Genomic DNA, 72,089 nt, shown 5'->3' with positions numbered 1-72,089 from the left:
ACGAAATCCTGCGAAAAATCGGAGGAGGAATATTCACAAATTTTCTTGAAAATTTATGATTTGTCGAAGGAAATTCAGCAACGCCTCATGGCTGATACAACGCTCTTACTTAGCACGGTAGCACAGCGCAGCGTGGTGGTCGGTCGGGCCGAACCGTGTATGCCAGTTTTTTGCATGTCTTCTTCTCATCGCCAACGCGACGCGACTCGACGCATAGCTTCCCGCGCTTTCACACCCTCTTGACCCAATCATAAACAGTGGACGGAGGTTTTAAGCAATTTTTCCGATGAGCCCTCTCATGAGTAGAACCAGGAACTTTTCATGAGGGGGGAGGGGGGCAAAATAGCATGGAGAGTCTAGGGAGGGGGGGCACCCCACCAAGCAGAATCTGAGGAACTCCCCTAGCTCCAAAGGAGGGTTCAGAGGATTTTTCTCGCATCAAGGGGGTCTTGGAAAGCCTCCTCCATGACCTGAAACTCGGTAAATTGTCCAAAATTTACCGGATCTCAGGAGCAATTTTGAGCTACTCTCACCGAAATGTTTATCAAATTACGATTTCAAAGGTATTATACGTAACTCACTCTCTTAGCAAAATTCCTCACATCTCTCCATGGACTTTCGCGATTTTAGGAGTTGAAATAGGTCTTCCCAAGAATAATGGCTCATCCGCAAAATTTTGCAGACAAAAATTCTGGTACTATTTGAATTCAGTTAGTTTCTATTAGTTCGTTGCTTAAAGAGTGGTTTTCAAGTTGAACATTAGCTCATCATTTGAATAGTATTTAAGACTAATTTAGGTAGTGCGACTCAAGCAGCAATTAAAAGAGGGTTATTCAAAAATCACGCACCACTGGCCATGAACGGGGTGGCCGTTTGAAATTTTTGAGTTGCCCTCCGCCCCCCTCCCCCCGAGGGGATAAAAAATTGGAAAGTATCTAAACACGTTTCCCCCTCGATAGGAGGAAAAACGTCTTAAACCGCAAATTTACATCATAATTAGAACTAAAAGTTTTGGCCAGTGGTGCGTGACTTTTGAATAACCCTGTAGGTGTTCAATGCAGTCCTCTGATACTATTTCCCTTGTTCTAACATCTCTGACTCGTATTAACAGATACATAGGGAGGATTCCTTAACGGTGCGCAATAGATCAGTATTTTTCGGGAAAGAAAAGCCAGCCCGCCTTCATTAGTGAATACCAAGAGTCTACGTTACTTGGTTTTTTTAAAAAAAGCCTAAGAATGCGACGCGCTGATTTAAAATATGCATATATAAGCAGAATCAAGCGAACTGATTCGAGGATGGTTGAGCAGGTCGGCACTCTCGGAATGAGAATTTAACTCCTCCGTTTTGTTCAAAACGTTGCTTTGACAGATCTGTAACCTCGGTTATACTTTGCAAAAGTTGGTACCCGTGCTCTGATAGTGCTGTTCATCTGACAACATTGTCAGTGTCAGCTGATAAAATGTATATTTTCACATAAGAGGTTAATAAAAGTTTTCAGTCAGTCTTTGACATCTATTGATAATTGTTTTGGTATTTATTTATAATTACTACGTAATTATATATTTTTCTTAGTTTTTAATAAGAAAAATATATAATTACGTAGTAAGTAGGTAAGTAAATAGTAGTAGGTTTGTAAATTACGAGGAGAGGCGGGCATTCTGTTCAGCATATCGATACATAAGTATTTTCATACGTAGAATTTAATTTTCACGTCAGGGAGTCGACATATTTTGATTTTTTCGATTTTATACGGAAAATTTATGGTTTTTCGTGATTGAAATTACTTACAATTGTTTCATGAAAAATGAATGCACCCAAAATGACTATAGCATTTTGACTTTCACATACGTGCACTCACTAAATTGATTGGTAAATTCAAAGAGTGGGTACATCGACCTGGTATATCAAGTTTCTGCGATTTTTTACGGCAAATCGGTAGATTTTCGGGATGTGGATTGCTTACTTTCAATTCATGAATGAATAAAGCATGGACATGGTTGAGCTTCTTTGCATGAAAAGACGTTTAAAATAACAAAATCAAGACATATTTAATACAATTGCATTTATATCGAGTCAATTTCTTTTCAATAATATAACGGGATTTATAATACCGGTGATTTGGGTATTTTAGCCCCAAAATACCTTTAAATCGACTTTATCTTTTAGGAGTTCGACAGAATTTTTCCTTTTTTTTGCTATGCAATATGCACATCCCATGAGCTCGAATAGTTGCATCCAGCCGTCGGTATCAACCATTTGAAATTTGAGCTTATGTTAACCTTAAAGTTTAAAATATCTGAAACCAAAAAGCAAACAAATACTAGCAATTGAAATACGAGAATTTCAAATTTAGCCTTTGACTTGATTTTGATGTGTAAAAGCAAAATTGAGTCAAGTGCGAATTAAAAGTCGGGGTAATATTAGGAAATCTGATATTTCAAGTTTTAATAAAATTTTTTTAATGTAAAGAAGAGGACAAAAATCTGAAATAAAATCCAACACGGAAAAAATTAAATTGCTAATTTAATAATTCAATTGCTAAAAAAAAGTGACTGCAATATTTCAACGTAGATTTCACAACAGAAAAATGCTAATTTAACCACTATTGTAGACTAATTTAACCACGGGGGTGGTTAAAGTAGCATTTTTTGTTGTAAAATCTACATTGAAACATTGCAGTCACTTTTTTTAGCAATTGAATTCTTGAAGCAGCTTTTTAATTTTTTTCGTGAAGATATTTCTTCACATGCAGTGTTTTATTATTAAACGACCCAGTAACATTGGATTTGCACGAGGAGGATCTGTTCCCAGATTTATATGGAGAAATCGATTTTTTTTTCAAATTACTCCTCAAAAACTCAGTAATTGTGCAAGCTAGCGACTTCAACAAATCTTCCTTTTTCTCGGAGAGAGGTCATTTCCCTTTTGGTTTAGAATAAGCTATGATTGTGAGAGGAGAGCCGTACTTTCAAACACGGGTAACAGTCTTTCACCGGCTTGGCGTAAAAGTTTAACTGCACCCGAGCGAGGCAAACAAAATGGAGATTGTGAGGGAAAAAGAAAAATTTTCTGCGGTCTGATGAGTTTGTGCAAGAACGAATAGATGCAAATGTGAGTGTAAACGAGCGAATTCTCTTATCTGATACTGAGTGAAAGAGTCCAGCGACGAGACTATTCTTCAAGGATGGGTGATCAAATGAATGCGTGCATTTTAAATTCGCCAAGTGTGGAGATTGTACTTGAGCTAATTCTGCCTCAATATTACGAATGAGTTTGAGATCTCAGTGCAATTCGCAGGAAATGTTTCTACGTATTTTAATTTTGACTCCTCTATAAAATGCAGAAAGTGATAGAACGAGCTCAAAAAGTGCATAAGATAACACGATTGCATTTTTACAAGGAAAAAATTAAATTGCTGACTTAACAATTTTGTAATTAAAAAAAGTGACTGCAATGTTTCAATGTAGATTTTACAGTAAAAAATGATAATTGGACCTGAGGGGTGGTTAAATTAGCTTTCCACTATTGTAAAATGTACAAGAAAAACATTGTAGCCACTTTTTCAACCACAAAATTGTTTAATCAGCAATCTAATTTTTTCCGTGTACTTAAAAGTATGGTGTAGGGCAATCGAGATATTTTTGGATAAAAATCAAGCGCTGGCACAGTTTTGGAAGCTGAAAATAAGCTTTTAGATTTATTTCGATCCTGGTATGGAACGCACATCAATCGATTACTCTCCTCACTGTCATTAACTCATAAATTACAAGAGAATGGTTGATTCCCAATTATTTAAGTAGAAGTTTCTTTCAATAGTTGACGGATGCAAGCAAAGCTGCCACTTGCTAGATGATTAACCCCTGTTCAGCCCCGGGTAACTTTACGTTTTATTATCAAGATGTAAATCAAAATATGGTAAAAAAATTCAAAAAGAGGGAGAAATGATTCGAATGATGTAATTTATTATGCCACACATTTTTATGTGTAAATTATTTTTCTCTTATATTGGAGACGTGACGCATGGAGGGAGGGGGGGGGGGGGTTCGCAAAGTACCAAAAGGGCGCATCTCCAAGCGGGCTGATTATTGAAATTAATGGACAAAGCGATCGACAAAGAAGACTTAGGGAACAAGAAGCGATTCTATTGGTTGAAACCGGTGGTTCTTTTAGACTAATCAAGGAGGTTAATGGAAGACTAACGACAGGATCTCTAGTAAGTTACCGTTAGTTAGTCTATAACCTACATCCTTTGTCCATTGCAACCGCCCGCCTCCACCAATAGGATCCCTCCATATTCCTTTTGTCTACTTTATTCATATTTGTCTATCAATTTCAACAATCAGCTCGTAAATCGCTAATAACATTCGACGATTCATATGTTTGTAGCCAATGATTCAATTTACAGGTATTCTACCTCGTATCCTGAATGAAACAACGTTCGAGCGGCAACAAAAATTTCATTCTAATACGATGGAATTTTTATAGTGTTGGTTTCAAATTGCTCTCGCTTTCATCGGAAGACGCCCATGAGTCGGTGAACTTCGAAAAATGCGAATACGCGGCATTGAACGTCAACTTAGAAGTGGGTGGTTCAGCGCAGTGGAGGTTTGCTTCAAGGCGAATCTTGACTCGCGATGACTTCTCACATACTTTAACATGAGAAAAATTATCGGATCGCTGAGTACCTATCTTGCGAGACGAAGAAAATGTATTTCAGCTAGGTTTTAAACTTTTAGTTGTCAAATGGCCTATCAGCTACCTTGCATTTCTTTCAGTATATTCCTCAATATCCTCTTTACATGTCAAAAAAGGATTATTCGTTACCTCAAAAGTAGCAGAGCATTTTTTGATGACGTGAGGAACGTTGAGGAAAGAGGAATAAGTTGTCAAAAAGGACAATGGCCGACATTTAAATCGACCCCCTGTTTCTTTTCTGATCTTTCAGATTCGACCACCAAAAGATGATTTTGTGAGCTGACCCCTCTAAAGATGAATTCATAACGTTTCTTTGTACAAAATTGGCGTGGTAGTACATGAAAGACTTTCCTTTTTCCGTAGTAGTGACAGCTCGCGTAAATAATCAAAGTCTATTGAGCCCGCAGTCAAACGACCAAACCACTTTTACGCACACTCATATTCCTTCTCCAGCGAGAGCTATAAAAACAGTGGGAGGAAGCAGGTATTTGAAATTCTTTCGACTTCGAAAACCTGTAGCAGTGTCTGGAAGAAGTCGAACTCCATTGATGAATGCATTTTTGATTGGCAAGATGTCGATCGGATCCAACACATGCCATTACCCGATGTGTCTTACGACACGCCTTCGAAAAAAAGTGAACCAAAAAGGCGTTGCGTAGCATTCTTATGAATCAGATTAAACGCTTCCGGAGCCTCTGGGCACAAAAATTGCGGTTAGTGATCAGAACAAGGTGAGACGATGAGGTCAGACCGAACTTTCCTGTTTCCGATATCAACCTTGTCAATATACTGTAGCAGGTTTTTACAATTTCGGGTCATACGACACATTGTCTGTCGTCTGAGGAAGATTGCTGGCTCTTCGGTCCGGCGCATGGGTGTCGGAATAATCAGGTTGAAAATATCTCGGATCTTCCCTTGTACTTCACACGGACAAGGTTACGGTGCGGACTTGAGCTTTATGTCCAGTTGATGCAAATTAATGAAATGGAGCGCGCGTTGCCTCCAAATTTCAATTTAAAGAAGAGCAGCAATCAATGAACCGCATGAAAACACATAACCTGCAATTCTTGGTATCTGTCGTGGTAGTTTACGTTCATTATCTTGCTGGGTGGGGAGGGGGGGGATATGAAAGTGTAGCCACCGTCGATAGTGGAAGTACAATAGTGCTTGGGGCACTAGTGATGCCTAAAATTTTTGGTTCTAAAATTGGAACAAAATGTAATTAATGTAATTGATAAAGTTTCTCAGTAAGTCCTTAGGATAGCACAAGAAGGTTCTGCTTCAAAATCGTGCGAAATTTTCATCTCATTTTTGGGGCAACTTAATGAAGGATCAAATCTCTTACAAATCTAGAGACACATTTTTAGAATGTTTTAAGGAAATGGTGAATCATGATAAGGCTAGCAAAATTAAAACAAATGCATATATTGAGCAGCCAGTTTGATTATCAAAACAATAAACTAGACAAACATGGTACGCAGGGCCGGATTTACCTGCATGCCGCCCATGGGCTGCCTGTATTTTTCCGCCCCCTTCTCATTTGTTTTGAGACATCATTAAATCGTATTCGACAGTGGTTCGATGTATCGTTTGGTTTAAAACAATAAAACATAACCTCAGACAAAAATTTTAGGATTTAATTTGGAAAAGCTGAAAATGAGAATATTTCTAACAATTTCACTTTTCATTGCCATTTGGTACTGGAGAGAATAAAGATTCGATCACATAAGACCCGTTACCTCAGATTTCTAAATTGATTTTTGAGGGTTTGGTTACATATTAAACCAATCGATATCAATATAATCTCACCTGTGTGATACGTCGAATACGATCTATGAAAACCTCGTGCCAGTGGAGGAGGGGCGTATAAGACGCGTTTACTCATGTTGGGCACATCTTTTGTAAAAGCCCTGTCAACACTGACAAAAGTTCAGTTCCGTAAACCCATCCCTGTTTGGACAAGGCCTTCCATTTTTAAAAAAGAACGAAAAAATTATGTAAGAACAAACATAAATGTGGTTAAAAATTTTAACTTCCACCGCCGCGCCGATCGCACTGTGTTGGCGCAATGCGTGAGGTATTCATGCAGTCTTGTAGGCGCTATGCGTTTCACACCGATCGCTGTTGACCACACTGTTTGGCGCAATGCGTGAAGTATTCATGTAGTCTTGTAGGCGCTATGCGTTTCAAGCCGACTGCTGCTGACCGCAGTGTGTTTGACGCAATGCGTGAAGTATGCGTGCAGTTTTGTGGGCACTATGTGTTTCATGCCGACCCATAGAGTACATAGAGTCGTAATGTAAATGGGAGAGCTGGCGCCATGTTCTGCTCGACGAGTTCCGAGCCCGGTGTGCGCCGAGTTCGGGTCACTTTTTCGATACATTTTCGATCCAAAATGGCGGTGTGGAATACATGGTGATTCCTATCTCCTTCGTTGTTGTTGTTGTTGTCATCGGATGGCCGGGTACCCGTGTATCGCAAACAATCGATTATGTATCGAAAAAGTGACCCGGCGTCACACAGGAGTCTCGGAATTCGGGACATGGAAAATGCTTAAAAGTGGCGCCAGCTCTCCCAATTACATTACGACTCTATGTACTCTATGTGCCGACCGCCGCGCCGCTCCGTTCCAGGTTAAATTGCGTGTTTGATTTCTCTCTCAACTCGACTAAAGAAAGGTGTTGTCTCTTGTATCACCGAAAGACGACAAAATTAGAAATTACTGTACTTTTTCTCTCAGGAAATGAGAGATCTTGTCGCCTTTTCTAGTTTGTACATTATTTTCTGAATCCGATTGTTTTCTCTCATTTTTTGATACCTACATTCAAAAAGATTGCAAAACTTGCCGCCCCCTCAATTTTGCCGCCATGGGCCGCGGCCCATGGGGCCACCACCTTCATCCGGCCCTGATGGTACGGGTGTTTGCTGTTTGTTACAGCGTTTTCGATTGTTTGCGCATTTAACGAAAAAAAAAACCGGAGGGCAGCTGCGTTTTGCATTTTATGTGCTAACTTTGAAAATCGTAATGATACGAAATTTTTCAGAGCCACCAAATTTAGTCATTAAAAATAGAAAAAAGAAACCATGCCGCTGGAGTAGAGGTATATTAGTTTTTTCATTTTATATCCGTATGCCAATAATTTATCTGATTCTATTTATCACATCCTTGTATGCAGAAAATGTGGGATTTGACGGGAATTGATTAATGGAGTAAATTGAAATTATGCACATTCAGAAGGAGATTATATCCACAGCAGTGAGCTTTTATACCCACCCGGCGGCAACGAAGTGACGATTCTAAAATCAACCCTGACATGATGGTCAGTGGTGCGGTCTGGGCGGCCCTGGACATACCCACTGCGGATTGACTCCTTTGAGTTGCATTTTTCTCCAAGCACCACTGCAAATTCTTCTGAAAATGCTTTACAAAAAAAAAAAAGAGCTTTCCGTGTGATTTTGCTGAAAATGGACCTTTAACCCAATTTGACCCTAGCCCCCCCCCCCCAAATTTTAACGTACCCCAAAATCGTTTGACGTGCATAAGGAGACCATAGATATGGTGTTTTGTGCCAATTTTGAATGAAATCGAACGGATAGATTCTGAGATATCGCTGTACACAGATTTGGGGGACAACGGACGGACAGACACACATTTTTCAAGTATGGTTATTTTGACTCCTGGGACCTTAAAACGTCTAGAAATGATGAAATTTCAACTTTTTTCTTTTTTTTTTCTTGGAGGATAACAATACTTCCTCTCTACCCTATGGGAGCGAGAAAGTAAAAATTAAGGAGCCATGAGTAGCATACAGTGCTGTAATATCTATTGTGGATCCTCGTATAATAATACCAAATTTCGAGGAAAATTAAGAGTAGCACAGGCAAAAGGCTTTAGCGCAGTAAGGTCTAAAACTGTAGAAAAACAAATTAGACTGGGTTTAGAGTGTTATCTACATTAATTTGCTCCCCTTGTTCTTTCTTAATATATTAATCACTCCGTGGTTAAATTAAAGAAAACTAATCAATTCGCCAACTTAAAAAACAGCTAAAATTCTTAGTTTGACCCTAAAATTTCATGAAGCAATTTTATTTTGGTTTCCCTCGCTCCCTGCCCATTTGCATATAATCTCCCCCGACCCTCTTACAACTGTGATACCTATTTGGTTGCTAATGGGATCGGTAATTCTTGAACTGAACAATTAAGAGATTACTAAAAACGACCTTCATCCCATAACAATGTGTTACAGATTTCGTTTCCCTGTACAAATTGCAAAATTTCTGTGACCCATGTAATTTTCAATAAGGACATACTCACAATTGCTGGAAAAATTTCAGTTAAATATTTTGTGAAATGTGAGAAAAATGCGCAGATAAATTCAACTGTATCTCAATTTTTTTACGAAAAATTCAGGGCCTCAAGAGTATAAAAATTAAATCTATAAGCTTTGCGGTGTAATTACACCACTTATGCTGTCATCAATTAATATATTTTTCTTAAACCCCGGTTCACGGATTCATTTATCAAGACTATACTTTTCTTAGGATTCGTTAATCTACTTAATAGTAATTAAGATGGAATCAAAGCTTTCCTGGTATTACATAAATCGACAATCACGAAATTCGTGGCGAATGAACACACTGCCCGCAGTGGCGTGGCGTCATTTGCGATTCATCGATTGATCAGCCATTTAAACGTATGGAAAAGGATCGATACACAGGATGTTCGCAACGAACACCTTGATAATCGATTCTTTACCATAGTTTCAAATGGGGAAATATCGATAATCGATCATTCGCGCCTCGCCACTGACTGCCCGGAGCCAGAGGATCGTATGTATGAGTAATTAAGTGTGAGTAAGGTGGTGCAGATGGGTGTAGACACAGTTTTAACGTTGCCAAATTTAAAAAAAAAATCAGGTGATTTTATTTTGAATCCGTCTGTCAATTATTTCTACCTATTTTGCGACGTTGCTCGGAAAATTTGGTTGCTGCGCTCTATCTTCGTCGTCAGATTCTCATATATAACGACCGAATCACTCATAAGGATTGCCGAATTAGGATGTCAATAATTGCATTTTCACGCACGGATTTCCTCAATGAGTATTGGTCATTATTAATAAAAATAATTTATTCCATTTCGAAAGATATTACTCCATTTTGGTATGAATGTATAACACATAAAAATATTTGGAAATGTGCATGTAGATAAGTCTGTTTGAAATGTTCGCGCGATTGCAATGTGTTTGATTTCAATATTTAGGTTAGCCTTAGGCTTCCAATTAGTATTGCCGGTTCAAAATCTATATTCTCTGCAGAACCAAGAGGCATTTACTGTCAAAATTTCTCCTTCGGCTGAAGGAAAGTCGCGGAAAAAGAATAAAGAAAACGCTGTAGAAACAGAACAGAAATGCTATCTGGTGGCGGAAACCCTAAGCTATCGTCTAATGTATTTTGAATCACAAGTTGTTACATTATATACTTACTGGACGATAAACCATCACACGTCTGATGAATGGTATTTGCTGTGAGACACGCTAGATGCGTGCGCTAGAGTGCGGTAAAGAAAATCAGTTGTAGATGTGGCAATGTCCCGCCCCCAACAATTTTACGCAAAGTGCATTTTCAGTCTCAAAGTTAAAATTCAAAAAATTTAAACTCTTCGCTACATTCCGAAATACTTGTGGAAGGTGAAATTGATTTTTAACTCCATTTCTTAGTTATTCAGACGTGTCCGTGAGAGCGGTGCTCCATTTTAACTTTTTCAACTTTTCTCGAAGTCAGTATCAGAATAATTTTCGGTCGGGAGAATCGAGTTAAAGTAATTGGACGTTTCGCTGAGGTGGTCACTAAAAACACAAAGATTACGACGAAAGTCATTCGTCCTTCGACATCGTGCTAAACTAAGATGGTACGACTAATTTAACTCCTGAGCCACTCAAATTGCATCCGACGAGTTGAAGGCGAACTTGATTTCTAAATCCAGTTTCCAGTTAATCAGGCATGACGGAGAAAGTAGTGCTCAATTCTAACTTTTGCAACTTGCAATTCGATTGAACGCTTGTAGGTAAAAAAAAACATGTAGGTTAAAAGGAATTGGGTGAATATCCGTGGGTTAAAAAGTCTTTGGAGGGAGATGTGTAGATGAATAGTTCTGGCACCGAAGCAGCTGCCTTTTCGATATTTTGGAAAGCGAGACATTCCAATAACTGCATGCGTACACAATACGTTGATTTCTCACTTATGAATGGAATTTTGGAAATTTTCAATGAGTCCACGCGGAATATTGAGAACTTTCGATGTTGGGTCAGATTCAAATGAGGAAATATTGAATGTTGTGTTCAATAGGTCAGTTGCGCTAGTCACAGAATCGTATTTTGATGCTTGCTCCATGTAGATTAGCTAAAAAGAATGAGACTTGTCCAAACAGCAACTTTCTAGCTACGTTCAATACTAACCGAGGTATCGCCCTTTGAAAAGTCGGGGTTTTGACGTCATCCACCGCAATAGTGACACCCTTGGTTTCTTCTAACTTGCTTTCATCCGAGTTTCAGGTTGAACAACCAGTGCAAATGTGCGTCACACCGACTGATGAAAGCAAGGTGAAATCAAGGGTGACACTAAAATTTACCATTCCATCACGCTGTATTTCACACAGCGTCAATTTAGAGTCAATTCTGCCAGAAGTAAGGTAAACGTTACCATGTACTGGTACAGGCAACCATTCCTCTGGCAGAAGCGACTTGAAGATAGGTAGAATTTACCATTCCTTCACGCTGTGTGAAATACAGCGTGAGGGAATGGTAAATTCTACCAATCTTTCTTTTCAGTGCAAAAACCCGACTTTTCAAGGAGCGATATCTCGGTTAATATTGAACGTAGAAAGTTGCGGTTTGGACGGATCTTATTATTTTTAGCTAATCTACAAGAATCAAGCACCAAAACAAAATTCTGTGACCAGCGCAACTGACCCATTGTGTACCATATCTGATGGTCCATTCCTAGGTGCATCGGCGAAACTTCTCCTCTAGTTGGAATAACCTTTTTTTCGGCCCAACCTGGGAATGGTGGGCATGATATTTGGGTATGTACTTGGAGCGGCGGCTCCGAAAATTTCGATCAGTGAAAGTGTTTTGGATGCCTTGATGGTCCTTGGCTGCCCTTGCGACGCAACTTGGGCCCCCAGCGCACACGGCACCGCGACGCGACGCGCGCGACGCCCCATCAGAGCGGCGCGGCGCTTCCTCCCGCTCTTGTTGTGCTCGCTGCTCGCTGCTGGCCATGGGTATGTGCTCGTGCACTCTGCAGTCTATTATTTTCGACGCATTGCATCATTCCGCCGACGGCCGATTCGCACCGACCCATCTTTGCTCGTAAGCGCCCCTGTTGCCAATCCGTGCGATTTTCAACCGGAAATAATTGGCACGAGGCCTAAGAAGGTGAAGTCCTTTCTCCCTACTCGACCGTGCTGAGTAATACCGACGTATGAGCCACCAGGCGTTGCCAAACGGACGTATTTATGCTAAATGGAACTATGTGCAAGTAGAAAGATGGGGTGTGCTCGTTAGTTGAAGGCTATAAGCATGAATGAGAATTTAAAAGCGCCAGTGACGTCAGCGGTGACGACCGGGTTTCATGCCGAACGACGGGAGTGACGACGCCTAAGCAGGGTTGCAATTTTTCATGAAAAATAAAATATCGAAAAATCATGTGAAACATTTCATAAAATTTCAGAAAAATATGAAGAACACTGAAAAGTGTCTTTCGGAATTGAATGCAAAATTAAATAAAGGGTGACTGGTTTTTGCTTTTTGGTGTTTTTTAGTGTGTGTTGCATACTCAGCCCCTGAAAATATGTTGCGTATTTTTCATATCTTTGTGAAATTTCATGAGATTTTCAATATTTCAAATTTTTCATTTCACCCGTGCAACCCTGCGCCTCGGGGTCGTCAGTCTTCTGAGCCCCGTCCACAAGGCTCTTGTAACATGCCCACGGCTCACGAGTTAGCGCCCAGTTCCTTTTGATTTAATGTTAAATCCCGCTTTTCCATTTTCTCAAAAGGATCTTTTTATACTTTTACATTGTTTCTTATGCTACATCCACCTTTACATTGTTTCTTATGCAGTTTGCACAAGCACACCCCATCTTTCCACTTGCACATAGTTCCATTTGGCATAAATACGTCCAAATTTCCCTCGATAAATGACGAATTTCCAAGAAAACTTGTGAATATTTCTCCTCCGATTTTTCACAGGATGTAATTTGATCTAGAAAGTCTGAAAATTTTAATGACAAATATTCACACTTTCAGCAAACATAAATATTTTCAAATAAGAAATTTGGCCACATTCGAATGCTTAAGCGGGGCCTTTACCTTGCACGGCAGTGCTGTTCTATACAGGTGAGGATTTCGATTGAATGGCGGTTAAAAGTGTTCTGCAACGATGAAACAAATGAGAGGAGGAAAAGGAACGAGGGAAAAGAGATGGAGGAGAGATAGAGATAAGAAGGAGAAGAAACAGAGTGAGAAAAAGAAAAGGCACCTAAAAGCATTACCTACTATCGCGTTTATTTCAAAGTGATGCATCGAGATCTATGATCATTCTCACCTCCGTAATCAAGTTTATACAAGTTTTGTCACAGAGTAGCTTAAAATGTACAGAAACGTAGTTTGGATTTCAAACAACAGAAAGAGAGTAGGTACAGCATATTTGAGAGGAATGAATTTAAACCCTGAGGTTTGAAAGTTTAAAAAATTTAAGAACATTCTGCTAAATATTGTTCAACATATACTGCCGTGCAACGCAAAAACGCCGTAAACGTCATTTTATATTTTTCGGAAACAATGTATCATAGCAGAAAAACTTATGTACTTTGGTACAATGTTTTTACAGAATTCTCTTGCAAATACTGTCAAGAACTTTATTTGAAAATTTGAGGTGCATGAGTAAAACAGTTTTTATTTTAAAAAGTATGTTAAGTTCCGAAAAAGGAGGAAAAATCTTGATGAATTTACGGCGTTCTTGCTTGGCACGGTTGCATAGTGCTCAAGTTTAAATTTGTCAGCTTGCGACATTCTTGTAATTGTTCGTAAGAATCTCTGTAAGAAATTCAGTAGGAACGTGAAAGATTTTGATCGTCAGCTCAACTCAGCATATCTTTGTTATGACCATATTTCGCGTGGCAAAATTTCTCAAACCACTTTTGATGTTTCGCGGAATTTAATTCAACTAACCCCGAGGCATAATTCAAGGTAACACGCGCCAGACCGAACACGAAGTATGATGTATGTGTATCTAAAAATAACGGTGTCGCCACGCGAAAAAAACAGTCTCATGCGATCAGAAATCAATGACCTGTTCTGACAATGAGCATTCTAAGAAGCGGTACAACAGGGGAAGCTGCAGGCTTATTTTTGATCACAACAATTTGTTTCACTTTCAATCTAGACTTGACTCGCTTCAGTGTACAGAATTGAAATACTATTTTTGTTTAGTAAATCATGGCCGCAAAAGTTCCTTAAATTCGCCGAGTTTTCCGTAAGGGTCAATGGCGTGTATTCTTTGGGATCACGTATTCATGCTTAGATGATAATGATAATTTCGAGAGGTATCCCATATTCACGGTAAAGTTAAAGCTGTATTCTCGAACGCCATCCACTGACGTAACGTACAAGCATCATTCGCGTAATATTAGCTCGAACTTTCCACGTCACACCGGCAAGTTAGGAGCGAGGGAATCTTTTTAATCACATTTTGATTAATTTTAAGGAAAAGCAATATACCCCATATAATTTTCAGGAGCTCTCTATGGATGGAATTGTTGCGGATGCGATTACTTTTGTTAGAATCGCTCCAATTTATTCAGGTTTTTTTTTTTTTTTTTTTTTTTTTTTTTTTTTTTTAATGGTGTGCCTTTTGGCTGTATGAGGGTTGAGTTCGAATTTTTAGTCTCAGTAGGCGGGCTTATCGACGTCTGCTCTCGGTGACCGCGACGCTGGGCGCAGTGATTGAACGACAACCGGAAGTCGGATTCGGGTGATCCGTAAATCACGTGCGCCGCTCCTCGTGAGCTGCGATTTACCCGCTTTGAATAGTGATTTGGACGTATTTCTGTCAAACGGGACTATGCGCATCAAGACTTGAGTCCTGAGACTCATAAGAGTGCATGCATAACAGGGCTCACGTCATAATACACTTATAGTTCCGTTTGATAGAAATGCGTCCATTTCAAGCCCCTCCAGACAGGAAATCCGATCAGCCGTCGTCGTCGCAGCACCGCAAGGGGGCTAAACGCAACGGTTTGTCACCTGTTTGAGGGAATTTCGGCGACCAGCAACGGCGACTTGTCGTGACGACACAATGACCCATCGACTTCTTTAACGGGACCCTCGAACCCGGTAGAGAAGGGGTAGTGGGAGTACAGATGCACAGATGGAGTTCTCTACAATAAAGTAAAAAAAAATTTGACAACAACATAGTAGAGATAGATCAACATAGATTCAAAAGTGATCCTATCAAGCCCAGACTTGGAACTCTACAAATAAATTGAATCCCACTAAGCCAATGACCTTTTGCGTTGTCTAAGGTACCCACTCCCGTGAAAAGATCATTTACAATGATAATCAAGTTCATATAGATCATTACCGTCTGTCGTGAAACCGATCATCTGGCCTATATCATTCCCTCCGCGTTTGTACTTCTGATCTCCTGGTCAGACCGTCTGTGGCACAAATCTTATACAGTCGAGATTGCTGAACGTAAATACTCAGTGGACTACTGTGAGCTGGACACATTCATGCTAAAAGGAACTATGTGCATAGAGTCTGTGTGAGACATAGTTCCTTTTGACATAAATACGTTCAACTGAGGCCCTTACCAGAGGATCCAAATGGACGTATTTCTGTCAAACAGAACTATGTGCACTGTGACGTGAGCCCTGTTATGCTTATATTCTTATGGGTCTCAGGGCTCATGTCTCAATGCTTCCGTTTGACAGAAATACGTCCAAATATGCTTATCGGTTCTCTTCGATGCCATTTTTGAGACAGCGCGGGGTGAACATCAATGGACTCCAATTTAATAGGATTTGGCATGTATTTCGGTCATTTAACAAGGATCTTACATCACAAAACATTCATCAATCAAGATAAACTACTCCTCCTCTATGCAAGTTTCTTTTTTCTGATAATCCTGAATCAAGTACAAATTGAAACAAATGAGCGTAAAAGTCGTCTAACCGCGAGAAATTTTGTCTGGTGAGGAACGAAGCCACATGTCACCCGAGCTAAAGCTGTGACGTATCCTCAATGAAGGCTTGGGTATAGCCCCTTCTTTTTTTCTTCGCCCTTCACGTGACTGCATACAAATGCTGTCTATCAACGAATATCAATTACTAAAAGTAAAATATAATCAGACCTACTTTGTACTTATTTTGCTAGTTTGAAAGTCATTGCGAGCCGAACCTATAATATAAAAAACACATTTTAAATATTGCAGAGCCGAAAGTCTCATCATTCATGTATTAAAAAAAGTTGTGCTCAATGACTTTCATCTGAGTGACACCCGTTGAAAAAAGGATGTATATTCATAATTTTTCATTTAGACGCTGTTTTTAATTATCATCAGACATGCATTTAGCAGATCCTCTCTTGTATATGGATTAAAAAGAATGCCAGTGATAATTACCTACTTTCTTGGTTCTTAACCAGCGCCAGATGTCTGACAGTGTCCATCACACGGCTGAATAACGAAACGAGATGCATGATTAAAACTGACAGAAATCTAGTACCGGCTACGAGATAACCAGAAATCCGGTAACCACTCGCACTCTTTTTTTATCCATGCAGGACAGAAAGACATAGCTTTCTTTTCAAATGGAAAACTGTTGCAAGACCTTACACCATTCTGCCGTGCTAAGGAAAAACGCCGTGTGAGCCTTGAGGCGTTGCCAAATTTCCCCTGGCAAATCACTAATTTTCAGGAATTTTTTTGAATATTTGTCTACCAATTCTCAGATAATTTTGTTTGTCATTTGATCTAAAACGTCTGAAAATTTCAAGGATTAAATGTTCACAATTCTTCTCAAAAATAAACATTTTATTTGGCAACTCTCGAATGCCCATACAGCGTTCTTCCTTAGCACGGCAGCATTCAGCGCCATTATCATTAAATTCACATGCAACTTTAATTTTTCTCCCATCGCCGCGAATGAACGGTAAGCATTCATGGAATTAAAGAGAGCGGTTTGTAAGTTAGAGAGGTAGGGAGAAAGGTAAATCAAACTTTTATGGCCGACCACAGGCGCGCTCGAACAAATTTCGATAGCTCAATCAGTAATCAAGCGCAACTTACAAAGTTCTCGCTCAATCACGATCAACCTTTTAAGTGCTATCCATCAGTGTATCGATCCGTTTGCCATCGTAAATTAGGGAGTTGATAGTTGAGCCAAAATGTTATTGGGGCTCCAGGTGAATAAAAAAAACTTGCTGTGAGCGTTGCCATTTGGTAAATGCAACTTCGAAAGAAGAAGATGTGTCACTTCCTTGCATGTCAGAGAACATAGTTACATTTCAACGTTGTAATATCGTCACTTGCAAATACAATTTTAACTGGAAATCCACCCAATTTTCACTGAAATAAAAAGAATCTTAAGTTTGTCGCCAAGAAGTATTTTTTCTCGAATCACGAATTTTGCTGCTTAATATTAATGACTTTTTTGCTTAACCCATGCATCATTTTTCTTGTATCAAGAAAAATTCAGCTTAAATCAATATGAAAAAAATTCTCGGCGACAAATTCAAGAATCATCGTGCTTGAGCCAAGCACATTTTGTTTTCAGTGTTTGGTGTGATTACACGTAGAAATCTTGGACAGAAATTACGCTGTCAGACTTTTGACGAGATTGATTTGTTCGGATCAATTTTTCAACCTTGGAGTGGAGTTACGTCTCCTCGTCGAAGAAACTACGGAGTGTCCTAAAATTCATGAACGACGCGGTTGGTATTTTGGAAATTTCCAGATTCCACGCGAGATGGAGAACTTTCCAATTTTCTTGTTCATTATTTCAAATTTTCCGGTTTGTTGAGGACCTACGTTGGTTTTGAAAAAATTTGCCCCTGAAATAAATTTCTTGATTTTACTGTAAAATCATTTTTCAATTTGTCTGAATGTTTTTAAACAAGTTTACAAGCGCGATATATCATATACAGAGGGACATTCTCGTGAATTTTTGATCTTATCTCACCAAGTGAGACGTTTATTTTCAGAGGCCCATTCGACCTTCGTTGATTTTGGTTTACCCGTAACCGAAAGGTGTAAAACCGACTATGAATGAAGCAAAAATATATCAATTCCTCCTGTCGGACTATTAAAGTCGAACAAAAAAATATATGAATGTGAAAATACGCGTTGAAGTGTATCTCCTACATTGAGTCCTCTGAAGAAAAGAATTTCAAACCTCTTGCTCCCGCTTTGATTTTGATGAGTTTCTTTCTGTTTAGTTTGATCCAAACGATTATCTCCCATTCATGCACCCTGAAAGATGCACCCTTTTCAAACTTTCGGCGTTTATAAGGTCTCTAGCCTGAATGGCGATTGTTACCATAAATTTATAGTTCTTACCTTAAAATTCCTCATCGATTTTACGAATGCAGTGAGTAATTTAGATCATGTCCTCAGCTTTCTCTGCCAGCTTTCACCTTCAATAACCGATTACACGCGCATTCAACGCTTAGTTCCTTCCGCACTTTCAAAATTTAAGCTCTGTTATTTGAATGTAATTGTATTGTCTTTGTGCCCTGTTGATGATCCATAAGCTTCTCCAAATCATTCATACGACCTATAATGTATGACGGTTGTAGATAATATCCATTCAACTTTAATGGAAAAAGTCACTCATGCATAATTTTATGCCCTTGACGGAGGGACTTGATTCCAGGAATATGATCAACTTATGCATAAGATCTTTAATGGTCGTTTAATAATTTGATGATTTTCAGGCGATGCTCAGCGGTTATTATATACTTAGTGAGCGGCACTGCTAAATTTTAAATTTTAAACAATGTATGTCGAGTCTAACAATTCATTGACGTGATCAGAGGGTTAACAGTTTTGCCACACATTGCTAAAATTGGTCAAAAAGGAAAATGGAATGCTTCTGTAAAACGATGAATGAGTTTAATGTGTCTTGAGCGTTTGGCATTTTTTGGTCGCATGCTTTCAGCTGATGAGTATGCCGAAAAGCAGTTGCATTCTGCAAGATAAAGTAATAATGGAAAACAGTTTAACTTGAAAGTAAAATAATAATCAAGGAGAAAACGTAAAACATAATATTTATTTTAGGTACAGTTTAATTGATCAACATTTTAAATACCAAGCCTTTTTGCAAATAATAAAAAATAAATAAAAATAAACAACATGTTTTACTTATTTTTCTCATCCATCTACCCACAACTAAAAGAAAATCGATTATTTTATTTTTCTGCAATATGCACGGTGCGATAGATATCATTTTCCTTCAAACTACACGCTGCACTAGAGGCGCACGTGAGTATTCAAAATTGTATCATATGACCTGAAGGCGCAAGTTGAACCCGTATCTAACCATTTTTGTTAAGACAGTTAAAGTTAGCGAGAACGCTAGTTGGATAGTTTCATCTTACTAACTCCGTGACTTAATAAAATCTTACATAAGTCTTAGTGTTCTCTAGTATTTTCTAATTGCCTTTTCCTTGTTAAAAACATTACGCAGATTTATATTATATTCAAGAGGTAGCGTAATTTGAGAAATGGACTTTCGCGGTAACAATACATTTCTGAATTACTCAATAATCAAAGATTCATTATAAATCTTAGACTAAGTAATAAAAACTTTTGCAAACCGTGGATAGGGGTACCTAAATTGAAAAAAATGTTCAACTTCATTGGAATTTTTTGATGCTCTAATTTTCTTGGTGAACTGTCATTTTGGTAAGTAACTGGGCAAACGGGCGTCCGATATAATATCTAAATATTTTTGCCGGTTGTCTTTTTTGATGTAGAAGTAAATCTCTACTTCAGATAAAATATTTTCTTTGCTTCTATGAATTGCAAAGAAAAATGGACTCATGAAAACCTCTTATTGATTTTTCTGGGTTCCATCCCTGCAAAGATCTTCTTTTAAAAAAAAAAAAAAAAAAAAAAAAAAAAAAAAAAAAAAAAAACGGTATATTAAAAACAAGAATGATACTAAAGAAAAATTAAGGACAAATCAAACTTTGTTCTACACGCTCTTAAGATTGATTTTTATCTATATAAATGATTTTCACATAAGACCCTTAAGAGTGCTTATATCATGCAATAATCCAAATCATGTATTGTAAATGCAGAAAAATACGAAACGTGTATCTGGAATCACTGAGTTGGAGACAAAACCCCTCTGTAAAATCGCAGAATTCTACCCATAAAAGCCCACCTTACCCCCTTCCATCTCCTGCACCCAAAGAAATTAAAGTGTACGTTCATTGGTTCCCTTGACCGATTTGAACCATTTCTTGATTGGTCATGCACGCATCGTATCACTCCCTGCATCACGCCTTTAACTTCGCGAATTATTGGATACTGATTTTATCCAGAAAATAATTACGATTGAAATTATTGTATATTATTCAATATATGAAGGGAATTTACGAATTGTTCGAAAAAAACTGTCGCTTGGGTCTCAATATCAATAAATTATGGTGTGATCGATATTAGTAGAAAATAATTCTAGCTGGAGCGCAATTCAGCTATGCAATCATGACTGCAAAAGTGTGAACGGAAATCGAAAAGGCGAGCGTGCATGAAGGCTATTTCAATTGTAATCTTCCGTCACATTCTTACGGCGCAATAATACAACTATTTGAACTCTCCAGAATGCGTAAGGTATCAAGCCGCATTTGAAGGCGTTTTCAAAAACAGCCAAGTTCCGATACCCGGATTATCGTTTTGCATAGTTCATATTATTTTGTTTTCATTTTTAACCACTTGTTTATTCTTAATCCTCGTATAAAAACCACCCATTTTCTAAATACAATTCTAGCTGGAGCGCAATTCAGCTTTGCAATCACCACTGCAATAATGTCAAAGGAAATCGAAAAGGCCAGCGTGCATGAAGGCTATTAGTCCAGGCGCCTTGTAGCTAAAAATGAGGCTACCTGGAATTTCGGGTACACAACGATTTTTTTGGCCTACTTAATGTTTTTTGGGTCGCTGAATCCGAATCTAAAGTTTCCTACCGCGTACCTGGTGAACATTTTCCGCCATTTTGAAAAAATGGCCTAAAAAGGCATTTTTTTGCGGTTTTTTCAATACAGCGGCTACGTATGAGAAAAAGTCCCGGATTTAGTTAGTGTTTTGAATAGCTGACATAATATGGAAGGAAATGGTGTATACATATGCTAGGTTTGCTTAAAAATTGAGGAAGATACAGCATCGTGAACATCGCGCCCACTCACGTTTTCGCGGCGCACCCTTCAACGCGCGATCCGGCTCGCCGCGGTCAGCCAAGTTCCAAAGCGTTCCGAAGTTCCGAGATCCGAGGTTCCTCAATTTTTGAGCAAACCTGGCATATTTATATACCATTTTCTTCCAAATAATGTCAGCTATTCAAAACATTAACTAAATCCGGGACTTTTTCTCATGCTTAGCCGCTATATAAAATAAACCGCAAAAAAGGCCTTTTTGGGCTATTTTTTCAAAATGGCGGAAAATGCTCACCAGATACGCGGTAGGAAACTTCAGATTCGGATTTAGCGACCCAAAAAACATAAAGTGAGCCAAAAAATTCGCCGTGTACTCAAAATTCCAGACGGACTTACCAGGCGCATGAACTATATTTCGTTTCAAAAGAAATCGAAAAGGCCAGCGTGCATGAAGGCTATTTAAATTGTAATCTTCCGTCACATTCTTACGGCGCAATGATACAACTATTTGAACTCTCCGGAATGCGTGAGGTATCACGCCGCATTTGAAGGCGTTTTCAAAAACAGCCAAGTTCCGATACCCGGATTATCGTATTGCATAGTTCATATTATTTTGTTTCTCATTTTTAACCACTTGTTTATTCTCAATCCTCGTATAAAAATCAACCATTTGCTAAATACAAAAAATTAGAAGTTACTATACTCTCTGGAAATGAGAGATTCTATCGCCTTTCCTCGTTTGTAATTTTTTTTTTCTAAATCCAATTTTTCCATATCTACATTTAAGAAAATCGCAAACTTTGCCACCCCCTAAATCCGGCCCTGCCACCGGCCTATAGTCTTTATCTCATGGATCGTATTCGATACATCAAACAGTTGAGATTGTATCGATCTCGATTGGTTCAACATGTAAACATAGCCTTAAAAGTGAATTGAAATATCTTAGGGACGGATTTCTTATGATAGGTTTTTGATTCTGATGAATATAAAATGGTAAGGAAAAGTGATTGTGTTAGGAATTTTCTCTTTTTCAGCTTTTCCTACTTGAATTCTAAAATTTTTGTTTCAGGTTACATTCTATTATTTTAAACCCAACGATGCATCGAGCTGCTATCGAATAGAATCTATTAATTGCAACTTAAAAGTTAGCTGACGGGTTAACTACTTTATACGTGCAAAACCAATGGAGACATGTCCAATTGTCCATGACTGTTTACTGGTAAATGGTAAAAATTATCGGACTTGCCTTACATTATTCGATCGCTAAGAACATATTCAAAAATGTTTAATAAATTACCGTGATTTTAACAGCACTCGGAGTCGGAAGTATTGCTTGAGAATCCTTCTCGCGTGTAGGAAAAGATCCTACTCCAGAAAAATAAGGAAATAAAACTGAATTTTTCAATCAATACACCAAGATGGAACCGCACAATGAAAGTTTAACAATTTAGTCTATACTAATGAGTAGATGGCGCAAGAAACTCCAATTTTGGTGCCTGCGCTTGGTTGAAAAACTTCCCTATTAGATCATTCAAGTACGTGGTGTGGTATCATTGAAAAATGAAGGCTCTCTTCGGTTATACGAACTAATTTCCATGAACTGAACGTGATATCCCGCTAATCTCACGCAATGTCAAAATTGCTGATTTTCTGAACCTCCTTTGATACTTTTATGCAAGTTTAGTTCCCTTCCATTACTGGTTTGATACAGTTAAGAAGTATTTGCCTCAGTAAATATAGGGACATTTCCTCAATTGAGGAGCATTCCGGAAAAGGGGCACATACGCGTATGCGCCCTTTTTCCGAAAATGGCAGAAACGGATTCCTCGCATCCTAATGTACCAATGTCCCGAGTTTCAGCTTAATTGATCAATTTTTGGAGCTAAGAGACCAAGTTTTGTGAGGCCTTAGTCAGGCGTATTTCATCTTTTCGCCCCTGGGTACGGTCGCCGCGACGCGACGTTGAGGAGATAGCGCGCAGGGCGCAGGCAGGCAGGTGATGGGTACTGATATAAGTAAGGATTCCTCATTACAGATGCATCGCACTGATTCTACTAATCAATGCAATATCATCGGGTTGCAGTGATTTTCTACGCGTTTTACCGGTGACACGTGAAATTCTGTAATTATTCATAATTCAATTTTTAATGGTCTCTTGTGGGTTTTAATTTTTCGATTTTTTCGCGTGTTTTGCTGTCTCTATTATGAACGATGATCGAAAATGATCCACACGCACGTTCGCGATCGAAATTACGATCTATTTTCGTTTAAAAACTCGTTAAAGTCTTGAAAATTTAGCTTTGAGGGCCAAATCTTTAACCACCGGTCCATTTCCGGAAAAAGGGCACATAACGGAAAATTTTAAATAATTCCTCCCACAACACTGAGAGAAGTGTATGTTTTACCGATGGTCGTTATTCATTCAAGGGTGTATGGACGTTGATATGGGTGCCCCAGTTCCGATTTATGTCATCATCAGCGCCCAGAAAGTAGGAATGAAAATTTCAACGCGTTTTTCTCACAACTTGTTTTTTCGGTATGTGCCCTTTTTCCGGAAAGCTCCTCAATTGTATTTAGCAAATGGGTGGTTTTTATCCGAGGATTAAGAATAAACAAGTGGTACGGAATGTAACAAAATAATATGAACTATGCAAAACTATAATCCGGGTATCGGAACTCGGCTGTTTTTGAAAACGCCTTCAATTGCGGCGTGATACCTCACGCATTCCGGAGAGTTCAAATAGTTGTATCATTGCGCCGTAAGAATGTGACGGAAGATTACAATTAAAAAAACCTTCATGCACGCTGGCCTTTTCGATTTCCGTTCTCACTTTTGCAGTCATGAATGATCAGCTTAAGTTCGCTTCAGCTAGAATTGTATTTAGCAAATGGGTGGTTTTTATCCGAGGATTAAGAATAAACAAGTGGTTAGAAATGGAAACAAAATAATATGAACTATGCAAAACGATAATCCGGGTATCGGAACTTGGCTGTTTTTGAAAACGCCTTCAAGTGCGGCGTGATACCTCACGCATTCCGGAGAGTTCAAATAGTTGTATCATTGCGCCGTAAGAATGTGACGGAAGATTAAAATGGAAATAGCCTCCACGCACGCCGGGCTTGTCGATTTCCTTCGACATTTTTGCAGTCGTGAATGCATTGCTTAATTGCGCTCCAGCTAGAATTTATTGTTGGATGCATTTAATAGGCACGACTGCACCCGTCTCTGCATAGAATGGGCCTCAAAGTTTAACTCATCACGGCTGAAGCTTTCAGGTCCCGAGCAAGATTGGGACCTAACAATGCCTTGCTAATATTAAGTCTAGCAAGAAAGGTATATCATAAATGCATCATTCTGCTTTTTTTTCTTTTTTTCACAATTTTATGTGAAATTTGATTTACGAAACGATGGGTTCAATAATCACATTCTAGACCATTAATAAACCTTTGAAATCGTTTTCCAAGTCAAAACTATGACATATCAACGTTTTAACTGTGTTAACTTTAACATCTATGAGTCTTTTAACTTTTGTACCGACGAATTATTTACCATGTTTCTGAGATCATGAAAATGGCACTTCAAATGTAAGATTCTGAACTCATCGTTGTGCCATGAGGGAACATACTTTTATTCTCATTAGAAAACTTACCTACCAAAACACAGAAAGAACGTATTTTTTAAAGCATTATATACTTCAAGCCTTGATTTGATTAATTGGGACAAAACAATTTTTTGATGATGATATTGAATAAAAACAACCAAATTTTCTGCAATCACAAGTTTATTTTGAGCAACTCATAATGAGCGTACAAACTGACTCCTTTGTATTTTTACATTCACATTCATATAAACTCACACACTTATGCAACAGTTAAAGCCACTCAATTTTTAATTCATGCAACATCTATTCACAAATTAGTTACATATTAAACATTCATTTACGTCACTGTTTTTTCCCAGACTGCAGATAGTAAGGGACATTTCGATGAGAAAGTATACTGATGATTCCTTTTTGTTATCAATTCTAAAACCGTATACGTCAAAAAGTTGCTAAACAGAGAATTGTATTTACATGTAATTAATCCTTTATTTTTTCATCATATTTGATAAAACGCAAGTACGAGCAAATAAAAGCTAGAGTTTTTCCTGATAATTTTGGTGGGAGAATTTCACATTCAGTTTTAACTTATTCCTGATGGGGCACTAAAAAATATGGCTATGCCATTAATATGAGAATTGTTCTAAGTCAAAAACGATCCTGAAAAAAACTAGAGAGAAAAGTGCTTGAGATCTCGCCATTCACAGAATGATTATCTCCTTCTCTAAATGAGGGAAATCAAATATTGATGATTCAAGGTTTTTGCATAGGTGGTTTCAGGTTTAAGACAGACTTCCGATCTAACCACCAGCAAACCGAAGGCAACTTATAACCCTCAATAGTGCAAAATCCAATCTCATCAAACTTCAAAATAAGAACCTAAGAATGAAGTGTATGGCACAATTAATCGTGAAACATTCACTTTAGAGAAAATTGTTTGCATTCAATTTTGACTTGAGAAAATAGTAGCATTGACGCATCTCTCAATAATCAAGTAAACCCGCACAAAAACCTATCTAATAAATTATAATATTCTCCATTTGAACAACGTGACATTCTCTAAAGCAAGGATTTCAACGATTGTCAACCAACTTATCAGAGAACGTTATTCAGTCGTCCAACAGCCCATATTGGCTCATTTGACAAAAGTTGAATTTTCTAATAGATCAATGAATTAAAATTAATAAATACAGTTCAGAATCCTTATCAAGTAAGTTGATCTTACAAGAGTGTTTAAAAGAAAACTCAGTCTATAAAACATCACGGCAAAGTCCACTTATGCCGAAAAAAGACTCGTGGACTCTAGTGAAATCGGAGGAGATTCAATCACGGAGCAATTTCGTTGTCAATTAGCTGAAACAAAAACGAAAAAATTAAAAATTAGTCATCGTCACAATTATCACTCACGGTAATCTTGAAAATAATATCGATACGTCTAAATTTCAAATTGGACATGATTTCTTGAATCTGAAAATATCTAACCCTCCGTCTTGTCATCGATTGGAGCATTAATACTGTAATGAACATCAAGGATTACATGGGAGTATTTAGGCTAAAAGGACCTATGTCACACGCAAACCCTATGCACTTAGTTTCTTTTAGCATAAATGCGTTCACATATCGACGGTGAAACTGCAAAAATGCGTATCTCGGTTGCGGTGTCTCAAACTCTCCGCTCCTATTTTGTTCTTTAAAAGGGAACTGAAGCAACATTATGGCTTGAAGTTTTAACAGAGTATTCCGTATAAAGAAGTGAAAAATCACTGATTTTTTTTAAAAAATGATGCTCGAAAGTTTTCCTTATAGAAAATAAAGTAAGTATAACGGGAAATCTGCAACGCCGAAAACCCACATACACATTTCTGCAGTTTAACGTTGATATTAAATGATTTTTTCCCATTATTTAATCAGTGATGCTGTGCTGATTCCTACACTTCAAGTCGCACTAAATGCTATAAATAACACTAGCACAATTATGGCATTAAAGTTTAATTTTAGGTAAAGTTTACCTCCTTAGGGGGGGGGGGGGGGGATTGTGATAAAGTATGGCTATGCTACTATGCTTTTTAATTGTAACTGCATGTTGCCTATCTTCTGAATTCACGGCGCTGAAATTCGCGCAACTCACTGACGATAAAGTCACGATTTCTTGCATGGTTATGTGCTGCATATTTTCTTTATTCAATGATCATACTGGCGAACTGGGCAAATATTGATTATTGCTGAGCATTTAATGTTACGGCAACGTTTTTATTTTCTAAAATTAGAGCTTCGTTTCACCTTTTCTCTAAATAATAATGCTCGAGTCGCAGAACACGTATATACCTCAAACGTCCCTAAAAAGACCGTTTTGTGTAGCATTGATGAATCATTGACTGTGTGGCAAACAACAGCTACATAAAATCTCACAAAACTCAAAAAACTTTAGAGTTTAATCAGTTTCCGCCTTCTTTAGTATTGGTCATCTGCCAATGCGCAGATGACCAACACTATCCTATCGTCGCACAGTGGAACGCGCTAATAGCAGAGGTTGGACATGAAGTTTTTGGTTAAAACTTCAAATTTTGATGTCTTTTTCGTTACAAATTCAATTTCAAGGGGTGTTTCTGAATGGCAATTCAATGAAAAAACCAATGTAGCCACTCTCAAACTTCCTTGCTGCATATTTTGGATAATATAAGCTTTCGAAGTTGCTAAATTTTATCCGGCTTCTCCTATTAACTCTGCCCAGTGTGCGTCGTCCCGTATCGTCGATCCTCTGATGTAAGGGCGCATGTCCATAACCGCGTGAGCCCTAGAAAGCATTGAAATATATGGAGAAGAGGGCTCACGTAGAAATTGAGATACGCCCTCGTACAAAGGCGGATACAACAATTTGGCAACACCGAATTTCCTCCATTTAAACCTATGCTAAATAATCGATTCTTGTCAGAGAACCTGACCCCTCTGCGAATCGAAACATTTCCATACGTTTAAATGGAGGAAATCCGGTGTTGCCAAATTGCTAGATCCGCCAATGCCCTCGCGTCAGAGGGACGACGCTATTTCAAGGGAACCTATCGTACCGTGCTGTAGATAAGCTGAAACTCGGTATTAAAAGCATGAGTAACACAGCTTTCTCATTGATTGAAAATTGCTGCAATTATGAAGTTGACGTATTTATGCTAAATGCACTGAGAAAAAAACTTCGTGCGTGGGACCCGAAGTTGCGGTCATATGGATCCCTGAAGTTTTCGGATCGCGTATCTAAAAACTTGAGGTCCAGCTGCCGAAGTTCGGGTCAGACATCTGAAGTACTCCGATACATACCGAAGTGCCTCGATGTCTGACCCGAACTTCAGCAGCTCGACCTCAAGTTTTCGGATGCGTGATCAGAAAGCTTCAGAGATCCATATGACGTCAACTTCGGGTCCCATGCACGAAGTTTTTTTCTCCGTGTGAAACTATGTGCAAATGGAATGATGGGGTGCGCTCGGGCTAGTTAGTGCTCGGAAGAATGAACGGGAAAAAAGCGGCAGTGACGTCAGCGGCAACGACGGGAGACACGATGATGGAGGAGGCGGTCTTTAACTCATGAGCCCTGTCCACAAGGCTCTTGTCACATGCCCATGGCTCACGAGTTAGAGCTTAGTTCTTTTTGATTATTTAATGTAAAATCCCGCTTGTCCATTTTCTCAAAAGGAACTATATCCACTTTTACAATGTTTCTTATTCAGCTTCCAAACGCACACCCCATCCTCCCACTTGCCCATTGTTCCTTTTAGCATAAATACGCCCAATTAAAATTCAAACGATCTAATGGTAACGACGGCATGATTTCTGAGCAAGCTGATACGTACCACCGTGCTTTTGATCTTGGCACACAGCCTCTGTATTTAGCATCGTAACTGGAGCCAGCGGCGCAGTTCAGCACGTACATAGACCCGGATCGGCAAAAGCTGACGGATGAGCAGTGAGGGTTCAACTTGTAAACCTTTGAGCTATTACATTTTCGCCCTGAGTTGACCAAAGCTGGAACAGGGTAAAGAGACGTACAAATAAATATCGGTATACTTCAACTAAAACATTAGGAATATAGGTTTCGCCGATACAATATACAGGACTCATACGGACTAATAATTTCATTATTGTAAAAATGATTTTCATTGTTTTTTGTTAGTTTTGTTTAAGGAGGGGGGAGGGGCTCATGGAAAAGTTATCGGTGAACGGGAAATATGAATTAATGTGCATATAACACGCTATTTCTCAGTCATAGGTTGAATTTGGAAATTTTCAATACGCTGATCAAAAACGTAAAATTTCGATAACTAGACATATTCTGCCGTGCTAAGGAAGAACGCCGTATGAGACTCCAGACGTTGCCAAGTTTTTCCCGATAAAAATCGAAATTACTGGAAAAATTATGAGTATAGTATTTTTCAAAAATTTTAGACAAAATTTTAGACAATTATACGCAATTTAATTTAAAATCTCCGATGATTCCGAGGAAAAATATGAATGAATGTCGTCAAAAATACATGTTTTATCAATGGAGATTTGGCAACTCTCGAATGTTCATACGGCGTCCTTCCCTAGCACGGCAGTATATTACGGTGTTTCATTTTGTACCTTGTCCACTAGTCTATTAAAAATCAATAGTTTTTGCGCTGAAACAAAGGCAGTAAGGTAACAGGCGGTCGAACCGCCACTTTTCAACTTGTCTCCCTCCTTTTGAGACCCAGTCAAAATTTTCAGCCGAATCAAATATTTTTGCCCACGCGACCAAAATGACCCAATTTCTGAGCAGCATTCAACAGGTCCCAGATTCAAATTTTCGTCCAGAAATTCACATTTATATGCTAATTTCCTCGAGTAATAGTCGAGACGAACGTGTCGCCAATTCGTGCGGAGAAAATATTTAATCCCCTACTTTCAGTTGTTCGAGTCTACAGATTTTTGCATCATGGCATCTCGGACGGTACAATAAGAACTTTAAATTCGAGACTAACTGCGAGTCCTTGAAGAAGGGACCAATTTTATTTAATCCACCATTGACAAACTCGTTCATCTTCCGTTAGGTGCCGAATATCTTGGTCCAAACACTTATCGCCCGTTCTGGCAATTCCGATGCTCATTTTTGGCTTTTACGACATTATTGACCTTTATCTCCGTAAGACCAATGAAATGCTGCCGGAATAACGGTATTTTATGACTTTATGGATTCACTTTCAGTAAAATACGAACCACGAATCCGTAGAAAGGTCCATTGACGGCTTTTGCCACTTACGAGTCAAATCAACGCTAACGAAGAAAAAACAATGTTTACTCTTACAATTTTCACAGTGGACTCCACCACCTCATCTATTCGTAGTTACAATGTTACTTTCGTGGTAGCAAGTACCTTCGCCCCGGTAGCAACAAAGCATTATTATTGGAAGCTAACTATTTTTGGTCACTTTGTAATGCTGTAACTACGACTAGAAAGAGTAGATTAAACCCAGAATCCACTTCGAGCATTATAAAAGCGATTATTCTTTTTCTTCGTTCGTACTAATTCTCTGTATATTCATTTACACGGATCTTCTTCTGTGGCAGCAGATTATTCAATTTGAGGATATTCAAAGCTTGAGAATTTAACGAGAACGAAGTCAATCGAGAGCCTCGAATTGTGAAAGGTGCACATTTCATACTACAAACTGATGTTATCAAAAACAATTAGCTCAGTAATCGCCTGACATCGTTAATTATAACTAGGGGGTGAGCCCCCTACCCGCTCCGCGGTCTGACCCCCAAGAGCGCCTCGCGCCTCAGGCGTTATGCGTTACGCGTTATACTCGTATGATTTTACTTTATGGAGTAAGGTTTTCTTCATCAATTAAATTATCAACTGAACTGCTAGGAGAAATATTAATGAAACGTCGAATCAACGGCCCTTTTTTGATACCTCATTGCTTTAAATTTTTAAGAGAAATAAAAGTTGGCTTATCTTTATAGGGAGCTTCTCTCTACATATTAGTTTTACCTACGAGAACTTCGGTTGCCGGAAAGTAAGTTTTGTTCTTATGACTGAAAACCTCCGTCGCCTGAGCCAGAAACTTTAGCGTCCCGAATGAACCAAAAAATGTCCTCCGTGCACTGATACTATTGTTTTAACTTTCGCTAAGAATAAATATTGTAACAGATAAAAATCTGGCTCTACTTACTGGTAACTTCTCTGGTAAGGTATCTCCTGTTGACGTAGCTCTGCGTGGGTTTTTGGGTCTTCGCTGGTTTGTAGGCTTGCGGTTTGTAAGCCTGCGCTGGCTTGTAGGTCTGCGTGGCTTTTAAAGTCTGTGTAGGTTTGTAGCCCTGCTTGTTGGTCTGTGTTTGTTTGTAGTTTTGCGTCGGTTTGTAGACTTGGGGTTGTTTGTACTGTGTCTGTTTATAGTTTTGTGTTGGTTTGTATGCCTGCTGTGGTTTGTATGATTGCTGAGGTTTGTAGGATTGTTGAGGTCTGTAAGCCTGCTGAGACTTGTGAGCCTGAGTGGGCTTCGCAGCCTGTGCTGGTCTGTAAGCTTGCGGAGGTCTGTATGCCGTCTGGGTCTTTTGAACCTGAGCTTGTGTGTAGGCGTGAGCTTGTGTGTAGGCCTGAACTGGTCTGTAAACTTGTCCGGTCTGATACTTCTGTACAGGCCTGTAGGTCTGTTGAGGTCCGAAGTTCTTGGGGTTGTAGAATTTGTTGAAGTAGTAAGTGTAGTATCTTGATGGGTCAACTCCTGCTGGTGGTGGAGGCACGTATCCAGCCGGAGGTGCTGATGTCACGGTTTCGGAGGCTGGTGTCGAAGTGCTAGTTGAGTTCCCACTGGAGGACCATCCATCTTCACTTTCGGTCGAGTTTTCGTGTTCAACAGGGGTCGGGTTCGATGGCAAGCCTTCACATTCTACTCGATAAGGCCAGTCGCAGATGTTAATGTTCTGAAACAGAAGAGTATATCTTGAACTTACTGTTGAAGCGAGAGAACAAACAGTATAAAAAGTTTACTCGTGGCAAAAGCAGCATCAATAATTAAAGTCAAAGCTATTTTATTTTTTATGGAATGAAAATTTTGCTCCCCCTCTAAATTTTAATCGGTCAAAGTCATATATAACATGTTAAAAACAAAGCTTTGAAAAAAAAAAAGAAATATTTTGGAGTTTTAAACTACCATGTTTGCGTCGAAGTTCTAAGCTTCAAGATTACACCGTAAGTGTACCTTTAATCGCACCTTTAAGTGCGCCTTTATGTGCGGCCTTAAGTTTCACAAAGATAAATTGAGGCTCTTGTAACTTAGTCAGTCGGATACAAGATAGTGTTATACATTGAAAATTAAAGTTCAAACTCAGATTGACTTGAAAGGGAAAAGGGTCGCCCTCCAAAAAAAGTCTTCCACGTGCGTGAGATTACTTTTGGTTGTAGAATGTAGACGGTCATAGATTTTTCAAACGTTTATAGTTTTGAGCAATACATTCCTACTTACAGAGTTGAAATCAGTTCCCGCGGGGCAAACAAAATCATACTTGTATCCACCAGTGCAGACATAGAATTCTCCACAATGTTCTTTGCCTCTGTAAGTTCCGTCGGGACATTCGGAACCAGAACCTCCGTCAGAAGGAGGTGAAGAAGATCCATTTCCTTCCGCTGAAATGAAGAATGACAGAGTGAATGAGTTCACTTACATCTTAGTACATTACCTAATTTTTTTTCCACCGATCTCGCTTAATTCATGTAGTATCTTTTGAATCGGAGCCGAAGACTGTATTGGTAGTCGTAAAGTAATAATCCTACATGCGAAAGAGAGAAAAACAGAGCAGAGACTAAATTTTAAAACGCACCTTGAAACCGACTCGACTTGAAGCTTCCTAAAGATGTTTACATGTACATCAAAATCTACTTCAGATAGTTCCAAATGGTTTTAAGTCAAAAATGTTTTAAGGAGCGTGTTCAAAATTCAAACTTGACATTCCAGCTCGGAGTTACATGTTCTTTTCATAATTGGCAATCGCTACATCTCCCTTCCTCATTCCTTAATCGGTTTGTCTCAGCAAGTATTGTTCAATTTAAAACTAAACTTTAAGCGGTGAATTTATTTTTTTAAGTCCATTTCGAGAAATCCTCGAAAAAAGTATGCATGTTGATAAATTACATTAAATTTTAAAAGGGTCATCTTGAAAATAATGGACTTCCACACCTAGAATTTTCCGGGGAAAATTTTGAACTAGTCCCTAAAGGGCGACTTTTGCAGAAAACATTGAACCAAAGAAATACTCACAGGATGTAATTGGTCGGCTTCCGCAAGACGTACTTGATGGCCAGTCACATTGTGCCTTTTCTTCGTTGAAAACAAGTCCAGAGGGGCACTCTTGCTCGGCAGCAATGCAGTCCCAGCAGTTCACGAAGTTATTACATGAGGTATCAATCGAGAATTGTCCTCTAGCTGATTTACAGTACTTTATTAATGGGTTGTCAGTGCTGTTACAATCTTTGGGGTCAATTGGACCAGAAGGTGGGCACGGCGATCCTGGTTGTCCTGGTTGTCCTGGCTGTCCTGGCTGCCCTGGATAACCCGGTTGTCCTGGCTGTCCTGGATAACCCGGTTGTCCTGGCTGTCCGGGCTGTCCTGGTTGTCCCGGGTATCCAGGTTCACCTGGCTGTCCTGGTTGTCCCGGGTATCCAGGTCCACCTGGCTGACCGGGCTGTCCTGGTTGTCCAGGGTATCCAGGTCCACCTGGCTGTCCGGGCTGTCCTGGTTGTCCCGGGTATCCAGGTTCACCTGGCTGACCTGGGTATCCTGGAGATCCTGGAGATCCGGGAGATCCAGGTTGACCGGGCCCTGGCAGTCCTGGGCTTCCAGGTTGACCGGCCTCTCCTGGGTATCCTGGGTATCCTGGGGATCCAGGTTGACCGGACCCTGGCTGTCCTGGTTGTCCTGGACTTCCAGGTTGACCGGACTCTCCAGGTTGACCGGACTCTCCAGGTTGTCCTGGGCTTCCAGGTTGACCGGAATCTCCTGGATATTCTGGGTATTCTGGGTATACAGGTTGACTAGGCTCAGGCTGTCCTGGTTGTCCTGGTTGTCCTGGTTGTCCCGGTTGTCCTGGTGTGCCTGGTTCTGAGGGATATCCAGGTTCTCCTGACGGATATCCGGGCTGCTCGGAAGATCCAGGGAATCCTGGTTGTCCTGGTTGTCCTGGTTGCCCTGGTTCTCCTGGCTGTCCAGCTGATCCAGGTTCTCCTGTTTGTCCTGGGTATTCTGGATACGGCAATGGGGGGTATCCAGTTTCTCCAGGTTGCCCTGATTCTCCTGGATATACGGGCGGGTACTCTGGTCCTGGCTGTACCGTAGATTCAGTTGATGACGGGTACGGTTGCTCTGGCTCAACTCCTGGGTATCCAGGCAATGGTTGTTCTGGTTCTGGATATACTTGTCCTGGCTGAACAGGAGGGTTTTCGGTGGTTTCAGAAGAACCTGGAAATACTGCAGGATACTCTGCAGGGGTGGTTGACGGCTGATATGGTGATTGCGTTGATGAAGGTTCTGGCTGTGAAGTGGCGCCGTTGTCAGGATAACCTGGAACAGGAGAGGGAGTGGTGATTTCACTGGGCTCGAAACCGGGCATCGTGAATTCCGATGGGACTACTTCATTATTAGAATTATCAGGCTGTGGGACTACAGCAGGTTCTGGTTGTCCTTGTCCACCTTGCTCGGAGGATCCTGGGTACTGGTTGTCTGGTTGAACTGGATAGGGATCAACTGGTTGAGGTTGTGCTCCAGCTCCTCCCTCGGAGGGTCCAGGCGATTCAGGACTTGTCTCGGGCACAAGTTGATCGATAGTTGGGGAATATGTAGATTGTTCGGGTGCGCCTGGCTGTCCAGGTGGAGGGTACTCAACCGGTGTTCCGGGCTGAGGAGCTGGCTCTACAGGTGAGGGATACCCAGTTGGTGGTTGAGACCCACCTGGATAAACTTCATTTCCTGGTGATGGTGCCTCTCCCGGATATCCAGAGCCCGGGTAACCCTCTGAAGGTGAAACCACCTGTCCACCATCTGGCTGACCTTCACCGGGAATTACTTGCGCAGGTTGAGGTGCTTCAGTGTACACAGACTCTGGTGGAGGTGGCTGAGGGTATCCATAGGGTGGCTGAGGCTGTTCTCCGGGAGATGACGGATATGATACGTCAGTTGTTGAGGGATTTGGTTGTTCTCCGGGGTAAACCACGCCGGAATCAGGTTGACTCGGCTCGCTGGGTGGCTGATATGGAGGCGATGGCCCTTCGGTTGAAGTAGCAGGAACAAGAACGTCCACAGGGCCAACTGGTGGTTGGTATCCTCCTGAGTTATCTGGCTCCTGCGATCCGGATGATGAGTCTCCGCCACTTGGTCCAGTTGCGGGGCCGCTTGGTCCAGTTTCGGGGCCACTTGGTCCAGTTGTCTCGATGGGGGGATATATTTCTTCCGGTGCAGGGGAGCCAGAATCTGGCCCACCTGTCTGCTCACTTGGCACAACGAACACCTGATCTGGGGGAAGCTCGCCTGGCTGCTGCGTCTCCCAAGGTTGTCCTGGATTGACAGGCGATGTCGATGGCTGTTCTGGGAACGGTGATGGCGTTGGCTCTACTGGTTGAACAGGTTGAGCTGGTTGTTCTGGAAATACAGGCTGCGGGTATCCAGGTTGTGGGTATCCAGGCTGCGGGTATGACGGAGGTGGATAAGAGGGTTGCGGGTAACCAGAAGGTGGGTAGCTCGGAGGAGGGTATTGTGATTGAACGCTTCCTGGTTGAGGGTAGCCGGGTTGAGGCTGAGGGTAACCTTGCGGATAGCCGGAGGGAAGGAATATGACTTGAGGTGCGGTACCGTTTGATGGGTAATTACCAAAGATAGCAACTTGGTACTGTTGCAGAATCTGACGTAGCTCTGCTTCACTTAGTTGCCTAGTGCCACCGTATCCGTTTGATACTACGTACTTCTTTGTCCCAAATTCTGAAACAAAAAACGAGGAAAAATTAGATTTGAATAAATAATGGTGCAGAATAAATGTAACGTATTGAAAACTTCTACACCATTTCTTTCTTCTGTATAGCCTCCAAAAAGTTCTCACAGTATTTTCATCCTTGCCATGTCAAGACAAAGTTGCCCCATAGCAGATATGAACAAAAATGTCCCCTTCCTTTTTTTCGCGCAAACCGCACGGTTGTGCACGTAAGTGCAGGTCTTCGTGTGCAAGAGGGACTTAAAAACCAAGAACTCAGCGCCTTCGTTTCTTGCTCTTCAGAGATTATGTTCAAAAATGAAGTTTTGTTTCAATACGAAAAAAATTATAAAAAAGGGTATTCCGCCATTTCAGGGCCAGGAAAACTGAGGTATTAAATGTCGCCTTAAAGTAGGTAGCTGACAATCACTGAGTTCTAAATAGATTCTACACACATTTCAGGACATAATATAAATGAATCCATCAATTTTATTGGTTTAGCGGGAAGTCTTTAACGACTTAAGATTGCGCAGTGACAAAATATGAAACGTCAGCCCCTCAATTTTCTAAGTGGAAATGCGGTTAGTGGGTTACTAATTTGTGAATTTATAAGTTTGCTTTTTATGATTTCATTTTACGGAGTTTGTGAGGTAATTTACCGGCATCAGATTTATCCGGCAATTTTTTTTACTCCACTTACTTAAATAGTTTGGCATTTAATAGGATGAAATTTTTCTTGAAGGAAAAATACCTTGTACGTGCATTTTTTGTGATAAACCTAGTCATGAATCATTTCGAAGAAAACATTTAAAGTTGAATAATGAAAAAACTTTAACATGCACGCATTTCAATTGATAGGAGGTAATAGTTTTAAGAACAGCGCCAAAAAGTTCATAGTTTTATGAAAATTAAAACCGCGTTTAGTTGCAGTTGCGCATGTTTGCAATTAGAAATATAATCATTCAGGCACCGAAAGTTCCTAATCGCTATATTCAGGAAAAGAGCATCCTACTGCAAGCGTATTTTCAGGATGAAGAATGGGAGTCGGCGTGCAATTTGTCATCGACTATTGACCGAGTACGTCTGCTAATACAAACCAAATGATTTTCTTTTTTCCTCAATTTGTTTTAAAGCACAGTGGGACATAAATTGTAAACATTCAAAGGTGAATGCGTCGAAAATAAATATTGTCCGAGGCAGTCATTAATCTTTTGCATCGACAATCAACCGCTGCAAGAAAAAATTTGGAAGAGACTATTGGAAGAATTAAAACTGACACGTTCTTTGATGAAAACGCTGCTAATCTTCTCTGCATTGAGAACCAGTTTCGAACTCGGCATTTTTGCCATTTACATAAACATTTAACAATTGGAGCAAAGCCGCTTGGAGCCGTTAAGAGTCGCTTGGGGCGACGTTTCGTGGAAAAAGAATGGGCACCAAGCTCGGAAACACAAATCGAGCGACGCAGGTCGTTAACACGGGAAACACGGCCCAGTTTAATCGAAATAAGAGCACACGCGTGTGTTATCAGACTCCAGGGGGAGGGGGAGGGGGGATTGAGGAAGTCGGAGGAGTGAAAAAAAAGCGTCTGGTTTTGCTAATTATTCCGGCGGCGGAATAAAAAATGGGAGAAAGGCCTTTCGAAGCGTCGGACATTTGAAACGCGGAGGTGCAAAAATCCTAACGGTAAATGAATAAGAGATCGCGACAAAGGACATTCATACTGCGATACTCCGGGATTGGATCATTAAATATAATCCTCAGTATGCTATGTGCGAAAATATGTTTCGTATCCATCATCCTCGGCGCGGCGGCGTGGTAAATGGTGTCTCATTGACCACACTGGAGGAAACGCCAAATATTTGAGCCGAGTCGATTTATGATTGATATGCGCGCATTTATCAATTCCGGTCGACAGTCCTACGCCAGGATGTCTGAGTGTCGATTTTTTATTGCGCCTGGCTTGGTGCTCCCTCGACAAAGGTATGCTCAGCGTGAACCCCTCATTAAGATGATTGTCTTGTCAAATTGCGTGCGAGAGGGCCGAGACGATCATGCACATCCAAAAAATCTCAGAATACAGCCTGATGTTAAGTTTCAGGGAGCTAATTTTTTAGATGCGAGAAGAAAACCAATATTTCTAATGAAAATAATGTAGCATAACTCTATATGGACTGCATTTTGCAATTTGGAACTATAAATTCTGGCCCGGTTTAAACATAACCCACCATTTCTCCACCTTGTTTAAACATAACGTATGTGCCATTAGTGTCCCTATGCACAAAAGCGTTTTTTCAGATGAGCCAGAATTTATAGTTCCAAATTGCAAAATGCAGTCCACCATTTTTGCTTTGAAAATATAACTTTTCTTGTCGCACTAGGTCGTTTTAAAATTTCCAAGGAATCACCAAGATCCGTGGAAACATTTTGCCTGACAACGAAACTATTGAAAAATTCTGAAAAAAATATTCATTGAAATATTTCATTCATTACAGCAAAAAATAGTATCTCAAAGAATTTTACTAAACAAGACTCATATAATAAGCTACTTTATGAACTATGCCATGAATAGTATGCCGAGTAGGTTTGTAAGTTAGGATCTTGTAATCTTAAAGTCTCAACTCGGTACTTATCAGTCATCACTAGAAAGACATTAGTGTTGACTAAAGTGCCTTAATGTGGAGAGTATGGTCACAGTTCGGTGGGTTCGATGGAGACCCTTGGGATATAAAAGCTCCTCTCCACGTAAACAAACTGGAGGCATCAAAGTGCTCATCGATTACCTCACCTTACATCGCCAGCCAATGGGAGGGCTAGAAAGGCACAGATCAGCCAGTTTAAGACCTCCAGTTTATACGTGAAGAGCTTTGAAAAAGTTGCGACGACTCGAAGGGAAGTTGGGGGAGTAGGGACTGTTGTTGCTCAACTCCGACGGTCATTTTTGCTGCGTTTCTTACCATTTTTGCCGTAGAAGAAGTTTAAATCAAAAGATTCTTCTCGACTTTAATGCATAACATTGGTTTCAATCTGAGGCAATATGCTTTACTATTTATTTAAGTAAAGTTCCTCGGTGAATAGAGCAAATCAATTTTTCTCTGCCACTTCAAATCATCTGTACGCACTGTCCGCTCTATATATTTATCCTGAGCCTAAAATGGGTGAAAGAATCTAAAGTGAATCCTTCAGTGACAGTTCTCTCCAAAGAGAACTCGAAATCAATTTACACGATGGCAATCCAATGGTGCAAGGTATCTAATATTATCTCTCAGCCGAATGCACTGAATTTCCTATGAGTTCAAGCCACTGACTCGACCTCTAATGTAATGCAGAGGGAAGGCCCTCACAGGAGGGAGCTCTCATAGCTTCTGAGACCGAAGTTCAATACGCTGCAAAAATAAGATATTAGCATGCGAATCCAACTGTCGATTTGCCACTCAGCAGGGGTCTGCCGTAATGAAACCGTATCGACCTAACGATTGTTCTTCACTGAACGGACCATTGTTCTACAATAAGAGACAATTAGGTACCGGGCGATGGAGGAATTCGCCATTTTGAGTTGCAATTAGCAGAATGATCACCTACATTTCCCTGTTCAAATGTGAATAAGCTGTTAGTGGAATGGAATCATCTATTAATTTTGGGACTACACGCTGCGACTGAGGCAGATCGGTGATTGGAAGCGTTTAGGAAAACTTTCTAGCCGACGGAAGAGCAGTGACCCGCCTATCTCTTTAGATGCCCGAAATACCTCCGATGGGGAAGACAAGACAACTAATTTTTTAAACGATGGAAGACAATCACTGCCAGTGCTGCTGTTCTAAGGAAGAACGCCGCATGAACCTCTAGACGTTGCCATATTTCCTTTGCAATAAAAAACTAATTTCTGAGAAAATTGTGCGTATTTTTGTTCAAATTTTTCGGACAATTTTTTCGCAATTTTACCGAAAATACCTAAAAATTTCAAGGAAAAATATGCATGACTCTTTTCAATAACACACGTTTTATTCGGGGACATTTGGCAAATCTCAAATTTTTGTACGGCGTTCTTCCTTAGCGCGGCAGAATGGCAGAATGCGCCCGTGTACTCTCGAGCAAATTTACGCGAACCAGCCGAAGTCGATGATGTTTTTCAAAAGAGAAAAATTGTGTTTTTTTAATGACTCGAATGATTATGGATGAACGAGTTCAATAGCTCCTCGCTTCTTTTTCTCTCCTCCTCATTTTCCCGCAGAACCTGACTCATGCTGTTTGAAAATAATTAAGTTTCATTACTTATCATGATGTGCAGATTAATCAGATGGTAGTCTTCGTGGGGTGAATGCTTCCCCATCCTCTCGGCAGCTCTTGACCTCATTAGCTTTTCTCCGGGAACTGCATCACAGAAACGTCCTTTTGAAATTGGATTCATTTGTTCGTATTCGTTTGGCTTGTTGCTCGAGATTCGTATTTAACTTGCAGATTTTAGAACTTCAGGTATGCGGACGTAATGAGTCATTAACCCGTTGCTCCCTTCGTATTTTTATTTCCATTAAACTCAAAAAAACTATGATACTTTGATTGTTGATACATAGAATCAGTCTCTGTACCCTGTATAGGTAGAGGAAGGAGTAGAACATAGGGAGAAATTTCAATACTCTCGGTTCTGAGAACCGTATTCTCGGTCCATACAACCGAGCATTCAAATCGAATAGAGCTAACAAAAAAGCTCGGTTGCATGAACCGAGGATACGGCTCCTAGAACCGAGGGAGCGGTCGCATGAACCGAACAGTACGGCCGAAACTGAACACCGTACATTCAGCTCATACGACCGAATTTTTTTAGAACTTAAATAGAACTGTTGCTGGTAATAGAACTTAGTTCTATTACCAGCAACATGAACAAAACAGCAAATCCATAGCCGTGCGAAATACTACCGCCTGAAAGGAAGAACGTCGTATGAACATCCAAGAGTTGCCAAATTTCCTCTCGGAAAAGATGAATTTATGAGAAAAGTTTCCAGTATTTTTCCTTGAAATTTTCGGATACTTAAGGTAAAATGAGGAACAAAATTCTACATATACGAAACTGGACGGAAAATATTTGTAAAATTTCCCAAAAAATGTGTGATCAGTCAAAGGAAATTTGGCAACGTCTGAAAGCTCATACGGTGTTTTTCCTTAACACGACCGAATACATTTCCGGGCCGGGATTTGATCTTCTTCAGTATGCGAAAAAAAGGAATAATGAGGTTACGATCTCCTTGCTCTCGAGCACAGATATCTTTGTTAACAAGTCTCGGCAAAAAAGTCGGACAAATTAAATTTGAGTAATTAAACAGGTGGTTTTTATGGCTCCCTCGCGGAAGATCGCGCGGTCAAGCCCGATAGGATCTCGCGAGGAATGCGAGCGGCTCCACGCCGAATTTCATAACTCAGAAGAAGAATGAAAAATGAAAATTCAAAGAGTCGGACATTAATTAGACATAAGTCGAGCCCGAGAGAGGAAAATCGGACCGGTCCCCGGAGAGGAGCAACCGAAGCGTAACGCGACATCACATTCGTAGGATCTCTCGCACTGGTGAGTTTTTAAGGGCGGAAACAAACCAGTTATGATGATGTACGGGTGCCGCAAAAGGAATGATATGCCAAACGTGCTAATCCAAATAAATGTGCCGGGTAAAGCTTCTGATCTCGGAGGCTCAAATGAAATTATGCAAATTTCTATCGCGCTACGGGCAAACTTGGGACTGTAACACTCAAGTAGGTAGAATTTACCGTTGGTGCAAACCCGAACTACTCCGCGGTCAGCCCGGGCCCTGGGTCACGCCGGGTATCCAAAACAGTTAGCCCAAAAAAAGGCACTTCAAAGAATCCAAAGGTAGATTTTACGACCGATGCGAAAGTCGAGACAAACCTCGTTTTTACGAGCATGTCGATGAGTTTCAACCCTTTATTGATGTAGGACAATGCAAGAATTTTTCAGCCACCTCGTGGACCAGCAAACCTTTGTGATTTTTTGTCCGGGCATAACGGTGCACCAGCTCGTTGGTTTTTCAGCTGTGACCTGCCCTTTAAAAGCAGCTTAAGAATGAGCGAAAAAAGTGTGGTATGAAGACTGAGTTCAGAGCCAGGTAGCCCTTTGGGTGAAGGTAATGAAAGTCCTGATCGCATTTGACATACTCTTGTATACTACGGATTTGTATCTATCACAGTATAGTAAATTCTACCAGGATTTTGATTGGGTAAATACCTTTACTCAAAAGTGTACCTGGATCCAAATTCAGGTATACTGCCGTGCTAAGGAAAAACGCCGTATGAACATTCGAAAGTTGCCAAATTTTCTCGAGTAAAATGTTCATTTTTGAGGAGAGTTATGAATATTTCCCTTTTTAAATTTTCAGATATTTTAGATGTGATCGTGAATAAAATTCCCTGAAAAATTGGAGGAAAAATATTCACAGATTTCCCTGAGAATTCGTAATTTATCCAAGTAAAGTAGGCACGTTTGAAGGTTCATACGGCGTTTTCCCTTAGAACAGCAGTAAAGATCTGTATCTACAATCACCAGGCTTTTTTCCGTGTAATGCAGACATTTCAGATGTTTCATTCACTCTATTTCAAATGTTCCATTACCAATTTTTGAGTCCTAATTCGTTGGTGGCAAATGAAGACATGTTCACCTCAATAACTACATACATCAATTTCAGAATTCCAAATTTACCTCAAGGGAGAGCAAACCGTGATGTTTGTTTTAACGGTTTTGGAGTAATTCTTAAAATGAAAAAAAGAGGTTACTCTTGGAATGGTGGGGAGAGGGGCTGTACAATTATTTGAACCATAAGTTAATTTCTCCATTAGAAAAGCACATGTGTCGAGAAATTTGCGAACGAGCGAGGATATGTACACGATTCTCCAACAGCGATTTGCAAATATCATAAATTTTAAAAAAAGACATCACACCGAAAGTGTGGTGTCCCGTTGCGTCCTTTGAATACCTAACCTGACCCAATTACATGCGCTGCTTGAAAATATTCGTGAAATTCGTTTCACTGTTCACTCCCACTTCAGCTCTAATCCTCGAACAAACCCACCTATAACGCAAAGAAGGTCCTCCTCCAAACCTGAGCTCCGCAAAACGGCAAACTCCTCTCCGAAACTCCGGGGGGCCCATTATTGAAATTTTATGTCAGCATGATAAGTCGTCGAAATGCGATGTATTGCACGGTTAAGATATGGTTTCGTCTGGTCTTGTGTCGAAACAGTTTCAATAATCGGTCTGCTGACAAGCAGAGCGCTCTCTTTACTCTGTCGTGCTAAGGAAAAGCGCCGTGAGCCTTCAGGTGTTGCCAAATTTCCTTTCATAAATCACGAATTTTCGGGAATATTTATAAACATTTTTCGTTCAATTTTTCAGGGAATTTTCTTCGTAATTTGATCTGAATAGTCTAAAAATTTCAAGGAAAAATATTGATAACTTTTTTTAAAAATGAACACTTTATCGTAGGAAAGTTGGCAACTCTCGAATGCTCATACGGCGTTCTTCCTCAGCACGGCAGTACTGACCACCAAATGGATTGCATTTAGGAAAAAGAAACCAGAGCGATGACAGTTTTGTAAAAATTTTGTTTCTTTGTAATGGTCGAACACATTTCCAAGAACAGCAAATTTTGTTTGCTTCCCACCAAAAAATCGTCCATTTTAAAGGAAAATAATTGTGTAAATTGTTATACTGTGCATACATATATATTGAGCATTTTTAGAAAAAAAGAGGGAGTTGAACGATTTTGAAAACACTGTAATCGCGCTGGTTCTTTTTTGCTAAATGCGATCCAAATTATGCCTCACGTCGCACAAGCTGTGTTTGTATACTTAAATGTTCTTTTTTTCGGTCCCTGCATTGGAAAACTTTTTTTTTTTCTTATTTTGTTTTTTGTTTTTTCCCCCTCAAAATGCTACAGGTAAAGTAAGGTACATAAATCCCATCTTGACTCTTCTCTGAAGAATCCACGTAATTTTGGCAATTAGGAGCTCCTCTGCGAAGATGAATAAACCGCATATATGATTATCCAATTATATAGGAGGGATAATGGAGACTTAACGAAAAAAAGCGGATTCTGAGAAATTCTCAACACCTATCCACGGAGAGGAAAACCTAATCCACCAACCATAAATATCATTACCTGTATTTTGGGCGCCTCTCCGCCTCTGTCTCCGTCTCCAGATTGCAAACGAGTCCTGATTGGTTTCCTTATTTTTAGGGGCAATATAACCAATTAAAAACGCGCTCCATTAGCTGGGTTTGAAATCGAAAGCCTGAGTCTGTTTCAATCTTGTTAATGGGAATCGCTTTTTCTGATCATTCCATTCATCCTCATCCGCATCCGTTCTCCATAAGAATTGCCGCGTGCGGTTACTGATAAATAAGTATGTACGTCTCTATTGAGCATGTTATGCCTATAAATAATGGCCCAGACGTTTAATTTTGAGACCTAATTAAAAGAGCAAGACGGAAAATGGCGATGGCACCGGTAGTTCGGTCATGTTGATGGATTGAGCCCGGCTCTTCACTTCAAGGTGCTTATCAATAACTTAGCAATTTTTCTTGAATTTTAAAAACATAAGAATGTTTCAAAATAAACCGGAAAATTACAACAAAATAATCTGGATTGTTCATCCAAATTCAAAATGTTGCCTTGAAAAGGATAAAATCAAACAAATCTTTGAGGAATGTTACAGCGCTGATTCATTGTAAATTATAAAATTCGAACATACGGAACTATAAATTTACATCGATTAGTAAAATTCAGGCTAATTAATAGATAAATCGCACAAATGCACGCAAAATCATAAGATTAAGTACCTATACGAGTAGTGTGAATTCTGAAGGGAGGGTTAAAATTGAAGAAGGAACGAAACGGGAATGTAAGATTGTTACTCGTAAAAAGAGGAAAATTACACGAGATCAAATGCGGTTAGTAATTAGATCCAGATAGTATAGATCCTAGATAGTAATTAGATGAGCTTGAGGATGGACGGCGCATCGAAGAGTGTGACGAGTATAAGTATCTCGGTGTTTGGCTCGATCAGGATGGAAGGATGGATAGAGCAATTAAGGACAGGATCATCCAGGGCAGGAGAGCCATTGCGATGCTGAACGGGGTGCTCTGGGATCAAAGCATCTCAAAGGCAAACAAGCACCGGATATATGATGCCATCGTTAAAAGTATCTTGCTCTATGGTAGTGAAGTGTGGCCTTTGACGAAAAGAACGCAAGAAATGTTGAGGGCAACTGAAATGGATTTTTGGCGGCGATCTGCCGGCATTTCGAGACGGGACCGTGTCCGTAATGAGAGAATTCGCCAGGTGATGAAGGTTGAGAAAGATATCGTGCACGACGTCATGTCCAGGCAGTTATGCTGGTATGGACATGTGCAAAGAATGTCGGAGGAGAGGTTGCCCAAACAAGTTTTGGATTGGGTACCACCTGGGAAGAGGCGACGGGGACGTCCCGTAAAGGGTTGGCGGCAGGGCGTTGACGAAGAGATGTTGCGGTGTCAGTTGCCCGATAACCTCTGGGAAGACAGGCATATGTGGCGTTTGGGTGTCGTAGAACGCCAGAGTGCGTTATAAAGCGACTCTATATATATATATAGTAATTAGATCCGCCTGTGAGCAAGTGCAACAGTGGAAAAACACTTGAATTTGAATAATTCACTTTTATTTGGATCCCGAAACTTTCGACATTCATTGATGAAAAGCAAACCGGCACGGAAAAAGAATCACTCTTTTTAAGCACATGAGCTTATATTTAATTAGTATTATTATTTTTGTTTTCTCGGGTTGAACTCCTCATTAAAATGCTCCTCCCTCGTCGATAATTGCACCGTTTTAAAGAAGCGCACTCATTATCACGATATGCGGAAGACCGCTATCGGATGTCCTCTCAACGTGTCAATCATCAGCCTCAGTCCATGTCAGAATGAGTGAAGTGTGGAAGAAGAGAATAGAAAACTTACTTCTGAAAACTTTTAACTGCACTCATGGCGGGTATTTTTCCATAATTTGGACTCGTTGTCTGAAGCACCTTATAACATTCGTAGCTCGAGGGCTCTATTAATTTAAAAAAAATAAAAAAATAAAAAACACTGGGATGCAGTGTTGAAAAATTGGTACATGCGTCAGAGTTGTGAATCAGCTCAGCGTGAGCGTGAGATTACACAGTTGCCAGTATTTACTAGAAAACTTTCTTTTTTTTCCATGTATCTTCGATTCCGGAGACGAGTTTTCGTTGCTTATTATATTTAGCTGCATTGAAATAAGAGTTAAATAAAGAAACACTAAATTGCAAATTTTATCTAGCTCTCGTCACTAAATATTTCAGTCCCCCATTTCTTTTAACGTTTGGTGACCAGTGGCGTGGCGTGCTTTGCGATTTATCGATTGATCTGCCATTTAAACCAATGGAAAAGGATCGATAAAGAGGGTGCTCGAAGCGAACACCTTGATCATTGATTATTTACCATAGCTCCAATGGGAATATATCGATAATCGACCATTCGCGCCTCGCCACTGTTAGTGATTCAACAGCTCAGATTATACAACGCGGCAACCAGCGTTAAATATCGGGGCGGATGCACGAATTATGGAATCGTGCTTTCAGTAATGATGCGTATCTATTGCCTGAAAATAATGAAGAGGTTATGAATATCGGCTTAAACTTAATTTTGGAGTGAGCGAACGAAGAAAAGTGCCGTCTTTAAATTATTAAAATAAAAATAAAAATGAAATAAAACAAACAGTCCAGAGCATCATTGTTGCTTTCGTAAAAACTCGCTCAGTTCGAGAAAACGCAACTCCGAATATTTTCAAAACTTTGCTTCATTTTAGGAGACTGATCAACAAGGACTCAACGCAGTTTGTAGTATTAGCGAAGAACTAAGCGCAATGCCATTATGGATCCTCGCAGTAAAGCCCGCAGTTGGCGCCGCGCGCGGGTGAAGTGGTGAGTGCCTGGACAGTCAAAGCGCCTTCAATTTTGTACGTATGCAACGCGGATATCCCAGGAGCCCGAATAGTTGCATCCAGGAGTTAAAATGAGTGTTCGTCGCATTTGACACCAAAAAGAGACGCTTCGCTTGTTCCTCTTGCATTTTAACTTAATTCTAGCGTTGCCCATTGTGTCGATGAAGTAAACTATCCCTAATTTTTATCGCGACATTGTCAATTTTCCATATAATACTTTAATTGTTTAAATGTATAACAACGTTGCCGTCCTGAAATGTGGGCTGCGGCTCCACATTCTCTAATCCAAGAACAAATAGTACGGGAAAGTCGTTTCATGGTCATTTCACGGAAAATCGGAGTGCGCATCTAGACATACCTGTGTTTTTTTTTTTTTTTTTTTTTTTTTTTTTTTTTTTTTTCCGCTGGGGCATTAGTAAAATTATTATTGCTTTACTATTTAGGGTCGCTTTTTTAAAATATTTATGCTTTTTCTCCTCTGCGCCACACATTGTTTGTGTAAACTTCAAGGATTGATGTTGAATCGTTTTCTTTTAAGAGGATAGAGTTGGAGCGGAGATTTTTAAACACAGCAAACTGGACGTGGTTCAGGAGTTTCACCGTGATATATTGAGAATCAAATAATTTTCGTCGCATGTCCACACGACTAAAAATTTATGAAACCAACCGAAAAAAGCCAGTTATAACGGAAGTGGTTAGGTCCTTGCCCTTCGAGGAAGAAGGAGTTTGCAGATGCAAGATGTCGTTGAACCAACGGGAGGCAAAAAATCGTTGGGGCGCCACGAATTGGGAGCGAAACTGCGGCCTTGACCCCCAAAGAAGCGCCGTCTACCGTATTCATCGCCGACCAAGTAGGTTGCCAAGTTCCTCGGATGCCGGATCCGGATGACGTCTATTATGATTCTTCACGCTGAGTGCATTTCGCCCTCTTGAACCACAACGAGAGACCGTCGCACTTGCTTTACAGTTCTCATCCCAGCATCAAATTCACCCGTATTTTTGACGGAGCAACGGGCCTGACCACATTGTCTTTGTGAGAAAAGTTCCCAGTCGGATGAGAGTTGGTGCATGCCTCCTTAGGTTACACAAGTCGACGAAATCGTCATCGACAAGTTCATGCATTCCACACTTGGACGTATTTTGCTAAAAGGAACTATGTCACAGGCAAACCCTATGCACATAGTTCCTTTTAGCATGAATACGTCCACTAGTTCTGGGAAAAATAACCGTTAATTTTTCTTGCGCGTAGTTCCACATCTTACGAATCGATTTTGACTGTTTTGATTATGGTCTGCAGCTTGGAACTTTGGCGCGTGGAAAGCTCTGGAGCCTCCGTTTCAGACTTACAAAAACGAAAAATAAGTTTACGATCGAAGTACCGATTCGATCTCTAAATATAATGTTTATCCTAAACTTCTCATTTCAGTATTAGTCGCTTAACATTCTTAGCTGGTGAATAAAAATGAGATTTATTAAAAACTTCTGAACTTACGTTTATAAATCTACCACCGATTCTACAATGCGTCTTAATCGGATACAGTTACTCAAATCGGTGTCAAACCACAATAATTGGACTGAATTTTGCAATTAGGAACTACAGTATGGGACTCGGTTTAAAAACAACATATGTGACATTAGTTTCCCTGTGGACATTCGTGTTTTTACGAACGAGACGGAAATTTTAGTTCCTACTCGCAAAATATTGTACAATTTTACATCAGAACAGACCAATCACAAAGTATAGCGTCGAGTTTTATAAAGTCAATGTACTCCGAGAGGATTTTTAAAATCCCTGCTTTCACCTCGATCCGCACCAACCATCGATTCGGTGAGCCTCGCAAACTCTGGATCGGGCTTAAACGATAAGCCTCATCCATAAATCAAATTTTCCATATAAGACTCCACCAGAATAATTAATTGATTCAATCGGAGGGAGAATATCCCAGGTTTTGTCAGACGATCAAATTAATGACTTCCCATCAAACTAGCGACTGTGATGAGGAAATTACCATGCGTGAAAGGGGTGTATGCAAAATCGACAAAATTTCCCCCCTCATGGATGTTGACCAAATTTCAGTATGTCATTCCTCACTATGGGATACGCCTTTTCCCAAAATTTCAAGGCCTGAAACGAATTTCTCTCCGCGTAGCAGCGTTGCCAAGTTGAAAACCGTTGAGTTGCATATCTTTTGAACGAAAAGAGATATTGAGGTGCGGTTTGCGTTAAAATTCTCAAAAAATTGCGTTCTTTTGAAATATGTACTCAATTTGATCGTTTAGGTAATTTAAGATTGCAATGTTGCCATTTTTCACACTTTCTTAAGGGTCAATTTTTTTTCAACCCTAGTACATCGTCAAATGCCGGATTCTCGATTCGAAAAAAAAACTGTTCATTGTATTATTCGTACTTTTCCATTTCTTTTGATATATTATAGCTCCCAGGGAAACGATTAGTAACGGAGATATGAGCAATCTGAGTTTACGCTCCGCGCGCGCCGACTGGATAATTTTAATTTAATTTTAATTTTTCAGAGCTCCTGACAAAATTTGCCAGAAATTTAGATCATGAGTGGTGATTGAGAATACTCAAATTTTCGGGTACCGGGTGCCACACACCTCATCATGACGAAAAAACCTTTTTGATCTCTTGACATAAACCGTGGAGACCCAACACTAGTTATCCGATAAGAAAAAAAAGATTTAGGCAAAGTATTTTTTTTACAGAGGATCGGCTTTTTTGGATGAACAGTACATGTCAAACTGGATCTTGCCTACTGAGGATATTACCAACTGCGACCCTCATCAATAATCATTGTGTAATGAAGTTCCGCAAAATGTGCCTCTAACTGAAAACTCAAGTTGCTCAGGAAGTACAGCGAAAACCCCTGATTTTAGGTAAAAAATCTCGATTTTCAGTTTTCGATATCAGACTTTCTGATTTTCAATAGAACATCAGGAGGTTTCAAGTCATAATTCGCATTATAAATGATGCTGTGAGCGTTTAAACTGAATCGTTTCGAAGGGTGACAATAGCATTTTTCTTGATTCCCCGTTTTTTTTGTCCTCAAACTTTGAATTGCAGCATATGAGTCAATTTTTTGGAATTTATGGGGTTCTTGCGGGCCAAATAGCACAAAATTCACCCTTTTAAACTGCATTGCCCGCATTCAAATCAAAAGGAAGTATATCTACTGAGACATGAGGGATGTCATATACGTATTCTCATGGATCTCAGGACTCATGTCTGAAAAAATATAGTTCCTTTAGATTTAAATACGTCCAATTAGCTATCTGGGTTTCCCCCACTCTGATTTACATTCTACCTAGCTTTGTTACCGCCACATTTGCTGAGGATTGTGTTCATACATGATTTTTTTCACAGTTTCAAAATCCGAAAAATCCGTGGATTTCACAACAATTTCTTGGCTAATCCGACTTCCACGCGCGAGTCCATTATGGGATGTCGATCGGCCATGCAGTTAGTGTATCAAGGTGTGTATCTTAATCGCGTCCCCTGACGGACGAAAATAGACAGAAGACGCTAAAAGCTCCGCGGTCCATGGCCCCTGGCGTGGGTCCGTGTCCCATCTCAGAGCTGTGACCGGCCCTCGTCGTTGGTGCATTTTCGGAACCGGTTTCGTGGTCGCCCGACATCCGAGTCAATGTCAGCCGCCCGGGCAGGAACGCGGACGCGACGTGGGTAACGTAAAATGCAGATTGGGAAACCGATGCGCACCCTGGTGTCGATAACCAAAAGCTCTCACACTTTGATACCTCGAACACACGGTCTTAGCCGTATCATACGAAATTTAAAAAATTTGACCGATTCAAAGGAATATTTTATTTGAGAAGATTTGAAGAATATTCATAAAGTTTGATGGAAATTTCCATAAAATTCAATGAAATATTCTAATCAGGATAAAAGTTTGGATATGTCGCAGGCAAATAGTAAAATCAGGAATTTTGTCAAATGCCTAGGCAAATGATCAAATATTCTAACTTAGATTGAAATTCTGATTCTTTTCCTAATTTCAGACAAAATAATTTATTGCTCCAGCAAGAAAAAATTCTCAGTGAAAATTTGCACACACAAAAGTATTTTAAGCAATTTTTAGCTCCTGAAGAGACACTGATCTTGAAATTTTCAGCATGTCGTAAAGTGCAGAATTTTTGGATTTCCAACATTTAAAAATATGAGAGGCAATTGAAGAGGAAGAGACATAAAGAGCTCGTAGGTTTGATGAGTTATTTTTCCAAAAATAGTGAAAAATCGTGAGCTTTTCGCCATAAATTTACAACATTTTGTATACCGTCCAAATTTGACTATCTGCCTATAGGCATTTGACAAAATGCCTGATTTCACTATTTGCCTGCGACACATACAGAGACACGTTTAATATTTGATATTCTCTAAAAAAGTTTAATTCTGTCTAAATTCTTACTTTTGTGTATGAGTTCAAAAATGATTGTTTTTTAAGGTCATTTCACGTCCAAATTATAAGTGACACAATCTTGGAAAGAAAAATTCTAGTTCATGGTCTTTTCCCTGTGCTTCTAGGGTTTCTAGAAATTTTATCGAGCGTCTAAATTCCGAAGTTAAACCTGGCATCGCCACCAGAAGGTGCGTGGTAGCGATTCTGAGCTCCTTGCATGACTCCTTGTCATCAGTCAACTCATCGTCAATTAGCGAGTCGCAGGCGGGAGGTGTTCCCGTCCCGATGGTTTGATGCAGGCCGAAAAAAAGCTCATTTTGAAATTAGTCACCTCTCCTAATCAAACCAGAGGAGTATTTTAATCGCTCCTTACATGGCGTTTGATAAGCTCCGTCAGAGGCGTTCTTGTCTATCTCTCACTTTTTCATTCCGCACAAATTGCACTTTCCTGTCGGAAGGTGGCGCTTCTTGGATCTTGTCAGCTCATGATGACCGCCTTAAACTTGACCTCCTAGTTCCTAAAAACCGGGTCATTTTAACGGTTTTTTCATAGGATGCTATATTCGTGATGCAATTTTTGCGCAGCAATGAATGCCGCTAGAACTCAATTCTGAGTACTATTTTTCTTGTTCCAGTTTGATTATTTGAAACAAGTGACTAACCAAACATAAAGTCAATTTGCATTAGACCAAAGCAGCCAATGTTTTTTCGAGTTTCAGTTTGATATCTCCCGACGTTGTTTATTTATGAATTTGTCAGTTTGAGAATAGAAACATTGCTTTTAAAATTTAAAAAGTTTAACAATTTTTACCGTTGAATTCAAGTTTGTCATCGACCATTAAGTCGGATTTAAATTCTCAAAAAATGAGTAATTACCTCAGAAAAAAGAGAAAAAATAAGTTACAGTGGTTGCAGTGCTTACGGAAACAAATTTAATATAATTTAAAAGTAAATATATCTTAATCGTAGCATTTTTTCGTATCCACTCGGTTTGTTCACGGTGGAAGAAAATTACATGTGACTACTTTTTAATTATAGAATTTTACACAAAAGTTAAAAAGGAAATTATGTTACTAAGTTCTTTCACCAAAATGTGTCATCATTAAAGGAAAGACATGTTATGTAATTTTAACTAAATAAATTAAAAGAAAAAAACTCCCCAAATATTTAATGATTCTTTTTTTCAACATTTAGGTAATCACCTACACGTAAAAAGAAACTCGAAAAATGATTTTTCAGTCAAATAAACCAAAAAAATCATTTATTTTCCAAAGTTTAAACACCGCGATGCAAGGAGAAAAAAACTTCGTGCATGGGACCCGAAGTTGAGGTCATATGGATCTCTGAAGTTTTCTGATCACACAGCCGAAAACTTGAGGTCGAGCTGCCGAAGTTCGGATCAGTCATCGAAGCACTTCGACACGTGCCGGAGTACTTCAGATGTGTGACCCGAACCCTTCGGTATACATCGAAGTACTTCAGATGTCTGACCCGAACTTCGGCAGCTGGACCTTAAGTTTTTAGGTACCTGATCCGAAAACTTCAGAGATCCACATGACCTCAACTTCGGGTCCCACGCACGAAGTTTTTTTCTCCGTGTGCAAGGCAGTAATTTCATAAATTGACAATAAACCGGCGGGATGAACCTCATCTAAGTTTTCTCTCACTTACGAATAGACAATGCGGAATTCAGAAAGTCATTATGCGCGAATAACTACCGATAAATTACGCGCACCAATACTGTAATTACGGAGCGCGCTCCTGATGCGCTATTTGCGAGGGGCGGGGCGACGAAATGGATTCATCTCTCATTTAATGAATGCATAGCTAATAGGAGAACGGTTTCATTTGCGCTCGTACAAAAGAAAATTCAGCATCATGAAACGAACTAATAAGGAGTGTCAAACTAACGTGATTTCTTAATCATCTCGCTTTCAAACCGGTGGAAAGCCCGCTCCCTCCTCTTCAATGAACCCATCGTCCCAAGCGTCATCGCTCAATGAACCCACACCAGACTTATTCTCATTTCAGGTGCAGGAAAATCTTCCAAAGCTATGTATACTGTCTAATAATACGCGATGGTCGCATCGGTGGAATTTTCACTATAAGTAGAGAGAGGAAAATCGAGCAGAGAGACTAGCTTCGAGGAGAAAATGAGGTGGAGACAGGTAGTGTTTACTCGGTGGTTTGTTGTGCCTATCTACTTAAGGTGTAAGAAATTTCACCTATTTAAGAGCTTAGGAACAAATACCACCTAACTGACGATTCTGGCGAAAATGAGTTGGTGACTTTGCCGCATTGTTCAGTATCAACTACGCGAGCTGATGTTTCCAGATTTTTCTAATTCTGTATATTGGAGCGTTGTAAAAACGCTGTAATGTATAACAAAATTTCAAATCTAACTTTCAAATTACAAAAATGGCGAAGATTCCTCTTTGTTCTGCTAAATTGTAAGTTCGTAGATAGGAGGTATTTTTCCTTCAGTCATCGCTTCATTCATCGCTTAGCCATTCATTTTTATTCGGAGAATTTATATACTTTGCATATCATCCATTGAGTTTCAAAAATACTACCTCATTGGTGCAATAATAATCCTTGACTTTTACTGATACTGCCCTAACTTACCAACTGAAAGAAATCGGCTGATACTACAAATATGAGTTTATAACAAAAGGAAACTGAATATGGGAAGACCTCAAAGACTTATCATCCGTGTCATGTACAACACATCAACTATTTAATAAAAATTGGGTGGAAATGTAGCAAATAAGAGAAAAGAGAGCACGCAATCCTCTATGAAAAGGGTTCTGTCTTTAAATTGTACACAACGTAAAAATAGAGGGCTGTGCTCTCCTCAATTGTTTCAATTTTTATTTTTATGACTTTAGAAGAGGTATTTATTGACTCTCATGTAAGACAGTTCGATAATTTTACAAATATGTAACTTTTTTTGGGGGGATGTGCTTTTTTTCAAAACCTATCTAGTTTAAATTTTTCAGCCAGAATTTATTTTTCCCGTTTAGGCTCTTTTTCAACCGCGTGGTATACATTCGGTTAATTTCATAAATCAAGACACGTAAATTTTCTCTACAGGTTCCTCGAAAAATGCATCACCTAGAAATTTGGCAACCTCAGTCGCAGCCTCCGACGAGTCAAGTGCAGCCATTGTTCGATGTTTTTAGCATCAACTGTCACTCATAGCTGTAAAAACCACCCATGGGAAGACGCAAGCAACGTCATAATGTTTGAGATACCGAAAGATTGGCCCCTTTTTAATCGCAAGTTGATTTTTTCATTGCTTGAGTTACAAACCTATACTTGATGAGAGACCCCTAGATGCGTAATATCTGAGCTGATTTTAGAAGTAAATAAATACCAGAAAAAAGAGGGTACCCCAAACCAACCGCTGTCAACATTTTGCATTCAAAGGGATCTAAACACAGAATCATAAGTACTTGTTCCAAAGAGAAATTTTAGCTATACATATGAAAAAAGCATTATTTAAAACTGAATATAACTTTCCCAAGTTAATTTCCTGTGACACTTGATAATATTTACAGTACTCAAAATGCGAGCCAATAGTTCACCGTAAAACTTCATAACACGCCAACCACTTTGAAACGAAAATAATCGCGAGTCAAAAATTGGAAAGAAAAAAACGTGAGGGATTCTTTTCAGATTTCTAGGTATTTTCTCTGTTTCCGTAGTATAAAAAATCTCAACATTTTTCAACCGAAGAGTTAGGGCAGGTCTGCTGATGGGAGAAAAATGATGTACCGGCGCAAAAATAGGAGAACATATTATGACTAGAAATAGACTAAAAATTGGCCTTGGCTTCCATAAATAAAACACCGTTCATAACGGCTTGAGCGTTAGGAAATATATTTTCGGTCTTCTCAAAATTCAAACAATGCAGACGAGGAACCGTGAAAAAATGAGACAATGAAGTGAACCTGATGAAAAATAGGGCTAGAGCATAAAAGAAATCCGTTAATAGCTTTATCAAGCTGCTCTGTTATGTATATTGAACGTTCAACATAAATGATGTGGGGTCAGCTCACAGGTCAATTTGAAATTTTGACACCTCAATTCTGCTGCGTTTTCTATGAATCAATCAAATTTTATCTGAAAACTCTAGTCTGCTCGTTCTTTTGACGTTTTGTATTTACTAGTGTCAATCTAAGGTTGCTAATCGTAGTAGAGCGAGGAAAAACTGACTGAAAGTGGAGAGGTTTTTGGCCCTACTACAGTTACTGCAGATAGAACGATTTGTTTGGCATTGTATAGTCGGATGAAATTTAAACCTTTCAACTTCTCCATGACTTTATAACAGTTATTATACCACTCTTGGCAATACAAGTTGATGTGCACTTTACCACTCAGAAAATTTTTCGTTGCGAAAAATTCAACAGAAATGCTTTAGTTTAAGCCTTAGAGAATTGTTTAAATTCAAATAATTTCTAGCATAACAACGTATTTTTTGATAATTTATCGTTTAAATGGGACCAAAATAGTAAAAGTATGCTCTATGGTAATACAATAATTATTTTCAGCAAGGAAGCGTGTCCGCGTAAATTATGTTGGTACCGAAAAATGTCCAAGATAGAACCTATTCCTTAAACACACAAACAGTTAAAATCGGCGGCCAAAGTGCGACACCACGTACCTCTAATGCGGTGTCTCAAAATGCCCGCATCAATTTTATTTTTCCGAAGAGGAACAAGACAACTTTACAACTCAAAATTCATCCAGAATATTCTGCTGATAGAGAAAAAAAATCAAAGAAGTCCTCTAAAAGCTACGATGGCTTATTTTCCAAGAAAAAAATAAAGTATGACTGGAAGTCTTCAACGTAGCAAACGGAGAGACGTGGTGCATTTTAGCCACCGCGAGTTGAAACCCTCCTCTTAGTTCCGAAATAGACTCACAGCGTTAGTAGAACATGCATTTCGCGTCAAAATTATGCTGGAGGAAGATGTGCCAGAAAGTTGAAGAGGGGACATAGAAGCTTTCCAAAGATAATGGTGATACCGATGCTTTAACTGAAGACCGGAGGAAAATTAATGCGCATCTCAAGCACTTACGACTACATGCGCATAGATTATACACTTTTACGTTTTTGCTTCAAAGTAAAGGACATTTTTATGTGCATGTATCCCTAATTTATGTGAAAGAAAAGCTATGTTTTCAGGTGTAATGTGCTATCGCTTTATTTTGAACAGAAAATAAGAGGAAAAGTCTTCCCCCGAGATCAGTGGCGTGGCGTGCTTTGCGATATATCGATTGTTATGTCATTTAAACCTATAAAAAAGGATCGATAAACAGGGTGTTCGCAGCGAACACCTTATTAATCGATTCTTTACCATAGGTTTAAATGGCATAACAATCGATAAATCGCAATTAACTCCACGCCACTACCCGAGATCCTCTCAACGACCAAGCTGCATAAAAACAAACGATATTGTAATACAGAGAGCAGGAAAAGTGTCATTCTATTCCTTTGATGCGTTGATTCTTCACGTTGGAAACCTTCCAGCAGGTGAGTATTGTGTTAACATGATGCACATCGGCCCTGGGGCTGCCACTCTCTGGTTCGATCGTAGACCTCTTGAGATCCAGGACATTCATACGAAAATTAGGCACCTCGCGTTTACAATACAGTTACGAAGATGACTTTTCTTTGACTACTCATGTCAGAGGGACCTCGAAATTATTTGGTTTGCATTCATTTGAGGCTCAAATCTCTTCCAAAATGATCATGAGGGAATCAGTAAAAGGACCCTTACGGCTGAGACGCAAACTGTTCAGTGCAGCAGGAAATCCGATTTTGAGTCAAAAATTTTGACTCCAGTTTTAAATGCTGACTCTTTAAAACATTTTGGTCGAAATTTCGAGCGATTTTTCCATCACTACTGAGGTTACAAGCGTTAGAATTCAATCATTTTTAATGCCAGCAACAATGCTAGTTGGTAGCGATTTACCAGCCTCTTACTTTGAAATGCACTCTAAGAATGTACCCTAAAGTTTACGTTCCTTTGACGCCAAATGGTGCAGAATTCACCCCTCTGAACTGATTTAAAATCATCTCATTTTATTTTCTCCTCCTTAAGAGCTTTATGCCTGACCGCGTCACATACTGAACAAAGATTAAATCAATACATAGAGAGTCGTTCAAAAAGTGAGTGCCGTTCCAATTTTTCTTCTTAAAAAGAAGAAGAAAAAAAAAAAAAGAAAAAAAAAAAAAAAGAAAAAAAAAATTACTGTCAGGAGAAACAGAAATTGTGTGCTGATGAATTTCATGCACTCTCAGATTTAATTTAAGGCGATAGTTATATCATCAATAATTCTCGGCGCGCGCAAATCACGACGAGAATATGATGAATGAAGGTGGCATTTTTGGCAGGAAATCTTTAATTGGAAATAAAAGCTTGAATAGCATCATAGTCTCTATCTCGCATCTTGAGGGCTAATTCTTATTGTTAGTCGCACTAAGCATTTCTTTTCATTAATGGAGGAAATAATCGGCTGTCTGCCCGAGTAGTTTACGAAGTGTCTGTTTTGACTGCTCGCCGACACATGCTCTAATCTGTCGAGTAATGCTAACTTAGGATTAACTTGTGTTTGATTGTATGAAAACTACTGAAAGGCGTAGAATTTTTTGTTAATTTCTTCGCTAAATTAAGAATATTCTCTGGGGATTTTTTCAGAAAAGTTGGATTTCACCCTGAAAAATATCATGTGCAACAAAGAGATTTTCCAAGAAGTCAGAAGAAAAATTCTGGTATGCTGAATGCTGCTGGATAGAATTCATTAAGCGGCATCCGACTTATGCAGTTTAACTTCGATAAGTGCACAATGAAAATACCAGGAGGGATAATCTTTTGACCTGCCTCCCTCATCTCTTCAGCCCAGAGACAAAGAGACTTGGAATGAACGATTGAATTTGGATTATTTCACTAAGTAAAAGCTCCTCTATCACATGAAAGGATTGATACTTTTATAATAATTGTCGATGGGAATTTGCTATGATAGTTAAAATTAAAACGCTTACGCAAATTACGCAAAAATTAAGATTATTTTTAGAAATGCGTTAGCATGATAAGTTCAGGTTCCTTCCTGCAAGCACATACAAAAAGTGACGATTTGATATTGGTGTAAACGTTACGTCAATGCCCTATTGAACTGGCTCCAGTCTTCTTATAATTCTATAGATGAAAAAATTTCAACACGATCGAAATGAATTGCAAAAGATGTGATCAAAGCTGTCCGGGCCTTTTAAATGCTGAATCCAAACGTAAAATTATCTCATCTATCACCGCGTCAAAATTTTTCGGAAAATTCTGACGTGATGAAAAAACTTGGAAGTTATTTCTGGATTTAGCGGGAGATTGCCGTAAATTAATACTACACAAATTCCTTCCATTTTTCAAAAGAGAAATGTTTGTATAATTGTGTTTTTATTCCTACCTCTTATCCCATCATGAGAAAAAAGGAGGCGCTCTAATCTTACGGAAATGTCTTAAATTCCGAACACAAGTATGCAGAATGATATGCAGAACGCAAAATGGGAGTGGGGAAAGTTAACGGTTTATTGTTTGAGCAATGTAAGGTTGGTTCATTAAGTAAATCGTATAGATAAGAGGATGGTAGAATAGTGCTGAGTTCGCAGTATTCCATGGAGAAATTGAGGGTGGGAAACCCCAAAATTTAGAATTAGAGTTTCTGATGTGAAATTGATTCTAAAAGAACTAAAAATCATCTTGATACTATTCACCGTCACAATTTACCATTTTGCATTACTGAGTTAAATAATTGCAGGTGTGAGGAATTTGCGATTTGACTGTTGATTCTTATGTAAAAGTTCGCGAGAAACACGATGGTGCCACTGATTTTCTCTGACATCAACTCCCAAACTCAAAAAAAGCTCTAAACTTGAGGCCAAAATGGAGGGGATATCCCACGCTATCCTGAGAGTCCACCTCTACATCAAAACAAACTCTCCATGCAAAGATAGGGAGCAAATACATTGACAGGGCTACCACTTTATTTGGGTACTCTAAAACTGAAAACACGGCATCACTGCTAATGTATTTGCTCCCTATCTTTGCATGGAAAGTTTGTCTTGATGTAGAGGTGGACTCTCAGGATAGCGTGGGATATCCTCTCCATGTTGGCCTCAAGTTTAGAGCTTTTTTTGAGCTTGGGAGTTGATGTCAGAGAAAACCAGTGGCACCATCGTGTTGCTCGCCGAACTTTTACATAAGAATCAATAGTCAAATCGCAAATTCCTCACGCATGCAACATCTTCATTGACGATTTTTTTCGCGCATGTTAGCTCACAAAAATTCATGGATAAAATATAAAACTGGCCCAACGATGGAGGAGGGCTGGAGGGAGGGGTCTATATCCCTCACACTATGGTGGGCGTCCATTGCTCACACGACTTAAGCGGATTCCTTAAGGAGGGTTGCCAGACACTTCAAATTTATGGAGAATCTCGACTTCTCATAATCACTTGCGGTGAGGATTCGCGCATGAAATCCCTCCACTAATTTTCTAAGGCCAACAAGCTGTTCACGAATATGCATACTTTCCCGTTGGATGCATAATTTAGTCTGCGTTTTCCACTTTTTACTTTTTTTCCAACAGCAGCAAAAGACGGACTCCTGACGGCAATTTTCTAATCGAGTTATTCGTATCTACAGTTACGTACCGTTAATGTCCTCATAAGTCAGTCAAGTGACTTTTGTAACGTGGGTCGCGGCATGGAAACACCAAGCCGTGGGTATGCTGCCAAATTTTGAATTTTATGAATCAATATTACCATTTTAAAAAGGAATGATAATATAATTCTCGAGAAAATTTGGCAATATCGATGTCCTTCTCTTCCTGAGTTAACGAACTGCCACCTTAATTTGATCCACTAAACAGGGTCAGAATAGGTCAGTGTCACTGAATGTAACATTTTGTCCTAATGTTTGGAACTTACAGATTCGCAAAAATATCAGCACTGACGCCCATCCTTAAAGAGTTACATTAATATATAGTACATTCCTCACCAAATATCATACACGCGCGGGTTGGTTGAACTCCAGCCCAAGCACAGCGGAAATGTATACCTTGGTTCCTTCCACCTCGAATACATCGCTTGAAACTGATCGCTCTTAACTGATTGCTCCAAGTTCAAGGTGGGAGTGACAATGGTATACACTGTTACGGTGGATGGTGTCAATTACAGTACATGTTATTCAAATGTTGGCATCTCTGTTATTATATTAAACGAAGAAAATTCGTACATAAATTTAATTATATTCAAAACTTCCATAAATTTCAACATCAATATTTAGTTCCGTAGCGGGCATTACACACTCGTTAAAGCACCATAAAATCCAACCCTTCACCATGAAGAAAAACACGGTAGGCTTGATGGCTAACTAGTAAATGGTGCTAATAGTTCAGACTCGATCAGTTAATCCGAACTTCTCTCTCATGAAAAAAACAAAAATACTGTAAATGAAATTGATTTACTACCTTAAGTTAAATCGCAGTTTTGGAAAAAATATACTCGAATGTAATTCTAAGATTGATCATACAGATCCTGGAAATCCTGCCCCATTTTTTCATAAAATGATAAAAAAAAATTGAGTTATAAAGCTACGCACGTAAAAGCACAAACCAAGATATTTGTCGAACTCGAGAATTTTTTTTTTTTTCATTCTCTCGTAAAACACAGTCCTAGTCGCAACGATTGTTTAAAAAGTAACTGTTGAAGAAACTTGCAAACCTTATAGAGACAACTTTTAAAAAAATGTTATAATGTAAGTGTAAAGAAACCTTTTTTGGGGTATTTTTTGAGTCAAATTTCCGCGAGACGAGATTTATGTAAAAAGGTTTGGAAAAAAACTTTTAAACGATTTACTTTAGTTTCTAAACACATCAAAAATTTGAAGAAAGAAAGAAAGAAAAACAGTTGGATAACGCTACAAGGAGAAGTAGATAATTTTTTTTTCAAACCCTTTCTCTGCAGCATTTTGCTAGATGTAAATTTTACTTAAGAAAATGAGGGTAAGCGATTTCTTATGAAATAATTTCAAGCAGTTTTTAAGAGACCCTTTTAAAGATCAATGCTTCTTGTGAGAATTTTAACGATTTCAATTTGAAGGTACTATAAAGGCTACGAGTTGTGCATCGGCTGGTATTTTGCGAATGAATAATATATTGGCGGATCATTGAAGAGGAGCCGCTGGCGCAGAAGCGACGAAAAATAACGCGGATGGACGGTCGTGTTCGCGACTTCGCGCCCTCTCATCGAGCATGAAATCTTTGACAGATACAAATGAGATTACAATACTCGCGCCGAGTCCGATTGAATGAATCTCATTCATGTTTGAAATTCGATCCATCCACTTAAAGGAGCATTATCTCCGTCGGATAGGCCACATTCATCTCTATTGAAAACCGCCTTACTTTAATTTTCTTCTTAATTCGTTTAATTTCAAAGCGTCTCGACGGAGCGACCTTGACTTCCAAAAAATGAAATTTGATGTAGAGGAGGCGTAGGATGAATGTACAAAAAAATAATCTAAAAACTCGAATAAAGCTAAAAAATGTTCCCAACTTTTACCGAATGAGTTACTTGGCTTGGAAGTTTCGTGAACCCCTATGATTTTTAACGAATGAGAGAATTCAAAACGCCATTTTTTGGATTTATGAGCTTATTTTTCTATTTAAACTGCAGCAAATGTAATTTCTGCGGAAAAACTATGTAGAATCTATCGTATCCAGGTTGAATTCAAATCATAAGTCAGTCTCTGTAGGATTTGATGAAGTCTCTTGTATTGTGGAGGACAAATAATTATTCAAATTTAATTTTTCGCAAAACGATTCCAAAATATATTTGCAGAGAGCCAACGGGGTAAAATATTGTCTGGGACTATTTTGAAATTTTTTGAAGAAATATCCAATGCAGGTAATTGATATTTACTTGCATTCTTCTTATCGGGAATTTTTTTTGGATCGTAAAGAAGGCAGAGGGGAACTTTTTAATAAATCATCTAATTTTTCTTATCTGGGGGTAGAGGAGCGGAAATTTTCGGGGGAAACTTCTTTTACACATTGCTCTGTAGCAATCAACAAATTCAAAAAGACGTTCTCAAAATTTCTCTCTAACACTTACAGACACGAAAAACATTCAAAATTTTTCAAACTTGATCCAGCATTTACACCCGCAGCTTTGAACTTTTTGCCATCAAGGTAGAAGGACGCGGAGTATGGAGCAATTTTCACGCGGTCATCAACCTCTATCATACAAATATCAATAAGTAAGAGAGAAGTTTCGTAAAAAAAGATCATAGAGTTGTCATTTCTCGGGCACTCTTGTCTCCACACAGTATGTGAGTCGAGAACTGCCATGCTAAGAAAAAATGAAGGATGACCATTCAAACGTTGTCAAATTTCTTCCGCTAAAACATTTAGTTTTGAAAAAAAAAATGTCAGTATTTCCGCTTCAAATATTCACGTAAACCAGAGAAAAATTGCGAATAAAATTCTCCAAAAATTTAAAGAAAAAAAACTTGGAATGTTTCCTAGAAAATTGCTAATTTATGGGAAAAAATTCAGTGACGTCTCAATGTACATACGGTGTTTTTCCTCGGGAAGGCGCCGAGGAGAGGCATACGTGCGCAGGTGCAAATTATTCGCGAATCTGAGGCTGGTAAGGGCATTTGGCAAAGGACGCGCGTTCGAGTGAATGCGTAATGAGGAATTTGGAAGGTACTTACGTGTAACTGCTGGTTTGGCGACGTACGTGTTGGTGGGAGCGTAATACTTATTTTGCGTGGCACTCGGGTGATAATAATAATTCGCTGGCACCGGGGTAACCTTCTTCTTGGCCGAACTTTGCTTCACATTCTGTTTGAGACTTGCGGGCTTTGCACTCGGTTGAACGGTCTTAAGCGGCACCGGGTATTGGTACTGCGAGGCTACCGGCACCGGGTATTGGTACGGTTGGTAGTACTTGTTCGCGACGGCGGGCTTCGGCGTTGCCTTGGCGGGACTCGCAGGGACAACGGGGACCGCGGGGACGGCCCCTTGCTTCAGGGTTTGGTGCGTGTAAGGGACATGAGCTTGGGCGACGGTGGGTTTCCGCACGGCGGGTTGGTACGAGGGTTGATTGTAGTATTTGACAGCCCCCCTTTGAGATTGGGGTTGTGCGGTGGGCACGGTGTACGCGGAGAGGGCGGAAAACAATGTGGTAAAACTAACTAAAACTAAAACTAAGAACGCGCTCCCGGGTGTTTTCAGCGCCATCGTGATTTGAATGCGGGTGAACTTTAGCAATGTCACGGTCAGGCCAGTTTTGTGTAGTTTTATAAGAGCATTGCCCCTCCTGGATCATCTTCGCCGTTTCCCCTCCTTTGCCGCTGGTTCCGATTCCCCACCGCGGCGTCTCGGAAGGAACATTCTCCCATGTAATTACCTTATTTATCCGATCGGTTTTAAGCCAGGCTCCTAAGCTTCAGATTTTTGGCGTCCGTCTCTTCGTCCCGCCGCGCCGCCCCCCTCTCCCCATTTTCTCCTCTTCCCCTATTTGTGACGTTGAAATGCACTCCGACCAGACTTCCCCGCCTTTGCCATCAAATCGCCATGTCAGGAATCTCAACCCCTCTTCAGGTGACATTTTTATTTCCAACTACAGCATTTTCCGCATTTTTCGCGGAATTTTGAATCGTTAAGAAACTCGCGGTTAGCTCGGGTTTACGGATAGCCACTCTCTTTAAGGAAATTAAAGGCAATGATATTGACAAATAACGGTCATTTCTCCTAATCCTGGCTACTGTATTAGTTCGCCTGCGGAGTTTTTTATCCGTTCTTTATACTTCAATGTACAGTTCGCGACGACAAAAAAAGCGAATGAGTCACCTTAACTAAAAAAAATTTATAATTTTTTAGTAATGTAGGCCATGGAGGAAACGTGTAAATATTCCTCGCCATGTTTTCATAATTATGTTGCAGGTTTTCTTTTTCCCTTTATTTAATTTTATTTATTTACTTTTACCTAACCTTCATGTGAGGACTGCATCCCATTCTTCTGTTTGTCGGTCACGTGAATATGAAGGTTTCTGATGGTCTCTTAGCGGTTAAGGAAAGAAATGCTTTTCACCCAATTAAAAAGCCAAATTGATTTTTGTGAGTAAACTTTTAGTGGCGTGGAACATAACAAAGCAAAATAGAAATGAACTTAGGGTAAAAGCATAAGTTTTGAGATATTACTTGGTCCTATTATCAGGTTCTTTCCCTCAAAAAATGTAACCATACGCCAAAGTATGGCCTATGGATCATTATAATAATGATTTTCAGCATATGTTTCTTAAAAAACTCAAAATCCGATAAATAGGTTTATATTTTGCAATATGTGGAACTAGTTTGGCTTACTTAAGAAACAACGTATGCACCATTCCTTCCCTTATGCAGATAAGTGATTTCATGGATGAGCCAGAAGTATTAGTTCCTAATTGCAAAATATAGTCCAATAAATCCCTACCTCAAGGGTATCGATCCAATTAGCATTGAGCGATTTGCATTTTCCCTCTTTCTAGGCGTAAAAGTTATATACGTGACTGTTGGAGTAAGATATACTTCTCCGATCACTAATCCTACTTTACGTTTTAACAAACAAGTAAACCAATTTCAGAGCACACACCTTACTACGTATTTTCATGATAGATATGTTACTTCCGTAAAAAAATTGAGAGGAATAAAAAGGAAAGTTTTGTAGAGGAGTTTCATATTACCGATGCAAAACTGCAATATTAATTATATGATTGCCGAAATTTAGTTCAAATTTTTCTCTCAGACAAAGCAAAATATCAATGCCTACTCAGATGGAACACCATTCTTGATTTTAATTCGTGTACACCATGAGGAGACCGATTGGGTTATTGCTTCTTTCTTTCCTATCCTTTCGTTCAAGTCTCTTTATCTGCGGTCCGCACCGCACCGCGCCGCCGTGCCGCGTTATGCTATTCTGCGTTGCAAGATGTCATAGAGAGAGGTACTAACTTCATTACTTATGTACTTTGATGTCATTGTTTTCCTACCAATACCTCTCTTCCCTCTACTGGAACTCCTGCTCTCTTGGACTCCTTGCATTTGATCATTGTGGCGCCATCAGTTTTAAATGCCGGTGTGTTCGTAAATTTTTTCATTCATCTTTTAAGGATTACGGGAAAATCTTGATTTTTGAATGAAGGTAGAAGACTTGACTGCAAATTTCTTCACTCTTATCATGTTATGTCGGTATTATGTCTACGTGGTTAGCTGAGGAAAATAATTATAAAGTTAAAAATATTTAATACAATTTTTTGTAGTATTTTTTAACGAGCTTACTTTTACTTCTAAACAGCTTCGCACTGAATTAATGCAATGGATTTTGCGCTGAATATAAGTACTGTAAATTAAGATTTAATGGTTATTAGTTAACGTTTGATAATATCATGTTCCTTTCAGGCGGTACATCACAACAATTATAAAGTTTATTATAACTAAGCTGATCTTCAATCGATAATGGGTGCTGACGGCATTCATTAATTTACAAGTCTGCAAGTAGTAAATTAAAAAATAATGAAGTAATTTCCTGCTCTCTACTTATTTTCCTCGACTTTTCAAAAATTAATACAAAATCGTTTAATCTCCTTGATTGTAAATGATCCATTTTTAATTTTTAATTTTATCATTTATAATCGATTTCTGAAACAAAAATGTTTAGCTATACTTAGATTTTATTGTAATGTTCATACCTACTGCGCCTATAATGGTTTTTAGTGACAGCGGCAACACTGAAAAGTATTCAACAACCAGTACCCTTTACCAATCAAGACCGAGACAAACTTTTTTTCTCCTCATTGTTTTATGTCGCGTACAGCGCAATCTCAGATCAATCCCGATCATTAACTTCTCCAGCCTAAACTGGCCGGTGATAAAAACGCACGGCTCCGCGTGGGTCGGTAAATCACTCCAAGTTCAATGATTTCCCTACTCATGGATCGGACTTAATCAATGCTTTCGCTTCGATGTCTTATTTAAGCAGGAAACGTGTGGAAAATATGGAATTCCGATTCTTTCGAACAGACCTGTGGTTCGTACATAATTGAAGGGTACATGTGAACAACAATCTGAGCATCCGAATCTCATGAGTCCTGAGGCATCTGTAACACTAGGACTATCAAAGCCCAAGAGTTTTTAGAGCTTACTCTATTACTCGATCATTCACTTCCATCTCCTAGTTCCTAATTGCAATAGAATTATCTTCCTTGGCGGCGTTTCTGAAGAATATCGTCGGGAATTTTTCCGATTGCCCAGCAATATTAACGTTGCCAAGCGGAAAATTTACTTCAACAGAGAAAAATTCTCGATTAAACAAAAAAGAAAAAGTGTCCCGGAAAAGTATACATTGTTTAGTAAATGTAGAGGAATATTTGTCTTTGTTGAATCACAAAAAATTCACCAGGTATGTGGGTAACTATCCAAGAAAATTATTATGCAAAAACTGTACACTTAGAAAGAAAATTTTGTTATTTTAAAAAGATAATGCTTACTGATTTTGTTCCTTAGACTAGTAGTCTGTTCTGTTGCGGACTTTCTGGACTTGCCCATTGGATATGAAACTAAGCGTATGAACTGCCCACAAACAACGAAGCGTTGAGTCTCATTTTACGTATATCATAGAATCATATCATATAATCCCAGAAAATGTTTTCAACGTTGCCATCGAATTTCATTCAAAGGCTCACCGAATTTTAAAAAAACCGCTGATAAAAATTTGGTGGGGCGCCTTCTATTGTAATCCAGGCTCAAAGTATCAATCCTTGTTAAATCAATGTACATGATCGATAAGTTCCCTCCTCCCCTCCTTCTTCTTGTTTCTATTAATGAATCGTATGTGAAGCTTTCTGCAAGCGATCCTTTTTAAGTCTTCAATGTCGGATGGTGCACCTGAATTTTTTTATCTCATTTATTTCCCAAAGAATACATATTTTGAGGGATACATCACTGAAGGTCTGCATGATTGACAGTAAGCTCCGGAGCCCTCGTTGATCGCCAAAGTATTCCAGACTTGTAAATTTTGATAACCTATCGAAACCCCTCTTTTGGTCGTGTGACGACGGCTTAACGAGAGCCCTGGACGGACAAGCTGAGCTTCATCTTGAGATGCATCGATAGCCGGAATTGCACCTTTGGGCGATTAGAGGCCGAGATCTCTCAATCATGCCCTTCGACCAAGCCTCAATTGGACATATTTAAATCAAAAGGAACTATATCCATTCAAACATGAGCCCTGAGATACAGAAAAATACATGCATGACATGGCTCGTGTCTCAATGAAATAGATCATGTCGATTCAACTGCGGCCAATTTTACCGTTGAATCCTCCAAAATGGAGCTCATTTATATGCATCGATAAGTGTTATGAGCTCCCTCTAGTAATTTCTCAATTTGATCATTTAGCGAGGGCCAAACATGATCGCGTAAACAGTACAAATCAACAAGTTTTCCTCTTAATTAAAATAAGAACGTTTAGCCCTGTGACGTGAAAATAAGCGTTATGTTTTTTCAATTTGAAATCAATGTGGATTCTCTATATCGACGGTGTAAGTCGGCAATCACATAACTCGGTTTGCGATGTCGCAGACTTCCTGTCATATTTTATTTTGTAAACGGAAAACTACTCAACGGCAATTCTCCAAGACTGCCGTGGTTTTTCTTCTCTGTGCGAAGGAAATTCTACATAAACTTCAAGGAATAATGTCTATTTTTTCTCCTTTAAACAAATAACATAGAGGCGGAGATTTTCAGACACCGGAAACGAGTTATGTGATTGCCGACTTACACCGTCGATATGCCCTAAAACTGAAAGGATGAACGATGCCGTTTCTAGCGATTGGCCAGGGATGCAATTTCGGGTAATCGATGACCTGTCAATTTGTTTGTGGCTAAATCATAAAACAGAGCCTGAAGGACTATCCATCTTGCATAAATGAGTGAGGCGACGGTAATTTACGCATTATGAAAATACTCTCATGAGCAACAACATTCAGTTCTGCCTAAATATAAATGCACGTATCTTCATAGCGCTCCTTGGCGCTCTACGACACCTAATTAACCGACAGTGCCCCTTATTGAACCGTAATCCTGCGGGAATCGGAAATATTTTGCCTAAATATGGCTGAAAAATGTCGCGCTGATCAGATTTTCGAGAGATTTGATCAGATTTGATCTTGTGTTCGCGGAGGATTGCTCAACGCTCCTCTAATTGGTAATCGTGAGAGATAATGAAAGTGATCCCCGACAGTAATATTGATTTTAGAGAGAGAGAGAGCTGCCATGAACAACTGAGGCAATATAAGTCTATGAGAACTAATTAGATTTTTACTTCTTATTATGATAAAGATATCTCAGTATTTTAACACCAATGATTCGAAAATTATTTTATAACAATACTAGGCATTCTTTCAGTTATTTTACAATCCTAAACTTGATGGAGTGACGGGCGCTTGCCGTCATCAGAGAGTCGCCTTGCGGCAAGAAAAAGTAATCTTAAGTCATAATTCGTATTCAAAATTTGAATAAACTGTACATGGAACTGCAACTGCGTTCGGTTCAGATAAAGTATCATAGCTTTCAGGCCAGGTAACCGAAGTCTTCAGGGAAGAGTATATATGAGTCTAAGTGAAGCCAACAAATGCTTCAACCAAACCACGGTTTGGACTTTTGAGACCAAAAATTGCGATTACTTAGACAATAAACTTTTCATCGATCATATTTTGGCAGTGTTTTGCAAGCTTCTCTAGAAAATATTACCCGCTGATAGCCAAAAAATTATAAAAGACAGATTTCTAGATACAGGGTATGTGAACTCGTTTTTGACACTGGACTCCCTTTGAGACCTCCGATGTGCACTTTATAAAACTTCAGGTAACAAAATAACGTTTCAGTTCGACATATCTTGAAAATGAAATCTTCCCATCATGTAGGTGATCCTAGAGAGGGCTTGGGGCGATTTTTAGGGTTTCGATGACATTAACACAGCAGAATTTCACCGGAAACCAGGATCTCCATAGGATCAGCTACGGGGAAATTTTATTTTCATGATTGGTTGGCCTGATGCCTTGTTTTTGAAACCTGCAATTTTGAGGTGTTCATTGAAGGTCCAGAGCGTAAAAGAGGTCCTTCGACGCTAGCTCCAACAAAAAATAAAAATTTAAGGTCAGAGAGCTAGACGATTTTCTTCCGATATTAACCGTTTAGGCCTTGTCTCCACGGGACGTTTTCATGGGATTTGTCCCAAGTTCGAATCGCAGAAATGAAACTTCTGGGATTTTTCCCTGTTACCGTCTCCACGGGACGGGGCTCTAACGGTCCTGCGACTAGGTTGCGCGGGAAGATAAATTAGCTAAAGTCGAGTATTTAACCGGGATTAAAAAAATAATTGCACTCAATTGACAATTAGACACATTATTTTAACGAAACAAACATGAACAATGGAGTAATCAACAAAATATCGCACAAATCGTTCACACTTATTCTTCCTCTCTCAGAGGGTCTTAGGGGTAAAAGGACCATACTTGGTAGTGGGAAAAATATTGATTAACTCAATATTTTTCCCAACTTCGTAAGTGGGATTTTTCCCAGGGACAAATCCCGTGAAACAGCCCGTGGAGACAAGGCCTTAGGCGTGAAATGCAACGCGAATCTGGCAACGGACGGCAGAACGGCGACGGATCGGATGGAAATTAAGGGTACATCTGCATAATTTGACGGGGACTCAGGAAGAGTGAGATCCCATCAGTGGCGAGGCGTGAGTGGTCGATCATCGATATTTCTCCCCTTGAAGCTGTGGTAAAGAATCGATTCTTCAGGTGATCGTTGCGAACACCCTGACGATCGATCCTTTTCCACGGGTTTTAATGGCAGATCAATCGATATATCGCAAAGCACGCCACGCCGCTGCGGCCCCATCCCGCGGGGAGCGCAGCGTTGGGACTTGGACGGGGACCGGCGAGTTGGCGCGTATCGATATGATAAGTTCGTGAAGGACGCGGAGTTTTTGACAAGGCTGAAGTTGTAATCTCGGATGCCGCGGTCGGGCCAGAGCAGAGGGGCCGCCGCGCCGCCGCGTGCCACCGCGACGTCGATGCGAGATGCGCCGCGCGGGTCGGCACGCAAGCGGCCCTCGGAGGAAGAGGAGAGATGCGAGGATGCACACCTCCTGGACCCGGGTGATAGATCGCTGCTTTGAGATGCTATCCAAATACACTCCTATTATGCAACCGGGCTCATCAGCGGGTCGCAGGAAACATTGAACTCGCCCCGCCCCGGCTCCCGGCTCCCGAGTTCGATACTTCCACTCGGACTTCAAAATCGAGCAGCTTTTTTCCCATCCGCGGGATTAGAGATGCTTTTTTGTCTTAGCCGTGGCTCCCGCCGCACCGTGGATCGACCCGATGGGAGAGCTCGAACGAAAGTTAAAAACTTTACAAGCTCATAACTCCGCTTATACGAAACTTCAAGGTTCTAAAAGTGGTGCCATTGGTTTTCTCGTGAAATTTTCTTTTCAAAACACCCCTAAAAGTCTAAAATATGACGAGATAATAATCAAAATTTGCAGTTTTAGTCGAACATTTTATGTCCGACTTCTCTGATTGACTCGATCCACTTTGGGGGCTCATGACTCCGTTTATACAAAACATTGAGGTTTTAAAAATGGTTCCTCTGGTTTCCTCGTAAAATCTCCTTTCAGACGCACTCCTTGATATTTAAAATGTGACGACGTGAACATCGAAATTTCCAGTTTCAGTCAAAAATTTAATGTCCGACTTTTCTAACCGACTGGATCCACCGTGCGCCATCGCCGCGTCGCCGGCGATACTTCGGTGTTTTTCCCCGAATCCGGCGGGTAATCTCTCCCGGCATGCTGTTTTGTTTTGACTCGAAAAATACGAAAATTGGCTCCCCAACGCAACGGGCATCCTAGAAATTTCTCACCGAATTTTTGACACGCTATTTTTGCCTCGCCGTTGCCACTCGTCCAAAAACAACCACCTAGTTTCCATGTTTTCAAAGAGACCCTCGCACAAAATAGACAACGCTGTCCCGCCTCCTCTTTTTCCTCGATAAATCAAGGGTAATATTGAATTATGACGTAAACGCTACTAACTCTTGAGCCCTAGACACTCGACTGGCTTACGGAGTTCGGAGCTCATGGTTTTCTGACGTCGAAACGTCCGCCGGCCGTCTGACTCTTATTTATGCCCTTTTTAATTGCTCGTGGTGCGAGTATCTTCGATGTTAAGTGATTTGCGGTGAGCGACAATTTCATCTCATTAATTCCGTGACATACCACAATGATAAGCATTTTATTCGGGAGCGATCCGAAAATTATAATCCGCAGTGCACGCAGTCTCGTGCTAATCAAAGCCCATTAAATGGATTCCTCCCATGTAAATAACCGAGCGGATGAAAATCGGTTTTGTGATGACTCATTTCAAAATTCGAGCCAGGATTGATTTAAATTGCCAGGGGCATTTGTCATACTGTAGGGAATTGATGAGAAAACTCCCAAAAATCGAGCAACGCATGTTTATGATAACATCTGAACCGTTATGCAGTCGCCTGAGTGATTCTTGGGATTGAGTCGCTAATGATCCCGCCTAAAACAGATTGTCGTTCAAAACTCTTTCGCACTTTCCTCTCTTTTCCTGTGAATCTTTTTCTCTTAATCGCCAGCGACCATTAACGCTCATGTCATTTCATGTGCTCCTATTATGAGACGGAGTGCAAAAAAAAAAAAACCTCAGAGACTTGAACGCAAGAGTAGAAAAAAAAATCAAGTAGCCTTTATTGTTGTCTCTGTTTCTTCCTTTTCGCGTCGTCCGAGTTTCAGTAGTATCCTCAAG

At 39.7% G+C, this 72,089-nt stretch overlaps 1 protein-coding gene across 1 annotated transcript; it reads right to left on the bottom strand.

Annotated features, from left to right (window-relative positions):
• Window positions 1-24,901: 24,901 nt before the first annotated feature.
• Window positions 24,902-63,460, bottom strand: LOC109036685 (uncharacterized). Its single transcript, XM_019051045.2, has 6 exons — window positions 62,916-63,460; window positions 33,004-35,712; window positions 32,212-32,372; window positions 30,919-31,669; window positions 28,576-28,747; window positions 24,902-26,089 (listed from the first exon to the last, which is right to left on the bottom strand). Exons 1-6 carry the CDS (start codon window positions 63,442-63,444, stop codon window positions 26,086-26,088), a joined length of 4,326 nt encoding a protein of 1,441 aa, XP_018906590.2. The 5' UTR covers window positions 63,445-63,460; the 3' UTR covers window positions 24,902-26,085.
• Window positions 63,461-72,089: the final 8,629 nt, after the last annotated feature.

This window comes from Bemisia tabaci, chromosome 5, assembly GCF_918797505.1.
Source record: "Bemisia tabaci chromosome 5, PGI_BMITA_v3".
NCBI lineage: Eukaryota > Metazoa > Arthropoda > Insecta > Hemiptera > Aleyrodidae > Bemisia > Bemisia tabaci.
This window is presented reverse-complemented; position numbering and strand designations above follow the sequence as displayed.

Coding starts and splice junctions, on each gene's coding strand:
- LOC109036685 (XM_019051045.2), bottom strand. CDS start 63,444: ATGGCGCTGAAAACACCCGGGAGCGCGTTCTTAGTTTTAGTTTTAGTT. Junction 32,373..33,003: donor AAGCCGACCAATTACATCCT/GTGAGTATTTCT, acceptor TCTTCATTTCAG/CGGAAGGAAATGGATCTTCT. Junction 28,748..30,918: donor CCTTACCAGAGAAGTTACCA/GTAAGTAGAGCC, acceptor ACCCTGTTCCAG/CTTTGGTCAACTCAGGGCGA.